Genomic DNA, 72,089 nt, shown 5'->3' on the forward strand with positions numbered 1-72,089 from the left:
TGTCTCTGAAAATTTAATAAGAATGAATTAAACAAAGAAAAACCTTCCTTATAAGAACACTGAAAGTTTTTATAGAAAAATCTGCCATGAAGAACAGATTAATTAATTCCACAGTTCTGGCTTGCAATATAAACTGAGAAGAATTCTTTGAAGTGCTTATTTGCATGACAGTACCAAGCCTGTACTTAAAACTCCTATCTACTTCATAGAGCTACTCAAGAAAAAAGAAAATTATTTTTTCATTCTTTCCAGTAGTGGTAAAATGGGTGAGATGAGATAGAGATAGAGACAGAGACAGATAGAGATAGAGATATAGAGAGATACAAATATTCCAGAATTCATATACACATGGTTTTGCATAACTTATTGTATAACTTATTCTTAGGTTAAACTATACCCTTAACAACTGGAAATAACCATTTTTTTTCTTCTTTAGTCTATGGTTGGCTCACTGTGAATTTTACACTATTAATCATAATGAAAACGCTAAAAAAAGTTTTTGTCTAATACACAGGAATAAAGTATCTACTCAGTAGGCTGTATCAGAGCAAATATTCTCCCAGAGTTCTGCATCTTAATTCTAACCCATTCAGCCATTTAATTTTATTGCAATTAGCATCCTCTTTGATGATCTCTTTTCAATCTTTTCAGCTGCTATAAAAACTGTAAAGTGATCCAAATGATATCCTCTGATCTGAGTGGAGTTTGGATATAAACTTCAAGAACCATCTTGACATAGCTGATGTTTTCCTAAAAGGGAATTCAATATAATTCTGAAATATTTCTTTAGATAGACAATGATTGAAATACGTGCTATACAACAAAAAAGCATTTAAATTAACCTTAGTATCTCAAATTACTACTTTTGTCTTGCAAAATGTAAAGAAATCACAATTAAAACTTAATTTCGCCAATCACTTCATTTCATTTTTGAAAGTATGGTAAAATGACAGTATAACCCAAGCTGTAACTATACAGTGCCACTCCTTTTCCCTCTCTTATCTGCATCCTTACCTACCTCACAGTTTCAATCTAATCAGTAGTCAATCATGTTGCAGGAATTCTGTAGTGCTTCTGATACCACTTCTTTCCCTGTAGGGGACTCTTGCTGTTCTTCAAGCATCTCACAAACACACAATCCTGAGGGTGGCCCTGAGAGTGCGACTCTGATGGCTGAAACCATTTCAGGAATTTTCATATTAAGAATTCTTTCAGATGCTAGGTCTTTCAGAATGTCTAATTCTTGTTTTTAAAATTAACCTTGGGGTCTTTTTGTAGATGGTGCTTGATGTAGGATATCCATGTAACTGTGCTTCACCCCAGTCTCCCTGAAGGTGCCAGGAGAGGTGTACAGGCACAGCTGCCAATGAAATCAGCCCATGAGGATAGCATGACACAGCTTTTCAGCACTTTCAGCTGTTTTCTTCCTGTAACTTGTCAGTCCATGACCTGTATCAAGGCTCATCACACCTTTTGCATTGTCCTCTCTGCCACTGCTCAGTGTACTCAGGCACTCCATTCTTAATGCTCCTGTGAAAGCAGGACAGATAGAAGCATCCAAGGGGGATCTCTCTACGAATTACCAAGAGAACCTGAGAGGTTTATCTCAGGTGTAGGTATCCATGACACAGATGCTTTCAACTAAATGAGATTAATCCTTTTCCCATGTGATTAGCCCTGTTAAGATAATGGTGTGGAAGCAGTAATAAAAGCAAGCATATACATATATAAGAGGAATTCAAACAGAGTTTTAGTGTTGTGGGTTTTTTGATTTTTTGTTTTTTTCTGAATGCCAAGGTTATTTTTAAATTATACTAAGGCAACCAGATCAAGGACTGTAACTAGATGAAGTCATGCTGTGCTCAGCAGTATTCCTAGTTCTTTATTTGCTAAGTAGAAATTGAGAAACATGCCAGTGGAAAAAACAGTTGCTTCTCTCAGGCAGCAGTCATAAAGAATGCTATGAAATCTTCTGCCAAATAAATACATCTCAGCACAGAGAACCTACGTTTTTGTTACCAGCATTTTAATGATACGTTTACCTTGTGATATTGGCATTAATGACCATGTCAATGGTGAAAATCAATCCTAGCCACAGTTTACTTCTTGTTTACCTTTTTCTTAAAAGTTGGAGAAAGAGATTTAAAATGTTAATACTGTCAATAGTTCAATTGGCAAAGTAAGAAGAAGGAATAGTAACCATTTTTCTGATGTCTGTCTCTCATACTGTCAATGTAAAAAATAATGCCAGCTGCTGCTTAAATTAAATGGAAACATTAAACTAGATTTTCATTAAAACCGTTTTCCTATAGATGTCATTCTTTGTGTGTGGCAATAACCTTAGCTTGCAAAACTGTTCCAGGGTAGAACTTTGAAAGTTTTGAGACAGGGAGGTCAGCTAACGAGAACCATCTCAGCATCACCAATCCCTGAGGAGAGTAGGATATTTAGAAACAACAAGGTAAAAGAGGCAAAGGTCAGTCAACAAGGAAAAGATCACCACAAGATTGTGAGGAAGTTAAACCTTGTTTCCTTGCTCTGTGAAGCTGTGCAGACCAGGACATCTGACAGTCCACCTTGCCACACCCAGGGCTGTGCTGGCAGGTGCAAGAGGACTGCACAATATCTTTTGGACAGTCAGTGAAATCATGAAAAGATGAAATAAGCATTTTCAAGGTTATATTACTACATGCTTACCCTAGGGGATCATTCTCAGGGAAAGAGAGGTCATTCAATATGAGCTGATACATTTATTCCAAAACCTGTTGTATTATTATTATTTCAGCTGAATTTCTTTTTCCAGGCTTAGGTAGGAGTGTTGAGAACTCCACTGGGGAATGTGAATGTCTGCATCATACTGAACTTTAATTTGTGTGAATAGTTTAGTCTCAATTCTGTGTCGCCCTGGTTTTTCTGAGTTTTTCTAAAGCCTTCTGCCTTGTTGTTAAGATGGAGTCAGTTTCTTAGTTCTGCACAATATTAGCAATCAGTTTTTCAGTTTCTCATGCCTTGGAACATAAACAAACCTTCTTGTTTCTGTTCACTGTCTTTTGCCTACATATTTTCTAGCCTGAAAATAATGTTGGTTGACAGCTGGTCTGGCCAGTGGGGTGAAGGGGTAGTAACCCCAGCAGCCAATCCACAACCAGACCCACAAATGTACAAAAATTAAAGAAATAAGCAGGCTGGCCCTGTTTTTGGGGAGCAGCTCTTGCACTGCAGACCTCTTGCCTCAGCGTTGTCATTTCGTGTGTCGATTGACACATTTCTGTAGGTTAATCATGTATTCTGAACTACCATTTTTATTTATTCAGCAGACTTTCCAGAGCAATCAGAATTCTTTGAGTTTCTGCTGTATTTTTTTCCCTTCCATGTTTGATCCATATTTTACTTTCACCATTTCTGACTTCTCCCTTTTAACTGTGTTATCATAGAATCACAGAATCCTTAGGTTGGAAGAGACCTTCAAGTTCATTGAGTCTAACCCACCCCTGACATCTCAATTAAACCATGGCACCAAGTGCTGCATCCAGTCTTTCTTTAAACACATCCAAGGATTGTGACTCCATCGCCTCCCTGGGCAGATCATTCCAATACTTTATCACCTTTTCTGTAAAAAACCTTTTCCTAATATTCAACCTATATTTCCCTTGGCACAGCTTGACACTGTGTCCTCTCGTTCTGTCTTCCAAAGTCTTTTGTTCCCTATCTACCTCAGTTTTATAAGGAAGAAAAAAACCCCAAATAGTTTAATAGCTACAGTGGAATCCCAAAAACCAGATAGGATCAGAGTCCCATATATCAGAAATGCATGTGAATGTTCATTGCAGAGTCTATATATCTTGGCTGTCTCTAAACTGAATGATGGAGAATTGAACCAGGTGTATCTAGATTATAACTTTAGCAGAAAACCTTGTTTTTCTGGGAACTGAATCCACTTCTGTCCACTAGGAAATTTTGTCTTCAGAGTGTACAGCTCTGACCTCAGTAAAATACTCTTTTAGGGCAGAATTCACCACACTAGGATGTCATAAGTTGAGAACATAATATATGAAGTTAAGTTTGGTTCCCATTTTAATTTATGGGTAGAGAGGTCAAGTTAGCTCTTTTTCTGATAGAGATGATGTAAATCATATGTTATATTTTTAAAATAGGCTATTTTCATTCTTGCTCCTCTAGGCAGGAAAGGGCTTCAAAGAAAACAGGTCCATAGAAGAGACTCTCAGTGTTACACTGCATAAAAGAGTGGGGTCAAAAAAGAAGCAGTCCAGTACTCTCCTCACTACTCTACACCCAGTCTGTCTGTACCATGACCTCCTTCACTTTACCTCAAACAAAAAAATATTTATTCTTCCCTGTTTGCTTGAAAAGTTTTTATAAGTCGTCTTCAACCCTGGAAGTTTTTCCAAATCACAGGTGATTGAGCTCAAAACTAGCTAATCTCATTGGCACATATCAGCACAGTTTTATAAGATGATTGTGCTCTAATATGTCCTCATTTAAAAGAAACGAAATAACTTTCTCCAGATGATTTTCCATTCTGAGGCAACAGTTTCAGATGATATTTTTTCTTGTTATATATTTAGGTGAAGAAAAAAAAAAAAGAAAAGAATAACTGGAGCTATCTTAGTTCTTATGTCTGGATGTAATACATTTTAAAGAAAATGGAACTTTCCCTCAAAAGTTCTCTCACTCTTTTGTAGTCTGAAAAGTTGTAAAATAAACTCTTTCTTTTCAGAATGAAAACACTACTTACAAAGAACAGCTCCTTCTAAGTACAAAGATTAGTCTTACTCTCGGTCACACTCAAAAAACTGAAGTGTACTGTTAAAGCAGTAAATTGGTAGCAGGAACTCTAAATTCTGACAAGTGTTTTTGTAAAGTTCTTCCTCAGGGACAGTAAAGAAAATAAACACTGTGTTGAGCTGTTGCTTTTACTCAGATTCATGAGATTTTCAAAATTTAGGTCAGGTCATTTAATGGATTTCATATATTCTATTAAATGAGTCTCAGATATACTGATATACTATGGTAAGGGATCAAATTAAAGATATTTCTAGTCTCTGAGATAATTAAGATCAGTATTGGTGCATCTTATCATATCATAGAAATCAGCTTAAAACTAAGCCTTTCTAATATTTGAGGTCTTGTTACTGTCGACTTTGGGGCTAGAGAAGAAATTCCACTAAGACAAAAGGAAGCAGTACCATGTTGTAAAAGTCGTTCTGAAGATTTCTCATCTGCCCCATGACTGTCAGAGGCTGAGACGCCCATGGACCCTGGACTCCCAGCACAGGAGTTCTGGCCTGATTAAGATGGGATCCAGGGCCTCTCCCTGCAGGTGCACCCTTTAGACCTCTGAGATGCCCTTCTCAGAGATGAACAATGGACGCTGTTACGGTTCCTGAGCCGTGTTTGCGGAGGCCGTGTTTGCTGTTCTGCACCGACCGTACCTGCTGTGAAGGCTCGGGCACACCGCTCCTCCATTGTGAGAGAACACCTGCAGTGCCCACGAGATCTCTCCCCGTTCCTGGCGTGTTGCCCTTTGCCTCGAAATAGAACTATAATAATCACCCCAGAGAGGAGACTCTCTGAGATCTCCTCGACGGACAAGACAGAGCTATTGGCGCGCGCTACGAGGACTGCGAAGGTGGTCTTGGTTCCAGCGTCACGAGGACTCTCGTCTGTTTAGTCAGTAGCTATACCTCCCCTTTTCCTCTTTTTTTTCTCTCTCTCTCTTTTTCTTTCCCTTCTCTTCTATCGCATAATTGTGCATATCAATAAAGATACAATTGATTTTACTTGAACTAAGTTCTCATCACCTCTTTTTGCACTTTGAAATCAAAACGGACCATCACGACCATCTTTTGGCTCGTGACACATGCATTAAACTAAGTTAGCAGCTTTTTTATCTGCCATCAGTGAAGTTTTTTATACTGGAAAACTCTCCAAAGTGGTATTTGAAAGAAAGCCCAACTCCCCCAACAAACAAACAAACAAACAAACAAACAAAACTAACAAAACAACATCTTCTTAAAGGATTCTTAAAAGTAAATTAAAAATATATTTTAAAAATAATTTCTAAAAGCACACAAATTACTGCTTTTTCTGAAGATGTGAAGAAATATTGAAGTCCTTATATTTAAGCAAACATTCAATTTCATTTTAGTATACACTGAAACATCTGCCAAGTTAGTAATTTCTCCAGATTGTTAACTACATCCTAACAGGCTATCTCATGTAGAAGGATGGTATTGTGTTAGGAAGTTTCCTTGTGTAATTTTATTTCAATTTTCTGCCTCCTCAAATTCTTATTTTTAACAAAAATTCAATTTGATTTCTAACTGCATTTTAAGTACAAAGGAAAATAAAAATTCTCTTTTCTTTTAGGTTGCTCTATAAATGGAACACTAAAACAATAGTTTCAGACATAGAATCTGAATGGATAGATATTCACTCCATTTTTGGAGTGCAAAATTTGTCCTTCTCAACTTTCTTTTATGTGGAGAGTGAAATGACTCTTGTTCCTGCTTCCTGACCTGTATGTAAGCCTAACTCTTTCTCTGTTTCCTCCCTATGGAAAATCAAGGGGTTTTTTAAAAGAAAGCAGTGCACATGAGCAGTGAGCTTTGCTGTGTTGAAATGGTTTCATGCTGTGGTGCCTCTTTTTCTGCCTAAACCCCTAGAAGTGCATCTTATGGTCTTATGGTCCCGTGCCATGCCTCAGGACCAGAGGAACCTCCAACAAGTGACACTGTGCCATCACCAGGTGCCATTCTCAGGGATTGCCTCTGTCCCTGTTTTCCAGAGACAGACATTTGACTAAGATGGAAGTAAGTTTGAAAAATTAGTTCAATAATAAGAAAGCTGACATTTATTTGTACAAATTGATAAAAATTATGTTGTGTTTACAGGAAATTATGACTGGGTTATGAATAATTCAGAAGACAGCAGATTAAATTTGTTAGATAATTTGACAACAAATAATTCAGTTCACAGAAAATCATGTAAATCTCACATAAAATCACCATCTGTTATCTCTGGAAATGTAGGACTATCCCAGTGAGAAAGATCAACCACAGTCAAATGTCAGATGAGTCCATATTTGTTTGAAAAGAATGTGTAGATTTCTAAAATTATTATTCAATATAGGTAATTAATTAATTATGATAAATCATCAACAGAAATATTTTGTAACCTAAAGAAGAGATTGCTGGAAACAGATAATTAATTGAATAAAATTAGATATCGAACTCCTTGGAATGGGAGAATATCTTTCTTTCACTTGTTTTTTTCTTAAATAAATCACATTTGCCAAGTAATGTAAGCAAAAGATGATGAAGGGCATAAGGGGTGTTATAAAAACTGAATAATATTGCATCTGGTCTGTGAAGCTGGGATTGCAAGAGGTCGAAAACATACGTAGCTAAAATGTATTGTTTGATATACTTGCAAAACCTCAGTGTGTCGTTGCCAATTGTAAACTGCATATGATGCAAACTTGATATGATGCCAGCATAATGTACATCTTCTTACAGTTGGTTTCCCTTGTTTCTTAGGATAGCTTTATACAACACATTGTCTTGATTTGATAGAAATGTCACTTCATTTCCTATACCCAGAAATGGAAAATTTATTGAATTCAGGCTCTCAAGTGTAGTATTCATTTTGTTTAGATTTAGCTGGTTATTACATGAAAAGTGAATGACTGTTGGCAGACTCCTTCAACCATTTCTGGACTTTGTTATAAGTACACCTACACTAGTGTATGCAGAACAGTAATTTTTGCACTCAGTATAGTTATACTGAGGAAGTCGTACCAGTAAATTGAAATCAAATTGCAAATGACTTTTAAAATACACAATGTATGTTCCTATGTGCATATGTGAATATAGATAAAGTATGGAGCTTGATTCTGCAAGATCTGAGTATTATGCATATGACTCAATAAACCACCTAAATACATATCTAATTTATCTAGATCTTAAAAGTTGTTATTCATGCTTAATGTTTTCTGTTGTGATATCTTACTCAAGCTTAGGTGTTTTGGTAAGCCAGGGACATACCTTTCACCATCTTGCAGGATCAACACCTAATCTCTGGCCTTCAGAACATATATTTTACTAGACTTTTAAATGGATTTGGGAATCAAATGAAGGACTCAGAGTTTCGAGAAAGCTCTGCTCACATTTCCATAATTAAACAAAACCCAGAGTAATGAGACTAAAGTAGATTCTAAGTAATTAATAGGTTAAAATGGAATGTGCTGTGATTTTATATTGAAGGCTTTCAGGTATTATGTCAGGACACAGCACAGGCTGTCTAGAAATGCTCGTGTGACGAGGGCAAGCTATTGCAAAGCCCCACAGCACCGCTCTTGAGGGCAGCCTGATGAACACTACTGCAATTTCCCTCCTGTTTCAGGAAATGCTGTCTGTTGGAACAGTGTTACTTGGTTCAGTCATTAAATGGATTACTTGTAAAACAAGAAACTGCATTCTCCACTGCAGCCACCTTCTCTCTTGTCCTAACACAGGAAATTCAGCCTGAACATTCAGCCTGAGGTTAAGTGTTCAGTTACAAACTAGACAGAAGCACTTCTTTGGCTCATTTGGGACACCAATTGTCTGGGCTTGGCTTTTAGCTTCAAGGAGCTGGGAAGCTGCTGAGGTACTGAATACAGAGTGTTTTTAGGTTTTTAGATGTGAATTTACAGCAGCTCAGCAAAGAAGTAGGAATCAAGAATAAATGGGCTGGTAGATTAAGCTCTCAAGTTTCTTCAACAATTCATAACTGACCATAACCATGTGGAGCAGCATAAATCCCTGTTAAGCTATAGGAATATTTAAAACAAATTCAGGCACGTTTTAAAAGTGAAATTGGCATGCAAAATCTGAAGCTGAAACTTCAGTGACAATCTCTCTCCCTTCCTGTGGAAGAGAAAAAATTTAGTGAAAGCATCCAGACATCTTCCTATAACTTTTTCCTTTTTTGTTTTGAAAATTCAAAGTAAACTGTTAAATAGAATTTTAAGGAAATTAGTAGGTTAGTGAGATAAGTTGAAAATCAAAGATTTTGTAGGCTGTTAATCTGGTGTCTAGAACAAAAATTTGGTGAGAAAGTTTGGCACTGTTTGGCAATAGTAAATACAAAACTCATAGTACAGAGTTACACAACAGAAGAAATTTTAAGAAAAATATCACATAATAGTGATATTTTAAAATTACTATGGATTTCAGAAAATACAATAATTTTGATTAATTTACAATATATAGAAAAATTTATATAGTTTCACAGGTCTGATGATACTGATACCACAATAATTGAATATTATTTACTGTAGCTGTAGAATTACTGTGAATTCATCATGTTTCCTGATATTTTTGCTTTGTTCACACAGAACTGGAAGATACCATGTTATAATTTTTTTACATTTTTTCTGTAGAAGTAGATACATAACACTATGATACATAACACTCATAAAACTATGAGTTTGTGCTTGGATGTTGTGGTTTAATTCCAGATTGTCGCTGTGAGCCTCACCAGAAAAGACACACGGAGTCACGAATTTGGGGAGAGCAGAGCAGCAGGGGAGAATCCCCTGCTTTGTTTATTACTTCCTATTATATACTTCCAGCAAGGTGACCATGGGTTGGAGAGTGGTATTCCCACCTCTCAACCAAATTGGTCAAAGGGACTGTCACACAGTCTCCCCTTCTCTTGGAGAAGGAATTCAAAACAATGTCAGCATTTACAAAACATGATCTCCTGTCTACGTGAACGAGCAGGAGAAGGTGCACACTTCTACTTTAGTATGAATGCTCAGAAAACTAGGAGAATCTCATGGTGACACCAGATGGCAGCTGAACCCCACACAGCCCCAGTCATTAATCCCCCCTCACACAGTGTGAGAGGAAAAGAATCAGATGAAGGATCAAAACTGAGAAAACTCCCAAAGCCAGTTTAATAGCTAAAGTAAAAGCTGTGAGACTGAGAAAAAGAATTCAGTCACCACTTCCCATGGGCAGGTGTTCAGCCATCTCCAGGGATGCAGGACTCCATTCCACATAATGGTGACTTGGGAAGACAAATGCCATCCTAAGATCTCCCCCTTCCTTCTTCTTACCCCAGTTTTTATTGCTGAGCACATCATCATATAGCATGAGAAATGGCTTTGGTTACTTGGGGTCATTTGTCCTGGCTGTGTTCCCTTCCAGTTCTTTGTGGACCCTCATCCTCCTCGCCAGCAGTGAAGCATGAGGAGCCGAAAAGACGTAACTGTGTCAGCATTGTTCAGCAGTAACTAAAACATCAGGGTGCTATCAAAGCTTTTCAGCACAAATATGAAACATAGCACTGCATTAGGTATTTTGAAGAGAATTAACTCTATCCCAGCAATGATCCTTATACTAGAAAGAAGATAGAAGAGAAACAAACAAAACCACAGAAAAAATAAAACAAAACAAACAAAACATAAACCAAACCACAACACAACAATTTTCATATACAGTAGATATCAGTTTAAAAACGGGATACAGAGGGGAAATAAAAAAGAAAGGGACATGAGTATATTACATCCTACTTATTCAAGCAGAGAATGTAGAGCTTGATCATCTTCACTCAAAAAGTTAGTGATAGAACCAAAAATAGAGCTCAAAAGTGGTATCTACTGTACACCTGTTATAACAATGCTAATTTTAGGCACTCTATATCTGACTTTTTAGAAGTATTTGCCAAGGTCATGTTGAAACTAGGTAGATGATTTCAGCAGGCAATAGCAGAAATATCTAGGAAAGGCAAAAAAATGTTTTTTCTAAAATATATAATGCAAGGACAGCTGAAACAATTGTAAACAGTAATAGTCATGGGACTCACAAGACAAGAAAATGCCCTAGATACACTGGCAGGTACTCCCTGAGCCTGCTTCGAGTATGGTTATCAGAAATTTTTAGTCGACAGATTATTATTCTGATGTCAAATCTGCCCATGGCATAACAAATTCATGCATAAACATGTAACCTTTTTAACATGATGATATTTGCATTGATGGTGTTGGTGAAAATAAAATGCTGCTGGTTTATCAAGAGCAGATTATTATGTACTAATTTTATCAGACAATATAATAAAATCATAATCAAGCACATTGAGCTTCCATAACATAATCTTTGATGTAAATTGGATGTGAAATAATTTCTTCCTATTCCATATTAAAAATTCAATATAAAGGACATTTGTGCTCCATCGATTCAGTTTCAGAATTAAGATTTGGTGCAGACTTACATAAATATGTAATTGTGATGATTTATTTCTTCAAAGTCCCAGAGCAAAACCTATGTTCCTATTAAAACACTTGTACAATCTCTCCCCTACAACCTATTCACCAGAAGTATTCCAGCATAGACCTAAACATATATTTTATGCGAGGATGGGTTATACTTTAATCTTAAACTCCAGTGTGAAAAGAATTCATGATAAAAACCCTATGTTTTCCATTCTTAAAGGGATGAGGGGCAGACACTGCTCTTGTAAAATTTTTATACTTAATTTAGGCTCTAGATTATTATAATTTGTCTTAGTTTTTGTGTCTACCTTTTGATTGCAGTTTTATCTTTTATCCATTTTTTCTATTACCTAGAATAAGGGAGGAATCTTATCTTCTTGCCCACAAGGACAACTCCATGATTGTTATTTACAGAAGCTGGGAGCTGCAGAACTTAAAAAGCTTGCTCTGCATGGCAGAAGTAGTGGTTCAACTGTGTCCTGAGCTCACTCCCAACATGGACTGTGTAAGCATCCAAAAGAATAAACAGGCTTACAGAAACTCCTTTTTGTACAGAATGCAAAAGAAAATGGTTGAACTATTGGAAGAGATTTGGGATGCCAGTGCATGGAATGCTAGTATAGTTCAGCTAACACAAACATGGGAAAGAGTCTGTCTATAAAAGAATTTTTATGGACCAAGGCTCCCCAAGTCACTGAGCAGACTAATAGAGATATATTGCTTTGCTCTTCCTATGTCTCTAGGAGGGTCAGGAGGTATCAGAAGGTCATCAAGCATTTTCTATTTCCTGATCCTTAATAAAAAGGAAAAAAGACAACATATCCTCCATGTTTTGCAAAGAGTTCAACTTCTTGTGCTCATGATCAATGTATACCACAAACAGCTGCTTAATGCCTACCAACAGACATGTGTCACAATGTTCTTGCTGCCTCATAATCATGGAAAACTCATCCTTCTAATTTTACTGTGCCATCATCAATGGCAAACTTCAGTGGCTCTGACAGAGCTTCCTTCAGATCTGGGGCAATTTCATTCTTTTTGCCTCTTCTAGTTGTCTGATATGTACAAGAAAAGTGTAAGAGTTTATTCAGTTGCAGCAATTGCTGGAGAAGAATTATAGATCTAGATGATCTGCACCTGAAACTACAGCAGATTCTGAAGTGTTTGACTTGAATATATAGCCTTGTTACAGTGCAGCTGACTGAGGGCTCTTTATAGCACGAAATGTCAGAAATTAAGTTTGTATTTTAAGCACTTTTTGTCCTATCTGAATGCCTTATAAAATTTTGGCTAGAAGAGCCGAACTGTTGACCCCCCATGAAATGGTGAAACTTGATCTGAACTATTACTATTAAAGTAAGGTTATTAAATCTAGTTTTAGATACCATCTGAATTTTTATCTAAATCTCCAAGCCTCTTCATCAAAGAGACATATAGACTTCTGGGCACACTGTAATTAACCAATTTCAGCTATTTTCAGTAGGAAAAATTACACCACACACACGCTTCTTTCCACAGTTTTATAATAGTGGTATCAAGAACAGTAGTTCAGGAGTGGATCCTTATTACATGGACAAAGATGAAACACTGTCTATTTTGATTATAAAATATCATTCTGGCATTCCATTGCCCTTCTGAGCTTATAGGTATTTAGATTAACAGGACATTTGGGAAGGAACGATCTTCATTTCCTAGTGACAATTGTATAGTGAACGTAATGACACTTAAAGGAAATTTTTAGCCAACTGTAACTTCTTTGTTTAGATACATTATTTTTTTATTTGTTTTCTAAAGGACAGACCTTTGGGAATATTGTCCTCCTGGTCACATGCACTTTTCCTTTTATATTTGAGATTTGAGTCAGAGACAATTTATCCTGCAAGGAAGATAGCAAATTCTTTTGTTACTGAAGACAAAATACTAACATTTGCGATTATATTCAAAGGTAGTAGCCAAACAGGTGCTGCAGTTTAAACATTGCCTTTGGTACACAATGAACATGCCTCCTAGTTTGTCATGCAATAACAGCATGACAAATTCTTTCTTCAAACTTTGTTTCTCTTACATTTAGTGTCATCATCAAAAGGCATGAAAAAAAACCAAGAAGCCATCATCTGAGTCCAATATATTAAAACTAGTTATATGATTATGAATGCATGATCATATCTATGTATTTTTTGGAGCAGTTTTCTACTTCTTTGTCTAGTAAAATACTCATTTTGAATCCATACATAGCACAGAAATTTCATGAAGATCTGCTAGAGTAAGTTTCCTCTTCTTCTGTCTTTCTTTGCTTCATCAACCGTATTTGTGTGAATTTGATTACAGGTTCCCTCAGGCAAGGAATAAAAGACAAAAAAACATTTTCTTAAATAAGCCAGTGTAAGTCTGAAAATAATTTTGAAAATCTGGACATTTTCCAGATGCTCACAAATGCAAATGCTTTAAATATGTTCTTGTGCCTTTGAAGGGTATATAAAAGCATGTGTACATGTAAGTTTGTCATAGTAAAAAATAACAGTCTTCATACTGAGTAACAATTTAACACAACAAGAGGCAACATTCTTCATCTGAAGGAACCCAATAACCGGTGGGTTTTTTAGCTCTTCAGGTCCCTGGTTTCTGGGTTCATGTAGTAAGGAAACCTGGGAATATAGAATCTCTATTTCTTTTGGCTAAAACTAGACTGGAAGATTTTATGAGTCCACTTTATACCATTCAATAAAATAGGAACTAAGTACAGACAACATGATAAGAAGTAAGTTAGCCAGAGTACACACTAGAGAGCTTACACTGGTGTTTTTGCTGTCTGTGGGAGAACAGACAACAAATAACCTTGTACAGAGTGGCCTGGTCAAGTAGTATTTGACCCAGACTAAAGATTTCTTATATAAGGTTAACCAACAAAATTATTTGAATTGACTTGAACAGAAGAGTTTGTACCGTAACATTCCTTTGTGCCTTCTGCCTGTAATGGTTTTTGCCTAGTGCAGACAGCCCTATAGACAGATCTGTTGTATAAAATGGATATATGAGCTTTTCATCTACTTTTAAAAGCTGAAAAAAAAATAAAGTACTTAATACCTAATCAAGTAAAATACAGTGTGATATTGGGCTACCAAACCAAGAACAAATAATTTCAGAATCATTATACTATAAGCAGAAAGAAGTTTCTTATTCCCTGTGATGGGTGTCTAGCAATGTAATGTGAGCTTCTGCATTTGACCAGTCATTTCACCCACCTTTTCTGCATCTTTTTTGCTTTTCAGTGATACCAACCATACAGTGATGCCAACAGCGGTTCAGTCTTGCAGAAAATGGAAAAGGGAATGCTTTTTTTCCAGTTTAACTCTATATTATCTCATTACACAGCCAACTGGTACAAGACTGGTGGCAATACTTCTGGAAGGCTCATTCTCTCATTGAACAATTTCTGACACTTCAGTTAACTCTAGGTGCTTACCACACTTTCCAAAAAGGCTAGAGTCAATTTCTGGGTTTCTCTGCTAAGAAAATACACTAGAATTTTGTTCTATGAGTTAAGTGGTTTTTTGAACCTCACTCTAAGTAACTTAACTGGTGCCATAGAAAAGCCACTATCAGAGCAAGAAAAAAAAAATCTGACCCCTCAATTTCTTTATCACAAAAGAAATTCTTTATTTTTAAGGAGTATACATGTGACCTAAGAAAAGAATGTTTGATGGAGCAAACTTTCACTTTTTTGTTTTTGTCTGCTGAACTCAAGGAGAATATTGGCCTGCAGCCTGAATGAAGAAATTACTTGGATTCTTTCCAGGATTTCACACAGGTTTTCAAATGCCTTTGACTGTCAGTGAGGAGGTGAAAAGAAGTATATATAGAAAAAGAAGGTGGTGTAATGGCTAAATCATATTTTGATGTGTTGGGAAATTAACTCACAGCATATTTTAAGTGTTTTTATTTTCCATTAAGAGAATGAAGGCAAATGAAAAAGTCAGAAAAGAAGTCACAATAAGTTTCAAGCAGATAGGCAGATTTACAAATAAAACTTGGTAATGCTGTCTGTCAGTAAACTTGCCTTTACTATTTTCTTCCAGCCAAAACCAGACAGAATGTCAGCCAGAAAGTGCATGAATTATATTATTTCTATCTCAGTGATTAAGAAATAATAATTATAATATCTTCCATAATATGCAAGCAATACTGTCTAGTGTTCCTGCATAAGGTTGATTATTTGAGGTTATTTACTTGATACAACATGAAGGGACAGAAAGTCAGATCTAACTCCAAAGTTTCAGTGGTTTTTAACGTATTTGAGGATCTCTGATCAATTTTTGAAAGTCTTTATTGTGAACACAGCCAAAACATCACACATTTAAGAATTTCTATAAGATTCACCTACAGTCTATTGGATGGCTTTGTAGGTAAGACCCAAGTACTCATCCCACACTGGGAAAGTGCAATCACTTCATAAAAAATGCAGGCTGTGTCTATGCAACATATTTCTGTCTATTATCCCCAGATTTGTAGCAGAAAAAAAAAAATAATTAAAGGAGGTAATTAGGGGAAAAATGAGAAAATTAAACCATCCTAAAAGATGCCATCTATCACATCTGGTTTTAACTTAGTGCTACAGATTGTCTAGTTAGTTCATTCTGTAGTGATTATGTTTTGTCATGACCTTTTCATGATTAATTTTCATATCTATTAGATTTTGAGCAATGATAGTCTTTAAAGGAAATTTTGTGTCTTGGAAGCTCAGTCATCAGAAGAGATCGGTCTTTGGTTTTCAAGTGTTCACCTAGTTCCACCTTATTCCCAAAGGAAAATCAAGCCTTAAGAGCATCTGGAACAGATATTAGGATTGGTACCTGATTGTAATTGTTTTGTCAGCATAATAAGGTCTTTGCAGTTATTAAGCAATTACAGTTGTCATCAATTTTAAATACTTTGCTTTAAACCTTAGTGGTTTATTGCTAATCGTGCGATTCAATATAAACTTAATTGGTTATGATGGTTGAATTAAAGAATGATTACATCTTATAAAACTGAGCCTCAGATGGAGTAGGTTTCTTTAACAGATTTTTGTCCTTCTGGTAACAAGACACAGACACTGCAAGGATAAATATATTCCACTGAATTTAATATTAAGTCTGAGTAATCAGAGCATGAAATGTAATGATTAATAATAAATTAATGATAGGAGAAACATCCAGACAGTAGTTCTTCTTCAGAATATACAGTGTAGGGCTTTATCATGCCCTTATGTTTAACATGAGGGATTGTTTCCTTTCAGGAGAGAAAAAAGCATGCTCCTTTCCCAATGTACTTTTCAGGTCTAATGAAATGCTTCTTGAAATTCAGACTGAACTATCATGCTGATAGGTGAATATGCGATTACAGAAGTGAGTGTTTCCAAGACAATTAAAGGTATAGATGTGTAATTTAGAAAATGTCCCAAGGAAATAATTTTATTTCTTTAAAGTAAAATTCATCTATTTTCATGAATTTGGCATAAGTTCAAAAAATTTCAGGTGGTGCAGATATTATGCATGTACAACATTTTACAGTTCTACAGATACTGTAACCACCACGATTGAGAAACTCCCTCATGTTTAACCTGATGCCAACCATGAGAGTGTTTTCACTGGTAAGTGTGAAGAAGGGCAGTGCCTGGACATGGTTGTTAAAGTCATTAAGCCAGATTGGGTAAAGGAGGAAATGGTGCAAAGGAAGATACAGCAGATTTGGGATATTCTTTTCCTCCAAGGCTTTCATTCAGATATGAGTTATTGAAAGTAGTGTTCTTGTGCCACATTTAGGCTCCTTAAAGGTGCCACCCCACTGACTTTTTCCCATAACATTCAAAGCCGGCATTAACATTGAATTCCTGTTCACCTTATCCATTTATATATCTCATATGCAAACGCATGGATCACACACAACCTTTCTACCAGATGTAGTTTAGTCTCAAATAGGTTACTAAGCTTCCTACATTCTTTGACTTCTACATAAAAACTTCATAGATAAATAAGAGAGCCGTGGTGTAACACTTTTTTATGGACCAATATCCTTAAAATATGACTAAAACAATTCAAGAAAGGACATAAAGATTAAAGACAGAGGTCTATGACTGCTACTTCAAGAAAATGATAGAAAACCTCAAAGAAATTTTTTTCTCACATAAATCTTTACAAGTCATGGACCTCAAATGTCAAGAATTTCACATTCTGTTGACTTTGCTAACATATTACTTAACAATATAAGGGGCCTGATGAAGCTGCTTTCATGAATTATAATAATTTGCAATAATTGGGTGGCTTGTTTTAGTATAATTTTAAGAAACACAGGGAAAAGTTATCACAAAGATCCTTCGTGATTCATTTAAAGTGATAGTTGGTTTTTTTTTTCTTTCAGAAAGATCAGAAACATATCATTGCCAAGCTGTGCTGTATTTATTTATTTATGTATTGGAGAAGCAGGCTGTATTCTGAAGGGATTTAATAATCTCCTTCCATTTCAGGATTTCACATCAGTTCAGTAACTCTGATAGATACACAGAAATAAAATAAGAATTGCATTCCAGGGGAAAAAAAAAAAAAAAAAAAAAAAAAAAAAAAGGTCAGAGGTCCTAAAGTGTGCCTGTATTTTTATTTTGCAGATGATGAAGGAAGAAAAAGCCTTTTTAGAGCATAGGAATGACTGCATTGGTAATTTTGCAGCCAACAAAATTGTTGGATAACAAACTAGAATGGTTAGGATTATTTTACGAAAATATTTTAGGTGAAAACCATTTCAGACAACAGAGCCATCAATTAAGTATGTACCCCATATTCAACAAGGTGCTTAGGCTGTTCAACCTTTATGTCTAAATGCCACAGTGAGTGCTTTGCAGAACAGTGACACACATGCCTAAATTTTTATCCATCTGAGACCTTCCTGAATACCTCTCTGACAATCTTGACCTAATATAGAATGATCACTTTTGCTATCACTAGCAGTTCGGCTAAATTCTGGTTTTTCTCAACCAGAAATGTGAAACAAAATCCTTTAGAGACTGACTGTAAACCACAAATTATGCCTCAGAGATATGAACCAAAGTTTGAGATAAGAAAAGCTTTAATTTTTATACACTTAAGCACAAAAACTTGGAGGAAGAAATATAAATCTTCTTGCATTTTTAAAGTTCATGTAACGTCTATGAAATTTCTTTTCATGTTTAATATGTCCTTTTCTTTGAGTTATTGGTTTCTTGACATAAGACACAACAATGACAATCAAAAGAAATTGTTCCCTTGAAAATTGTACCGTAAAAGTAGCCAGGAAACAGGATTCAGAGTTTAAAAACCTAATAGTATGAAAAACTTTCCTAGACAGACAAAGAAAATTCCAAAAAACAGCTTAACTGTCCCTTTCCTTAACACATCCAGCCTTTCCTTCTGTAGCAGATATAACTATTGATTTTTACAAAGGGAGAAAGAGAAGCTGAAGTACTTGAAGCATGTTATTGCATATGTTCCCAAATATCTGAAAATCAAATATTCGTGTTCAGCTTCACCAACTGGTTATAACAGACTAGAACAAAGATCTTAAAGAAATAGGAATGCTGCATCCAGTAAGACCTGGCACATAATCTTAAATAAGAAAGAAAACCAATCTCCTTTCACATGCTTTTGTCAGCCAGTAGTAGTCCTGCAATAACAACAAAAAATACAGTGCAGAGTAAATGTCTGAGTCACAGATCACAAGTCTGACGGATCTTTTAATATTTCATCCTGATATTAATAAAGACCATATTTTTCATCATTAAACACATTATAAAATGCAGGTGTTTGTAAAGTTGTGACAAGAACCTTTCAATTTAATTATCCAAGATAAAAATTTTGAAAGAAATATCAACAGTATGCAGAGAATCTCGGTTTATTTTTAAAGTTCCTAACCATTTTCTGTGCAGTCATGCAAAACCTTTTCCCTAGCAATGAATCTTGGCACTGCACAGCAACACACAAGACTTTGGAGTTTACAGTGGCATTTTCTCTTTTCTGATGTGTTTGTGAGTACAACAAGACAGAGAGCTGATTCAGAAGAAGGGAGGAAATGTGTGTGTTGTGGTTTAACCCCTGCCAGCAGCCAAGCCGCACACAGCTGCTCACTCGCTCTCCCACCAGGCAGACTGGGGAGAGCATTGTAAGGAGAAGAGCTGGAAAGCTCAAGGGTTGAGATAAAGACAGTTCCTTAGGGAAAGAAAAAGCCACACACATGAGCAAAGCAAAACAAGGAATTCAGTCACTGCGTCCCATGGGCAGACAGATGTTCAGCCATCTCCAGGAGAGCAGGGCCCATCGCACATAGCAGGGACTTGGGAAGACAAAGGCCATCACTCCAAACATCCCCTCTTCCTTCTTTCCCCCAGCTTTATACAATGACCATTTTGCCATACTGTATGGAAAATCTCTTTGGTCAATTGGGATCACCTGTGTCTCCATCCAACATCCCATGCACCCCAAACTTTCTTACCAACGTGGCCGTACAACAAGCAGAAAAGACCTTGGCTCTATGTAAGCACTGTTCAGTGAAAACAAAAATATCTCTATATCATCACTATAATATAGAAATTATTATTATATAGAGATTGACCTATATTCAATACAAATCCAAAACACAGTCCCCTACCAGCCACTGATAACAAGACCGACTCTTACCCCAGCTGAAACCAGCACACTGCACTAAAGCTCTTCCTTGATCTGCCAATATAAACTCTGGAAGCAACTCAAGGCAGACTCTTGTCAGCTACACATCTTCCAACAGAGAAGAATGTAAAATCAACATGAATGCATGATTCAGGCTACAATTAAGTAATTGCAGTTTTTAGAGTCTTGTTTGTTTGTTTGTTTTTAAGACAGAAATTCCAGTTTACATGGAGTTCCAATATATTTAATTTATAATATAGTAAATTTTTGAAGTACATGTATATTTTTTAAACAGAAAGCCTGATTTTCCAATGAACTTCACCAGTTCAGAAATACTAAACAGCAAGATGCAAGCTAATATCATTATTAATTAATCTCTCTGTCTATTCTAAGGAATTGGAAAGTTCTTTCTGTATTCCCTGTCCATATTAGAGGTACAACCATGGCAGAACGATATTCCTCCTGTCGACATCCAGTAGCCCTTTACAAATTAACAAGTCATCTCCTTTTTAATGAGGCACAACGTAAGCCTGCATCGACTGAACACTCTGACCTGATTCAAAAATGCACTTGAATACACACTTGAATACACAAGCAGACATGGAGTTGAATTTGAGATATCTAATTCTTCAATCTGCAGCCAACTCAGTATTCTACTGAGTTGTGTATATTTTCTAACAGAAGAATTTCCATAGATTTTATTTGTCCCATTCTCCATCCCATTTTTACATATTAAGTATTATTTCTGGTACTATGCTGGGGTTTACTGCATTCTAGAAAAAACTTTTATTCCTTTTGCTAACACCTGATTTTACATACTTCAAATTAGTTCTAACATCAACTAACTCTTTATTTGTCATGTAGTAAAACTTACGTAGATGTATTTATTTGGTGATTAATTCAGGCATTTTTTTTTCTCTTTCTCAGCTTCCAAAACATATTTATACTAAAATATCCAATTAAGGGGAAAATCAAACATACTAGTTCCTAATCCCAGGGACTTGTAACTGAATTACATGATTCAGAATAAAATTTTTAATCCTGATTGAGGGTGATGCACTGAAATCTCCACACATATGCATGTTTTAGACAGAACTCAAGCAGCAACAGGAAGGATGATAGCTTGATCTCAAATTGTTTGCAACAATTTCCTATTATATCCATTTTATAATACTTTTATTATAAATTTTGTTTTAGTAGCAGTAGGAACACTTTCTTTGATTTTGACAAAAAGATGAGGATGCATATTAAATAAATCTTCTAACATATTATACTTTAAATATATTTATATTTATATAGCTCTATATCAAAACGTGAAAGTGCAAAAAACATTGTGAGAACTTGAGGCAAAAGTTACATTTTCTTTTTTATTTCTCTCCTTTCTAGACATCATACTTTCCCAGTCTTAATTTACATTAATGAACTTTATCTATATGGATGAAAAATATTCTTGCTGAAATCAAATTATTAAAATCAGCAGTTTGAACCTTCACTTGTAAATATATTCATGTTTGGGCAGAATAATAAGCATGAAAGAACTCTTCAGTCTGGTAGAATTTGTACCCATATGATCCAGGCAGAAACTGGTCTGGAGCAGCCATAGCAGCAGCAGCAGCAGCAGCAGCAGCAGGAGCAGCAGCAGCAGCAGCAGCAGCAGCATGTCACTCTGTCAGCTGCTTCATTGACTTTGAAACCATTTTCTAAGTAAACCTCCCAAAAAAACATTGAAAGAGGATGACAAGCTTAGGGAACATTTGGACTTGTGATCCACCAAGGAAGGCCACCTTTTTCTAATTAATATCCTCACTGTTAGCAAATTTTTCTTTCCAGTGTTAAAATGTTAAAGTTCTCAGTTGTATGTCAATGCTGCATTAAACTGATATTCCAGTAATCAACTGTGAAAGGCCCCAGATGTATTGGGGAAAAGAAAAAGGAAGCCTTTTATCAAAAGCCAGTTCCTGCTTCCTGAACTGTGATACAGCTTCTAAAGTTTCCCTCCAGCTAACAGAGCACAGTCAGAGCTCAGAACAGGGGAGAAGGGAAACATGCACATACATGCACCACACAGAGTACAGTTCTCCTCACATGGGTGCAGATGGAGAGAGGGAGGTGCACTGGCTAAAGGAAAACAAATAAAGACAATTTTCCAGGATCTGGTCTCCAAAAAGTCTTCAGAGCACAAACATAGTTGCACTGTGTCTGGAAACTAGAGTAAGTTCTGTTTGAGTGAAGTGGCCATAAAAAGAGGCAATCTTTAAAGTTGTAGTAGTATTTTACTTTGAAACAAAGGCATTCTTCTTGTTAAGTTGGAAGGTTGAGTTTGGAAAAAAAATACTAGGCTTAGAAACTGTTTTGTTCTCTTTGCCAAATATTCCAATGGGGTTTGAATGAGTTTAATTATAGTACTGCCTAATTCCATCCCATAAAATTACATATGTACCAAATACTAAAGAAAATGTGTGATTCTGTGTTATTTTTAGCTTTGTGTATTTTTCCTCCACTTTTATTCATTTCACCTTTGAGACTTAAGGTAAACTCCGAGCAGAGACCAGAAAAGCAAATCATTTCCTTTTAATTACTCCTCCAGGAAATCAGTTAATGGAGGTTCACTCTGGGTCGTGTAAAACTGCTATCACAAATCTTTAAGCCACAAATGAACTAGAAGCAGAAATCTGTCTGCCACACATGGTGTGACTTTTGGTAATTTTTCCCAGGTGCTTCTTTGACTAATTGAAAAAGAGTAACAAATGCTGTGTGGCAAAAAAAGAAAAAAAGCTCATTCTCCTTCCTATAACAATCATGTCACGTGCTTTCCCATTTCTATGTCATTTGATACAAAACCAACATAGTGTACATTAAAAGCATTATAAAACTGGCTGATATGTTTCCGAAATTATTGTTAATAAGGAATCACCCTGAAACAAGTGCACTTCCTGTGGATCCATTTATATACTCTTTTGTGTAATTCTTTTGAATTATATCAGGAAAATCTGATATATTCTTGCTGCTAAAGTTAGTAGATGAAAAATGGATGACAGAAGAAGTGAGTAAAGAGGAGGGAGAAAAACCCCACAAACCAGACTAATCCAGACAGCTTGATAAAGTAGACATAAATATACAACTTGTTAATATGATGAGCCCTTAAAGCAAGAAATCTATCCAGGGAGGCAAGGGTTCTGTCAGGGATTAGAAAGGTTGTGGTAGATAATAAGGCAAACATGAGCTCTCACAATAGATCTATAGCTGAAAGGTCTAAAGAAAACCTTGAAAGTTTAAACAGAGGCTATCACTTAGGAAGGATACGTTACCTTTGAATCTGGCAATCACACAACTGCAGTTGTAAATCTTTATCTCCTTTTTAGACGTCTAGAAAGATGTTGATCCATTGGAGAGAGTTCAAAGCAGAAGTATGAGATTGATTAAAAGACTAGAAAATGTGCATTATTTTGAAAGACTTAAGGAGGTAAATTTGTTTACTCTAACAATAGTAAGAGGAAATCTAATCCTAGTGTATATCTAGATGGGAAAACAATGTTGTTAATAGAGACATCTCCTTCCAATTATGAGATAAAATGGCTTAAAGTGAAAACCAGATAATTTCAATCTCCAGTTAAGTAAATCCAGGAGAAAATTAAGAAAGCAAGAATCATGTCTCTGTGTACTGCATTGCCTTTCTAGGGAAATATGCCTTTTTAGACACATCTTGGTGTGAAGTTAAGAATGACAAGGGCAACGTCTTAATGGAATTCTAGAATGAAAGAGGTAAGGATGGTTTAAAAAATAAAAAACTAACAAAAGCAACCTGGTATGTACTACACAGGAAGACAAACAAAAACCTAATTAAATAAGAAGGCAGTTCAGTTTCTAAAGCAGGATATGCTTCATACCTCAGGCACAAATATGAGAATACAATGTGATTTGTGTTAGTCCAAATGTGATTTCAAGCCTGTTCATTTTTGGGTCTTACACAACAGATATCTGGTACAAAGATTTCACTTGTAAGAACACTGAATACTCAAAATAACTCCATGTGCAAGTATAATATTTCTGGTTTTCTGTAACCTATGTGCCAGTCTTCGTGGGTTTTTTCAGGTCTGTGGTCCCTGTGCAATTCAATAAATGTCTTATTACAAATGCAAACATTTCGTTGCACAGGTCATGTCCCTCAATGATATGAGTCACTGTGCTTATTCAATTAACCTGTAGTGTTTCTGGGTGTAACACTTGGGACTTCAGATTTCAGTAGAGTATATTTTCAGGAATCCCAGTAGGATCTCACAAAATCTTTACTCTTCTTTGCTACTACACCTGACAAAGACCATCTACATTCCTACCATGTAAAAAATGGAAAACCTTTAAATAATATAATAAATTCTAAGTCCGAGTTTTGTTTTCTAAGTCACTTGACACAGGTTTATAAGAGAAATTTACCTCCTTCTTATATGACAAAAGATCTTCTCATTCAGATTAATGTATCAACATCCCATCTTCCACTTCCTCCAGACTAACATTTGTCTGTCATTGGTCAGATATGCAAAAATTTCTAAGATGTGGGAAACTGCTCCATGAATCACAGAATAGGGTAGCAACACATTTTGTATAAACAAAACAGTATAAACATTTCAGTCTTCCAGATCATTCAATTAGCTAAATGTAAAAAATGGTATGAAAAGAACTGTATTGTATGATAAGAGAAACACACATACATCAGCATATTTAATTGGTGGATAAATCCTCCAGAAATTACCTCAAAAGCCACTGCAAGGACATTTCACATTCAGTAACTGGAGAATTATAATCTTTCAGACAATTGCTTTGTGCTCACCAGGATCTAAATTTCTCTTTAAAATAAAAATAGAGTTACTCTTCCTCTGGAATTTAATGGAGTCTTTCCCACTGGGGATAAATAGGAGTGATTCATGTGTCTTCTGAAATGGAAAGATAGGCAACATCATAAAGAAATTGGGCATTAACATTACCACTTTATTATTTGACATCAGTAAAACTTTATATTAAAGACATTGTTTAGTCCATTTAGAGGATGAAGGGTTTTTTTTTAATAAAATGGGGGAGGTGTGGCTTGTAATCTTTGTATAATGTATATTTTCATATATGGAATAATGAAATACAATCATTAAATCGTTAATTAGCTGCTGGCAATCAGTGTATTCAACTAAAGGATGTATAAATAAATTAATGGTGAGGGAAGCAGAAAAATAAAACCAAGACCAAAAAATCCATAGCTAAATGCCATCATCCCTAAAACTTTATGGTTTTATGTTATTCCAGCTTCCTTTGTAAATAAGATAAAGTGTGAAATCAGAAGGACTTAATGGTAAGAAACCATGCCAAACTATCCTGACAGTAAACAGGTGTAACTAAAAAGACATATTTTCATCATACTCAGCAAGGGTTTGAACAGCACAGTCTCAAACAATTTGGTCTTTAGAGCAATTCTTTGCCAACTAAAGAATTGGGTATCAAAAATCCTGGCTTAAAGCCAAGAGCTGTTGCTGCATTGTTAACAATATACAAAGATTTCAGAGCCTGAAAGTGGAAAATATAAGGAGAAGGGGAATAAAAAGGGACTTCAAATCCATTTGAACAATAATATGAGGAAAAAGATACTTTATATCTGAAATTTTGCAAAATCCAGAACATAACACAAATTTTGTTGTTGTAAGGATTTCTTCTGCTGCTTAATATTTAGGGTTTATATATTTAAAACAGAATGAGTTTCTACCTTTGTGGTTTCCAAATGTGTAAACTTGGAAATAATTAAGCCATTATTTTCACATCTCACTTAAGCAAATAAATTTTTTCTTTGTTGCAACTAGGTGTTTAAAAAAAATGTTGTTTGGTTTTGGTTCTTTTCCAAACTGGCAGTAATTATAGCCAGGCCTGGGGAAGGTCCTTGCATCTCCCTAGGCTGGGAGATGTCATGAAAAAAAAGCCTGACTCCATCTTCCTTGAGCCTTCCAGGTATTTGTACACATTGATAAGATCCAATCTGAGCCCTCTCTGGATGAAAAAAAGAATCCCTGTCTGTCTCAGCCTTTGATCACAGGAAAGATTCTCCATCCTTGTGACCCTTCACTGGACCCCATCCTGTGTGTCTGTGTCTCTCCTGCACTGGGCAGCCCAGAGCTGGACACAGTGCTCCAGCTGTGGCTTCATCAGTGCTCAGTGCAGGGGACTCACCTACCTTTGCTCTGCTGGCCGTGCTTTGTCTAATGCAGTGTGGAGCACTGTTAGCCCTTTGTTTTTTCCAGAAGGGCGCGTATCTGGCTCATGTTGAACTTAGCATTCACCAAGAGCCTCAAGTCCTTTTCTGTCGACTTGCTTTTCAGTGTGCTGGTGTTTTCCCTCCCAAGGTGCAGGATTTTACACTTTCTTTTATGAAAATAACAGTCCATCACTTGCCAGCCTGTTTGTAGGAATGGATTTCAAGTCTATTTGGAACGTCATCTTTGAAAGGGTCATCTGGTTTTGGGGCCAAAGTTTGCTGTCTAGAGATTGCCTGTAGTTTTCCTTGTTCCAAATATATAGATATATTACTAAGATTTGATCCTTCATGGATTTCAACAGGATCAAAATGTTAGAGCATTTGGGTATTCCTGTATTGGGTATTTGGGTAGACTGGATGTTGTAAGTGTAACTACTGTGCTCTGGCCTATCTCATTCTGACTCAGTTTTTGAAACCTCTTGTACTGGAAAATAAAACTCTTTTTCTTGATGTGAAATAAAGTGAGAAGGGCTTATGTCAGTCCTCCAGTATGAATACTTAAAAGGGTGCAATTTATCACATTATCATCATTTGATTAATAAATGTGTTTGCAGCCTAGATTATAGTTAAACAGTTTTATTCATTCAAGATATTGGGGGGGAGGGAGGGGGATTTCCCCTGAAAATCATAGAGTATATTCATAAAATGGTTAACAATAGATTGATAATCTTCCTAACAATATATGTTACTTTAAAAAGCACAAAAATATTGATTTTTTTTCAGTGTGGTTGGTGTTTTCTGTGAAATATTGCAACAATTCATTCTATTAAAATTTCAACACTGGTTGTTCTGTCTGCAGATTTTCTTTTTCCTGAAGGCAACATTTCAATGTAAAAGGCAATGTTTTTCCATTTTTTGTTAACATTATTTAGTAAACTTGTGACCATTGTTATCATTCACCTATCTCCTGCTTGCAAACACAAATTCTTATAGATTTTCAACCTACCACCTAGAATTTAAGCGTGTATCATATTGCTGTGCAGCATTCGAGAAGCGTCCAAGGTAAAACAAAACTGAATGTAGCAGGACTTAACTTTATATACCACCTACACCATTCATAAAAATCTGGAAATCATTCAGAGGCAGTAAGTATGTAACCCCATGAAGCTGCTTTCATGGACTCTTGCAGTGTTTATGAATGTACTAGCTGTTGTCTGGGAATGTGCTATGCCCTTGTAGCTGCCTGCTTATGAATGTACTTCTTTACCCTTCTCAGTTTCTCTACTGTTCAGGCTACCCTGACTAATGTGTGTACCATGATATCATATATCCAGGTTTTATTGAACTGTGGACTCATGAGGTTATGGAAGGATAAATTGTGCTTCCAGACTCAGGAGGGTGGTAGACTCAGCTTTATCTATTTAGTCAGATATCAGTAGAATACTATTTTTTCAAGCAGTCCCTTGCGGTTTTAAGCCTTTGGAATAGGTAACAAAAACATGCAGATCTTGGTTTAAAAGATAACACATCAAAATATAAAGGATTCAGTCAAAATCCTTTGGAATTTAGAAAACAAATGGGTGCTCAATTTTGAATTTGGGCTGGCTAAAACTAATGCTACGGTTTTTTAAGCACTTATGGCTTCCCAGAAGTGATTCATTTTCAACAGCAATTTTTTCAACACTTTCCTCAACTACTCACTGCTGCTATTGCCTCACATTATGACAAGCTGCCAATAATATGAAAGAAAAATGATCAGATTATGGTAAGTGAGAATATGGATGATATTTTTTGCAATTACTTAACTGCATTTTCCCAGTCTTCTGGTTTTATACTTAATGTGTCTTTATTGTATAACATTAGCATTATAATTTTAAATAGAAATAGATGGACAACTTAAAATATAGAAAATATATTAAGATCTTCCTGAAAGCTCCTATCTGTAACTTAAAGACCAAATAATATAACTATATATAATACATAAATAGTTTTACTCACATAGAAAAAGAATGTATTGAACCTTTGATCAGCCTAAGGGTCATATTCAGCTAATGTCAATTCCCAGTGACTACAGAGGACATGGATTAAATCCACAGAGTGTTGGCACGTTGGGTGGGAACAGCTAGGTTTCATTACGACACATCTCAGTTCCTTAGTCTCCCCAGCCTGGTTATAAAAAACTTCAGGAATGTGTATTGGTGCAGTAACCTATAGCAATAATTTGTTGCATGGAAGGGAAAAATCACCTTCTCAAACTATTTCACACGTAATAGTTTAATTTTAAAAAATCATTTAGGACATGAGCTGCACATTTTTAGCACCCCATAGTGGGCCAGCTCGTCATATAAACAAGCAACAGATATACTCTGTGCTTCCACAATCTGAATCCTGCACTAAGCAATAGCCTCTTTAAATTTTCAAGCTTTTACTACTCAAGTAACATTAGCCTTAAAGCCAATGATGGTATTTTACATAATAAAATGTCATTTTAATACTCTATTAGGCATTTCAAACCTGTATGGATAATATTAACTCATGATGTTATCATTATCATTACTCTGTGTCTAGACAGTTGAAGTCTTCTTAAGTAAGCTGATATATTAAATAGGCTTCTTAATTTCAAGTTCATTAATTGAGGCATGTATCTCAGATGTGTCCACCAGCAAGTGACTGTCCTGCAGTTCATTGAATTACCACAGAGAAATTTTCAGAGGACCCTCATCTCTCAACCAAAAGCCCAAAGACTGTCATCAGCTGCGTCAATCACCCACTGCTCAGTCCAGGTTTAATATCCAGCTACATTTAAATAAGCAAGATAACTAAATGTGTTGATACCAAGAAAAAAGAATTAGCAAAAGACAGGAAGAGAAAAAGAACACAACTACTTATTTTGGTTTTCTACCTTTCTTATTATTTAGGTAATTTTCAAATTTTTTGTCTCAAATATGTAAAGATGCTGTTAGGACTTTACAGCCTAGAAGTCAGCAGTTTCAAGACAACAAAAATTAGTTTTCCATAGTGAAAGAGAGTTAAACATTGTAGTTCAGTTGCCACAGACCAAGAGTATGTCTTGGTTCTGTCACTTCTAGAGAGAGTTTGAACTCGTAGGAATAAAGCTCTCACTTAACAAAACACTCACAAAACAATATTTCTGGTAATTTCCATGAAACATCAACCAGTGACCAACATCTGTAAATTGTACCTCCTTTATGCTGGCAGGACCCTACTAAATTTGATGGGAATTCTCACTCATGGCTCCACTCTATCCTGTGGTCTGTCTAGATTTTGATTCTACAAGCTCATGTCAGCCCTTTTTAACCAGAAAAATTATTTCATTCCCCATGTCACTGAAATAGATGTTATACCTGAAGACAGAAATAAAGAGTATATGAATGATTTAACTCTGCTCACATCACTCTCTGGTGCAGTGTGGAGACACAGAGTAATGCTCAGCTTGGTGTCAGCTGGGTGACTAACAGGATCTGGCTATTTCCTTCAAGTAGAGACAGAAATAGAGTTCACATGGTTGAAGCCACTGAGCATACTAAGAAGGATAAAATATTACAACTTGTTCTGTGAAGCACAGAACTGAGACATCAAATGACCTCATAACCATCTTTGACTTTTTATCTCCTTCACATCTGTGAACTAATTCAATAACTTTTTTATTTTCTTTATTTTGGACTATTTTCAGAACAAAGAAAGCTGTGTTTTTCCTGTATCTGAATATCTGAATTTTGAAGCTGCTCTTTGTCAATCGGTTTTAAATTTAAGATATTAACTCCACTTAATATCTTGTTAGCTGAGATAGGAAAAGGATAGTTAATTATGTTTATGTGAAGTTTTGTTGATTTTTGCCTGAAAAAGGATATAATTCAGACCCCACTGAAATGAATAATTTCAATAGTCTATGACTCAAACTCAGAGAAATGAGTTTTCTTTGCAGTATACAGGTTTAGATGTGATTTCAGAATAAGCAGGTGAAAATAAATTCATAATACTTACAAAGGGTACTCTCATAGGCAAAGGTTCCAGTAAGTTTAATGAGACCAAATTTGAGTGTATCACATGAAAGAAGAGGACGTGTGATAAAATGAAACTGCAAATTTAATATGGAAAAAAAAGGAGATTTTTCCTAACCCAGAGAATAATCAACATGTGGAGATAATTTTCCATGGAAGGTCATCTAGGATGGTAGATTTAACAAATGAATGGATAGTTTTACATCCATTATTAAAATTTATTGCTATGCAAGCTTAGACAATGATGTGAGTAATCACATTTCAGGCTTCAGGGCTTAAGCTGATTGCTCATGAGGGTTGGAGACTAATCCATCTTTTCATTTCACAGTACTCCAAATTTATTTAAGTGCTCTCTGAAAGAGAAAAACTGATTTATTTCAAAATACAGTGCAGTGGTCACTAAGTCACAGAAACAATGTAAAAGAAAGCCACCCCGGTAGTCAACATGCTTTGTTTTGGTTTTCAATTACACACAGCCTAATCTAAAGATTGCAGGTTGGGAGCTTATTGCATTGATGAATGACTTCATTGAATTACATACAGATCTATTTTGTGTCATGGAGACTGAACAATATCTTATTTGAGCTTATCTTCTTGTCTGATAATTTTTTTAATCCCCAGCTATCTTCTCTTCCAGAAGACAAATGCCAAAAGAGATACTTTAAATCAGGGAAGATACAGTTACCAGAACTTTGAAATAGGTTGTAAATGCTCACAATATTCTTGAAAAAAACAGTTGGGTCAACTATTTCCATGTTCCTTATAAAAATATGATCAGGATATGACCTATTAAAATTATAAGTTATTAAATTTGCAAAATTCAACAAAACAGAATATTAACTCATTTGTTACAAAGAAAATTAATTTATAGAAAATATAGATAGTGTAAAAATTATTAAAAAAAGGGAGTGTAACTTTTTACACAGTTAGATGATGACAGAACAAGGGGGAAGTCTTCTAAACTGAAAGAGCAGAGGTTTACATTAGATGTGTGGAATACTCCACGACTGTAAGGGTTTTGAGCTACTGGAACAAGCTGTCCAGAGAAGGACTGGATGCCCATCCCTGCAAAATTTCAAAAGTTCAAGGCCAGGCTGTATGGGCCTTTGGGGAACCGGGTCTTATTCATCAGTTTAAGACTATTCATGAAATATGGAATTTTAGTTTTAATATTACAGCACAAAACCACTGTAAAATTGGTACACTGAATTTTCAAAGAATTGGCTTATTTTTCTACTATATATAGATTTTGGCAGCTTGGCTAGGCTTTTACTTTTCAGGTTTTGCATTACATACAGGTGGAAACTTCTTTCTTCAGAATGCCATTTACTGTGAGGTGTGCCAGAAGCAGATTTTTCACATTGGCTTCAAAATGTGAAAATGTTTACATGCTACCAAAATTACTTTTTTGCTCTATTGTTCCACAGGGGCATTATGGATAAACTCATCCATCATCTCATCAGTGAAGGACATGGCCTTCAGAGTATTAGAGATGGTTCAAAGGAGGCAGGGTTAATTTGGCAAAGATAGACAAATATGTTGGGAAAATCTGTAATGTGACATTGGTATGGAAAGCAATCACTTTAAACTGTTTCCATTCCTTCAATAAAATTTGTCTGTCAAATTCTAGCTTTTCTCATCTAGAAACATTAGATTGAGTTACAGCTTATAAACATAAAGCTATGTTACAATACCCACTACTGAGCTTTCTTCAAACCCCAAGTGCCACTTTTCTTGTAAGGTCTTACCACATTATGACAACAAACTGCATAGCATAATCAAGAACATGAGTGCCAAGAATCAAAGTTGAGTCAAATACAGCCTCAAATAAACCCTGTAATGATCGGATACAAGGGATGATGCAGATGTTCTTATACAATATAATATAGGACTTCAGTGTAGTCTTTTCCTTTAACTGCAGACTGTTCCCTCTCAAAATGCCCATTTGAGATCTCTATCAAGAGGATATGCATGCTGTTTGTATTTTATGGCTTGTTATTGATGCTCCTTTAGACATAACAATCCCAGAACATACAGAGCTTCAAAAACCTTGTTTGCTTTTTTTTTGTGTTTAATTATGTGTGTGCAATAATTCAGAAAATTATCTGCTGCACCAGTTTAGAACAATGCAATGAGATTTTTCTGAGTTATGTAATTTTGAAAAAAAAAAAGTTTAAGATTTGCAACCTGCCTGAGCATCTCATGGAATTCAGCCAAAATTACAAGGTTTCATGTTTATAAAAGTCATTGGAAAAGTAATCCAAATGCCCGTAACTGCTCAATCTCATATATACATATGTTACCAGCTGAATCATGTATATCCTCAGAGATGAAAAAAAGGCTTCACTATACATCTGAAATGTTTATAAAAGAAGTGCAAATTCATCCAAATAGGAATTGGACTTGGTGCACCACAGGACAATCAGGAGATTTAACTACATCAAGATCTTCTGCAGATGTGTATTAAATCATCACTAGTAAAGGACAAGGATCCGAGACTGAATTTCTTTTAGATGGACATTTTTCTTTAACACCCACCCATTGCAGGAAAAAACAAAACAAAACAAAACAAAAACAAACAAACAAACAAACAAACAAACAAACACAAACAAACAAAAACCCAAACAAACAAAAAAAACCCCAATGGTGCCAAATTTCTGTCAAATAATTTACTTTGGCTGCAATTCCAGGTGAAATGTTCCCACCTCTTTCCTTCCCCTTGGCTTTTCATTCTTATTCTGGGCTGTATTTTGCCATCACTTATACACTACTGTAGCATTTCATGGAGATTTAGTTCAAATGAAATAATTCTACTAAAAAAATAATCCTTTTCTAAGATTTGTTTTTAACCTGAATCAGTTCATCATCTGGTTTATATTTGCAACAGATGTGTACGACCATGTTAATACAGAGATAGCATAGAAAAATTGAGGAATGAACATTTTTCACTGTCAGAAATCACTATACCTTTAAACATCCTGAGATCTTTTTTCGTTCTCCCATCAATATTAGAAAAGTAAACATGGGATCCATATTGAAAACAGACTGACAATTTAACATGAACAGTTGAAAGAATTCATAACCCTTAGGAACACAACTAACCTAACCATGTGGTAGATGAACCTAGTTAATTTAAAATTAATGGAATATATTAGTGCCAGTATATTACGTAAACCTCTCAAAGAAATCAGTAAAAAATGCTGAGAGAGGCATAGGAAAGATCTCAGTACCTAATTTAAAGCTTCTCTATATATAGCATAAAAACTACTGAATACTTTTTGTTAAGTTCCTAAGGTCACTGTTTTAAGAACTTAGCAAGGAGTCAGTTCTTTCTCTTCACAGGAAATTTCTAAATGAAATATGATGTTCCTTGTTTTTATCTCACAATATGATGTTTAATTATTTTCCCTTGTTGTGAGCTTACTTCCTCAGGTTTGAGCCATTCAAATGCCTATCTCCCATGAAAACAGCCTCTCCTGCAGAACATGTTTTGCATTGGAACTTTTAATCTTGTATTTCGCAGAGGTTGGAAAAATAGAACACTGTAATTGTTGGTGGAGGGTTAAAAAATATAATTTCTAGATTGAGTAATGTATAGGGGGAGGAAAGTAGAGAACGTACAACTGGAACTTGACGCAGCTAGCTGGGAACAAGCGTCAGCTTTTGTAAACAGCTCCATGCTATTGTTTTAACCAAATCAAGTGTGGATCAGGGTAGAAGCGTAGGTATGATTTAAGATAGTAACTAAGGAATAGGATAATCAGTATCTAGGGGTGGGGGTTAGTTAACATGTGTATAATTTAAACTATAAAAATCACGAATCGACTCTGTATGCTTTGGACATCAGATTTGGGTGTATTATCACCCCGGTGTCCCGCGCGCTGGAATAAAGAACCGCATATGATCGCCTCTGTGTGGTTATATGTTTTCCTACGCTAACATAATGAGAATTCTCATTCTAGGTGTGCACATGAAGCAACAATTTTTCAGGCTGTTGTTGTTGCTGTTATTAAAGGAGCTGCACATTAATGGCTGTATTTTCTAAATGGTGATGGTTGCACAAAGGTGCTCAGTAGAATACAAGGAAACATTGCTGAAACAATCAATAAAACATAGCACAATGCAGACGAATGGGCTAAATATTCAGCTGATATAAACCCTGGTGTAGTAGCTATATTGGCCAGCTCAGGATCTGTCTCAAGATATATTTCCATCATATTTTCTTGGTCTATTTAGAAAAAGAAGGTAAAGAGAATGTTAGGCTGTATGCCAAAAAAAAAAGAAAATATTAAATATAAGGCTTGTCTTCATTCGTAACAGAGTTCCCAGGGAAATCAGTTTTAAGATCCAAATATTATTTTGAGTTCTCAAACATGATCTGATACCATGAAAACATATATAGGTCCATATTTATGGAAAATCATTTAGTATTTATTTTACAAGCATATTTTGTACATGATTTTCAGTGCTGCAAAGTGGCAATCTTCCCTGTTTTGGTGCTAGTCACTTACTAACTGTGAAGGTTGTTCAAAGACAGAAAACTTTTAATACAGACCAAATGTCTAAAGTAAAGAGTATATTTCCAAGACCAGTGATATACTGACAACTTAAAAGATGGGATTTTCCAACATGTAAGTACAGAAAAATGTTATCATGATGTGAACCATTCAAATTCTAGAGTATTTTACCAAGTTACGTAAAACAAAGACCTTTGCCCAAACAAACTCTGTTAACAGAAATCCAGGGTGTGCATTGAATCCAATTAACTGTGGATTTTATCCTGAACTTTGTTGGGAAGGATAGACTGTTTCCATGTTTTCTTAAAAGTGTTCCTTCACATATATGCATGTGCCACTGTCTCATGTAAAGACAGCAGATAAAACCTATGGATCATACTGGAAAATACTCGCTGACCATAGGAACAATTAGTTAAAATTTGCCTTTCCTTTCACAGGTAAAACAGAATCTGATGTATTTGTTTGAGACAATTCTTCTAATGGATTGATTGAAGGAGACACCTGAAAAAATGCATACTGTTCCATGCCTTCATTTTGCATCAGAATGCTGGAAGGTGTTTCTTAGAGTTCTTTTAGGAAATTACATAAGTTTAATTTTTAAAAATCCCTGATGGAAATAGATAAGGAGAGACCTCTGCCCGTTTCTGAAATTAACTTTTATGCATTTCTGTTAATAGTGTTCTATTTCTGCTGCTGCTGTACTCAACAGTGTAACAGACATGGGCTGGAACACAGTCAAGGCTCCAAAGAAAGTAATAGGATTCTTTCTCAGATTTTTTTTTTAATTGTCATGCTGTAGGAAAAGTAATAAATACTTTGCATTACTGCTTAGATACAGCAAAAACATAGCCTTCCATCATTACCTCTTCTAAATCTAGTAGATAGAATAAATGTTCTATTCCTCCCAGTTCCAGAGCCCTTGTCTGTCTGATAGACCCTTAATAAGGTTATTAGAAGACAATAATAATCTCCCAGTGTAAATGATTCTCGAATGTGCCATTAGCTCATGACTAATGTTAGTGGTCCTCAGTTGTACCTTTTCTGTAACTTTTTGTTTCGCTCAGATATGAGATTTCACTATGGAGCGTTGCAACTACTGTGTGTTACTCATGCAGAAAAATGTTACGTTTATCTTACACAACAGCAGGAAATCCCCATTCAATTTTCTGTCCAAATTTCTGAAAGTGATTTGAAAGACCTGTAACAAAGTATTCCTCAGGGTTCTCAAACTGAAGGGCTCATTCTTGCTGTATTTCCATATTAATTGCTTTAGCTATTACAAATAACAGTTCTAATTGGCTTTTGAAGACTTTTTGAACTTTGGTAATTAAGTCCATAAGGTACTTTTAAAATTGTTGGCTCTAACCCCCTGTCGTCTCCTTGTCTGCCCACACATTGGGTAATTAATACAGACTCTCCATGCAGTCCATCTCTTGATTTTCAGTTGATTTTCAGTTCACTATTTGGAACGTGTATATCTTTCTTGCACAGAAGTATATGCATGGGCCTATACAAAGAAAAATCCAGGGAGGATTTGAATTTGGGAATAAACAAATAATCCATTAAATGTGGGGGGAAAAAAAGAAAAAAAAAAAAGAAAAAAAAAAAAAGAAAAAAAAAAAAAAAAAAGAAAGAAAAAAAACCCCATTCTTGTTCTGAAGCAACTCCTTTTCTTCTGTAACCAAATTACTGACCCTTTTCTGGTTCTTAGGAGGTTAGTTTTAATAGTGATCTGGACAAAGTTTGCACTGAAGCCTCAAGTTGTCCAAATCTTACCTACAAGAAGTTTGAACCACTAACAGAAAAACAAAACTGGTTTGGCCAAGATGTTCACTATGTATTTTAATCTGTTCAATCCAATTCAAACCACCATGACACAACTGTTCTTGTCTGATCTTGGAAGCTAAGCAGCTTTGGAAACCATCTGGAAAAATCTCATGCAATGTGAACATAAACTAGGGTATCACACCTTACCTGGTGGTGAACAACAAGATGGATGAACAAGTATGTGCAAGGTTTTACTGATTTGTCACGGACACTGAGAAATTCAGGCATCAGTAAGAGGTGGTGAAGGACTGATCTACAATGTTTCATAAAAGCCACACAAGCAGCACTCTTTTGGTGTCAGGCTCTCAGCAGATTGCTTAAGCAGAAAAGTTTTCATGAATAGTTGAGGCTATAGATGTGTGGGACATGATTCACACCCTATGCATAGACATCAAGTCCTATGTAAGTTGTTCCTGGGTGTCTGAGATCTAGAAAATGGGGCTGGAAAACATGAATAAAGATTGATGAAGTAAAAAATAAGGGTCCATTCTCTCTCTAGTAGTTACCTAATATAAATCAAGTGGAATTGACTCTAATTTCCTCTCATGTATTTGATCACATTAATAAAGCACATTTTCCATAAAGGGGTTAAGCCACTCCCTTCATATATTTCAACTTTTTAATTCCCCTTTATTCAGTTTAAAAGAAAGTGCAGTGTGCTTAGGCTTGAGGAGAAATCTACTGTGAACTACCTAAAACCATTAGCAAAATGATGACGCTTCAAGTTTTTTTGTATGGTTATTTTATAAATGTACATCCTTTTCAATTCTATATATATGAGTGTTCTGTTTTTGTATATATAGACACATAGATGAATAACAGTAGGTAAACAAGCAATCATGCCAGGATAAATTCTAAAGCAAATTAAATTGCAAATGCCTAAATAAATCCTTGAAAGATGAGGTCTCTAATGAAAACAGGTCATTATAAAAATATAATAGAGTCAAAGGAGGTACCTTATGAAAGTCTACAATTTGAAGATGACATTTTGAACTGGAAAAAGCCTAAAGCTTTTTTCCATAATTTAAATTAAATTATGGAAAAGGAGGGAGGAAAACACCAGAAATTAAATGACTTTTCAGACTGTTGAAAGCTCAACTAACTTTGCAGAAACATTTTAAAATACATTTTTGCTTATTTTTTCCCTACATTCCTATTTTCAGGAAAGGTGTAACTGCAAGGTCATTCCCAGAGAGACACCATACCTGCATCCTGCTATTCTGGGCTGGAAAAGTGACTATCCTCGAAAGTTTAGCTGGATAACTCATAAAGGGGTGAGCAAAGCTGAACACCATCTTCAGAGGTCAATGAGAAGGTGTTTGGATACTCACCTATCTTACCAGCTTACTTTAATAAATATCTTCTTGTGCATTTGATCAAAATCAAAGACTGTCATCTTCAGTTTCAGATGTTTTTACAAAGTTGTCATTCTCTTCTGAAGCTAATTGTGGTTTTGTATGAGTCCCTGAAAATTAGGCTAAGGGTGAGAGATCAGCCCTGCAGCTCTTGATTCCACTGACAGATAACACAATACTCACTGACTTTGGCAGTGTCAGACTACCATGCCAGAAATCAGGCATCATTGTTCTCTTGTATTTTAAACCTACTTTGTGACCAGACCAAGTAGCCTGAGAATGCAACTACAAAAGGAGGCAAAAAACCCCCAAACCAACAGTGACTCAGAGTCACAAAGAAAGACAGTAAAGGGGATAAAATCTAGAAGAATGTAAACCCTGTACCCCCTCTGATGCCCATCATCAGAGAAGGATATCCATAGTACTGCTGAAAGAAAGAACTTCCTGCATCAAGACTTACAGAAGTGAAAACCCAACAGCATTGATCAGTCAGCTCTGCCACAAACTCTTGTGGGGCAAATTATCTCATTTACGTGTATTAATGTTCATCATATTAGGGATTTTTTAGGCTTAGTAAAATGTAAGTATATATCTTAAAACTAGGTGAAAAAAGCAAACACAAAAGTAAGTTTGGAGCGGAGAAGTTCTTTCTAATGGAAAAGTAAAATCCAATCAAACAGTGCACTTGTATACTTTTTCTACTGGTTTGGCCTTTTGAAAATGTTTCAGTTCCTCTCTGTATTTACATTTTCTTTCCTGTATTCACAGAGTAAAACCACAAAACTAAAATTTTTAATGGCATGTTTGAGTTAGGAAGGTTTTCCTTCTTTGTTTTCATCAATGTATAAACCTTCCCAGATTTTCCTCATAATAGTAATGATGCATATAATAATAATATCTGAATGCATAAATTTCTAAGAATAATTACTGATTTGCTATGGGGTTATAGTAACTGTGTGAGGCCAAGGCAGAACTTGTTCTTTCTGTTAACTCGAGCTTTAGCTCATTCGTTGCTACTAACAATAACTTGGCAAAATATATTATAAAAGGGACTGGAAGATATGTATCTTTTAAAAAGTAGAGGAACAAGTTTTCATAGAGGCTCAGAGTTCTCCTGAATATAATAATTTTGGAGCAGCTATTGTACTCAGAGACAGGCAAGGTAAATGGTGTTTCCTTGCAAAAATTCACCTAGTTAAACAGCAGGTATGCGTATGTCTGTTTGTCTATCTACCTACCTACCTAAAACCACTCAGAAATCATATCTGAGGTTCTATCTGAAAAAGTTTTATTTTCTGTTAACAAGCTACTGTTGGATCCAGCAGTTTTGAAGAATATTTTGACACCTGGGTATCCACAAGGTGTAAAATAATTGCACAGGGCTGTGTCCTCTCTTTTCACTTCGTGGTCACCCATTCCTACAGCTTGCAGCACTTGTTCAAAAAATGGCATTCCTAATTCTTGCTCTCTCCCCTCTTTGAGAGAATTCAGACCTAACTTTTTACTGTCCTTGATCAACATTATGCAAATTCAGTTTAATCTGTTTTGGCTTTCTTTTTGTTTGTTTGGGTTTTTTTAACAACATTTGGTGTAAAACGGTGAAACAGACGTGTGCAAAAACTGCAGAATTTTCTTGACCTTCCGTAACCATTAAGCTGGGTAGTCTGGACTCAAATATTTTTATCCAGATACTTGACTTATGCTATTTGACACAACCTGGGATATCTGACAGTTTTCAAGTGCCTCCTACAAAAACTTTCATCACCCATATGTGCTGTGCAAGTCATATCTATCTAGACAGTTTTCTATGACTCAGATACAGCACTTACCTATTATCTCCCCCTGGTCTAAACAACCTAGAAAATAGCTCAACACTCTGATTACATCTTTGAGACCTTTAAAACTACAGAAAATGAATCTCAGCAATAATAAATTGTCACAATGCTGTGTTTCGAGACCGCAGTGTCTCCACGCACGGCCAGCCTGGGCACCGCGACACAGGACGAGGATCAGTTCGTATGCCGAGTGAGGATCCTGATTCCTGTGGGTTCTTGTTAAGAGATCTTTGGCAGCAGTCTTAAAGTGACGAAGCAGAGGCAGGATGGAAGGCTGCGAGGTAGCGATGTTTATTGTGCCGCAAGCGCGATAACACCCGCCTGCGCCTGCTCTCGCAACTGCCCCGAGGGCGGTTCTGCGTACACTTTTATACAGAGGGTGTCAGGGAGGGGTAAAGGTGAAACAACCAATAGAGGGAGTTATAGGGACTGTTACACAGGTGCAATATTCAACTTTTGCCAACCAGGGGACAGGGAGAAATACAAAATTTGCGGGCTTTCTGATGGACAGAAAACTGACAGTTACGTCACTTGCCTCAGGGGTACACGTGGTAGGGAGGGAACAAAGGAACATATAACAAACTTAATAAACTAAATTTCACACACCACCACATCTCCCCCTTTTTCTTTTAATAAGATGAGCAAACCTGGCATGGAGGAGGCTGCTTCACACACCACCACCATAAATACAAGAGATTGATTTTAACAAATAATGTAAAAGTTATTGGGGGGGGAAGAAGAAGAAATCAAGTTCTGTACATGCCAAAAGTATCTGGGATTCTGAAAAAAAAAAGTGTTATCAGTGTGACTGGTATACCAGGTGAAAAAGAATAACCAGCACTACAGCTCATAAGCCTGATTAGCTTTGTATTTCTTATCATCATCTTACCAACAAACTTTTAATTAATGTTAATTGCAGTAGTTTAAGGTCTTACTTCCATCAGCTAACTTCTATCCTGATACCAGAGGTAATGCCCATAAAACAATAATTAATCTAGTATTCAGTTCCTGACTGGCATAATCCATAGCATACCAAAACAACTTTAACATAATACCTTAGGCAGTAAGCACTAAGAACTGAAGACAGTCACACATATCCTGCTGTTATGCCTGTTATAAGAAGAAAAGCTCTGGATAAAACACAAAGTAACCAAGTAAAGATGAAAAGTAGGCTGACTATTTTACTGTGATTAACAATGGCTATTTTGTTATGGAATATCTTATATTTTACAATGCAATCAAAGTTATATTAAACACACTAAAACATTCAGAGAAGTTAAAGACTGACCAGTGAGACAAGCATCCTTTGCAGAGCACTTTTCTATGAAACTTAAGTTTGGGATATTGTAGGAATAAATGGTTACAGGCACTTGCCAAAAAGTTTTAGTACCCTTCAAAGAATTACAACAGAAGTATAATCTATCATTTTTTTATTTAAATACTTGTCATTGCAAGGCTGTTTGTCTTGGAGTATGAAATAAAGGACCATTAATTTTGCCCATGCTAATATTATGATAAAGTAAAAGAATTTGTGGCAGTCAGCCACAAAACATCTCTTACTCATATATTGTTGCAAGCACCAAAATTTTCTGAGTGAACAGGCATAGAAGAAACAGAACATCAAATAATTGTTCAACCATAGATTAAAAGAAAAGAAAGAGCTGTTATCTGAATTTCCCAACCATTTCTTAAAGTGCTGGAAGAAAACAGAAACATCTGCTTCAAGTAAACATAACACACTGTTATGTTTCTTAATTGTGTAGGACAGCCCTTTCAAAAACATCTTTATCCATGTATTTTCAATCTATAACCTGTAATTTGACTTCTGGTATATGTTCAATTCTTTTTTTTTTTTTTTGTGCTCAGATACAATAATTTCTAAAAGATATATTCAAATTAACCAAGAATATTGTTTAGAGATATGCCTATAAATTAATAAAAATATTATTTCAACTATTGCATTGAGAATACTAGCTATTATTCCAATTTTATTAATTTGAATGGGATCTAAGGATATCACAAAAGTTTTCAAAATAAAAATTTAATCTGTGATATAACTTTGATAACATGGATATATGAAGTTGTGAGTCCAGAAATTATATAAATTGCTGTATTTGGTGTGAAGTATGGAGAGAATTTTCTGAAGGCTTTTAGGAGGATAATTTTGTTTATTTTTTTTTTAAGAGTTAGCATTACTTTACATATTTTCCATTTCTTAATATATTGAATTGTAGTGTGAAATGGAAAGCTGAGAATTAAATGTTAAAAGCTGCCTAAGGGATATGGAGATGTCCTTAGGCAGCCAAGGCTGAAGAAAATATTAAATGTCTCAACAGTTTAGGTACTTTAAAAAAAATCTCATAAAGTGCACTCACTTTCCAATCTTCGTATATTTGCTTTTATAATTACTGCAATTTTGTGAAATCCACAGGAAAAAAAATTAAAAATTGTGTGAACTTCATTTTTAGGTCCATTAATAATTGTGCAAATTGCAATATTAGTCTTTGCTTAACAACAGGGTTTCATTAAGAGAGCTAGATGTACACAATTCAAAATAAATTGCTTTCAGTTTTTAATAGTTTTTAAAGTACCACAATCTTTACAGTTATGATCCATGACAGATTTTCAATGATTAAATATAGATAGATCCTGTCTATCAGTGGGGCTTTAAGGATTTTTTAGAGAAAATTATTTGGATGTAAAGTTTTAATATGGAGGCTGAAATTTTGGCAAAAAAATTGTCTTCCCTTATTAAGCTTTGGGAAGATAGGTATCAAAGACTCTGCTTGAACCACAGGTTGGACCAGATGATCCACTGTGAACCCTTCCAGCCTTACCATTCTGTGATTCTGTGATTCTCTGAAAAAGATTAAAATTAAAATTTAGATCTCCCCCTGACAGGAATTAGAAATTATTTAAAAGATTTTTAAAGGAATTAGCATTCACTTGTTCAGTCCCTCATAAAGTAAATAAATCAATTTGTTTGCTTTCAAAATTCTCAGCAGCAACTTCCATCCAGATTAATATTCTGCATGTAACACAGTGATGGGTTAGGCAGATGTCATGATATACCTACATTCACAGCTGAGATTAACCACTTTCAGCAGTGTTACAGGAGTTAATTTATCACCAGCCTGAAAGTAGCAAACTTACAAGTCTTCCTATTGATGTTTTTAAAAATATTAGGCATGAGGTTGAGGTACACTTAAATTCATCATAATTGTCACATATTTGTTTCAAAGTACAAACTAGCGCAGTTTTTTTACTGGCTAAAATCCACAAAAATCAAAAGATACTTGAAAATTCATTGTCCTGGAAGCCCTTTTGCTAAACATATTGCAATTTCATTTTCCATGGATAATATTACATTTCTTCATGTGGGAGATTCTTAATTAAGTAAAACTCCAATATGACAAGAAGAATGTTGCTGACTGATGTAGTGATCTGGAGCACTTAGCATTTATGTAATCCCAAGGGTCAAAATCTGCCAACAGTAAACAACTGAACATCAGCTATATCAGTCTCTGAATTTCTTTTCTTGCAACCCAAGATTTAGGAGAGTTGAAGCCCACAGGTCTCCACAAATGTTCTTTTGGCATTAAGAAACAATCACAGAATGCTGGCATTGTGTTGTGTCACATATTGGGCTCTGACATTGTCTCATCAGTCTTGTTACAGCAATTTAAAGACCAAAACTGCAGTGCTACTCCTAAGAACTGCTGGCATTTTGGGCATTTTACACACAAGGCAGAGTGCTGAGCTCATTCACCTTCCTCATTCAGCTTCCATAGGTGGTGAAAGCTTTTCTAGCACAAGCAAGGAAACTGTGAAGAAGCAGCAGTAAGCTGCTATGTTTGTGTAAAGAATGGGACTGCATCTTTTTGATGAAAGTTCAAAAGTATAGATTGTATAAATCTGCCTTGCAGCATGTTTCTGTTGTTGCCAATAAAATTCTCAGAGGGAGAATACTCTGCATCTTCACAGCACAATGAATATTTGCTGTAAGCAGAGAACAAAATAAGAAATAGAAATAAATACAAAATTCTGCTATGAACAAATTGAAAGAAAAAGAAACCACCTTGAGTGACCTATTTTCTCCAATTCAACTCTTTCTACATTATTTCTGATTACTATGTAGATTTAGCTTAGAGGTTTCAGCATTACATTTGTATGCTTTTATTTCAGTTAAATATACATGGTTTTCCTCTAAGTTCCTGGCAGTTTTCTTTCTTTCTTTCTTTAATAAAGTCACCAGCTTTACAGCACATCTAGTGTTTTTGAATCTTCAAACACGTCTAGCATTTTCTGTTGAATGTTGTAGATACAGGTCAGTGCAATCCCACTAGTGGTTCATGACACAATTCCATCTGGCTCATTACTCAGATTCAAGGGGAGATAGGAAAAGAAGAGGGCACATAAAATTCAGAAATAAAGTGTTTCTTTTCACAAACAGAAACCCAGTTGTCCCTAGTTCTCATACTTCAGCAGCTGTTTTCATAACAGCAGTCAGTGATGGAATTCTAAGAAGTAGCACCTGCTGCTGAAAAACCATCCTCTTCCTGCAATCAGAAGTTTTTTTACCAATGGTTTTAATAAACAACTGATTCACATCTGTTACTTTTCCAAAATCTCTGATCCAAAGTAGTATCTTTTCTAAAAAAATATCCATTCACTCTTTTTGTCTAAGTCATCACTTATTTTATGTAAATAGGGCAAAAATTGAAATGCCTGTCTCATCATTCAGTCTGCCTTCCCAATTTAATCAGGATGGTATCTGTTTGTGACATAAAATTATACAAACATGTAACTGTAAAAATTTCATATCTGCATGAAAAAGGTCTAGTAACACATTTATATCTTATCTTAGCTTTTATTTCCAGAAAAAAAAATGAAATCAACAAGCAACTTCTCACATAAATTAGAGCCATTCTTCCTTTCAGATATCTTTACTATCTTGACTATTTAGTAAATTTTTATCCTCAATCCAATTGATTTTCCTAGCTACAGTTGAGAATGGAGTTGAAAACAATAAAATGAGCAACATGCAAAACTGTTTTTCTCTGTAGGAAGTATTTAAGGGTTCAAATAAACTACAGCATTGCCAGCAGAAAGGGCAGAGAGCAGGTTTCTCCTGGACATTGATATGTTCTGTCGAGTGCTCCCACTAGATTCAATATTTTCTAGCAAAGAGAGGTATGATTTTGCATGTCCCACACATAAAGAACAAGGGGAAGTGTGATTTAGTCTCTTAATTGTCTTCATTCAGTCTTTTTACGTGGCTTCAGAGAGGACCAATATTCACTATCCCATACATTTATGTGCTCAGAGTCTTATTAGTGACTTGCTATAGTTTGTCCTCTGTTCTTATGGATACAAAAGGAATGCCAAATAAAATACATATCCATAGGTTACTTTGAGTTTTTTTGAAAGGAATTACATATTAGGCATGCTGTCTGGATCATGTTCAACTGGCATAATGGAACAGATATTTGTGTTTCAATCCACTGCTATCTCGACTAACTTCTCACAAAAGCAGGAGTATGAAATTGTAAAATGTCAGTTGCTGGCAAAATCAAGTTGGGCTGACTCTGTAACTAAGTTGAATACAGGCTTTGCTTTTCAAAACCTGCTGCTGAATTCTCTGCAATTGGTCTCTCAGTATCCATACTATTTTCTAGGCTGTCTATGTGAACATATAATACCTTGAATTTGTCAACATGTTGTACAAATACAAAGGTAGATGTCTAAAGTTAGCAATAAAGTTTCCATTGAAAATGTGACCTTTTCTGTACAAAGCTACATTTGCAGAATGTGTTCTTGTATTTCACTTCCATTCTACTTCCCAGATAGGTTTCCATTTCAGTCATAAATTGTATATTCATCATATCCTTTAATCTTCTTAACGTAAGTCCAGTAAAAATAAGCAGATTTTTAATTAAGAAAGCTGCAAGCAACCCAATCATGTAGAGCTGGAGAAAGAAAAGCAAATGACGGTTTTGTGGGTATAATAATGTGCTGTGATCAAGACTAAATCATAGCTGAAACCTGAAGCTGATTGTCCCGCTGTGGGTTGAATGAAATGTGAAAAAATAATTTAATGCATGCAAAACCTTTACACAGATTCCTAAGTGAATTACAAAAACTAAGGTAGTTGCCTTAAAAATAAATTTTATTTCAGTGCTTCCACATGAGTACTAATCTGCATCCCTGGACACAGTAACCTTCAATGGTGGAAAAAAGTAAAGCTAAATACAGAATCTTGAACAATTCATGGTTTTATTAGTGAAAAAAAAAAAAAAAAAAAAAAAAAAAAAAAAAAAAAAAAAAAAAAAAAAAGATTGCCTTTGTTTTAGTATTTACTACTTCTATTTTTCTTTTAATATCCAGAAAATTTTAGCAAGTTATTTCTTATTAGTTTCATTTCAAGAATACCTGATGGGACACATGCCTGAGCAATGTAATATTCGATGTGGTAAAGAAAATTAGTAAAAAGCTCATTCCCAAAGGCCTCCTTCCTTAAAATTAAAACAAAGAAAAGAGTAGGAAGACTACTAGAATACAGAGACACACTTTTCTGCTTTTCCTGGTTTGTCCTGTTTTGGCTTATTTCTTTTTTAAGCATGATTATATTATATTGTTCATGTAGCAAAGTATTTGTTTACATATAGTGCACCCTCAGGAGGATCCTGAGGAGTATGTCTTTGGGGAGGAATAAATACAGCTCCATAGTTTTAGAGTATAAAATTCAGCAAACAAGTCTTTACAAAATGGAGGGTTAAACCCTCAACATCATTCAGAGTTTCCCATTAACTTCAGCACGACTAAGATGCTCCTGAAGGGTCATCCAGATAGGCTCATTCAGAGGTTTGCTCCCAGAATGCCTGAAGCGCACATGCTTTCCCTCTCTGATGGAATGCTCTCATGGAAAGCCCTGTGAGAATGTTGTCTTTGGATCTAAACATGCAGGGTTTCTCAGAAACTCACACAGAATATGTAAGTATCTCATTCACTTATGAACACATTGTTCACTTCAAAGAGGAATCTTGAGTATAAAGCTCGGCTTTAGGAGCGGTGTTTACCCTGAACCGTATGCTGTGTCTGAACAGATTGTCACATCCAATGCTCAAAAGCTGGAGCAGCATATGGAAGAAGTATTGGAGGTATTGATGTTGCCTAATGTTTTAACTTTGTTTTTATGTTCAGAAATGTTAATTGGACCCACACAACTGCTCTCACGTGCAGCATCCTGGATTTTCCCCGTTTTAATTTCTATAATTTGTTGAGCTTTTTTTATAACTTATGTTGCTGGTTTACATTTCATAAACCAGAAGTAGTACAAAACCTAGTAAACTGATAGAAGCAAGAACTAGTAGACTATCAAAAATTACTTCCTCATCTTCAGAACAAAAACTATTAGTGTCATCTGAGAAATCTGTATAAAAATCTGTATAAGTCTCCAATGCTTCATTAGAGGCATCTTCATTCTGTGTCTCTGTACACCAGCAAACAATATAGTTGCTACAATATTTCTATCTCCACATAAAAATCTTACCACTATCTATCCAATAGATTATTTAAAGACACTGTATTAGTTTACTGTTTCCTTGTAGAAGCTTATGAAGTTTATATTCTTTGTATAGACTGCATTTGATTATTTGAATCAAAAGAGATGAACAAAGGACAAAATTTAGTTCAGGAGATATGACTGAAATCTTTCTAGACCTTCCCCACAAACTAATTTTAATGTCTTAAGATCTTGTATGTTAGGAAACATATAATGTTTAAAAATTCATTTTTTTCTGAACTGTTAGTTACTTTACAATCCCTTCAAAGATAAAACAAGCAAAATTGGGGAAAGGATAGTATCTCTAAAATGTTTTTAAACAATTCATGGCAGCAGGAAAGAAATATGATTTCAGTAAAACTCCTCAAACCTCATAATAAGGATAACTTAAAGATTTCCTTTTTTCTCTGTATATAACCTTTCTAGTTACTTGAAGAGTAAATTAGTTCCTTGTGTTTTGTAAATATTCTTTCAAACATGTATATTGCTTAAGAAAAGCAATTCTCTTCGTTTGAGAGGCTGTAAAATGCAGTACTTTTCAGATAAGCTGAAGTTACTTTTAAATACTGTTCTGCTAAATTTCTATCTGGAAAGAGATCACTGAAACTCTAAAATACTTCTAGGGCTGAAGTACAACATAATTCTTGGTTGTATGAAATACAGATGAAACTCTAGATACTTAAAAAACAAAATAAAACATGTAAAATTTTGTCAGTGGAAGATGTGTTTTTCCCTGGACCAATATAGTTTTTCAGCAGCATCAGTCTCCCTGATGAGGGAAAAACGCATAATTCCAAGGGCATTCCAAATGGACCCCAGATGATACATTAAGCAACCAAATCCATTTGCTTTCAGCATTGGGGAGAAAAGCTTCTTGCTGCTCTGTCTTGCCTGATGCAGCCTGCTGGCTCCAGGATCAAATCAAGACACCTTTATCTTTTTTAGGAGCACATTTAATCAAGTAGGTATTATCCTAAGAAGAACTGTAAAGCTGTATGTTAAGAAATACAGGAAATCCAGACTTCCTGTCAGGATAGACTCAAAGTTTTAGAACCTTTCCCTACTCCAGACAGAGGAAATTTCCAAAGGGCTAATACAGGCATTTAGGATAGTTATCACCAGTGCACAGAAAACCACAGGCCTACTCTGTCTGAAATTTTTTCTCGATTTTTCTAGTTTCTGGGAGCTTTGTCCCCACTCTTGAAGCCCTGAATACAATACTAGCAATTGAAAGGCTCACATTTTAATCAAAAAATATAGAGGTAACATAAGGTTACCATAACAAGATTTTGTTCAGAAATATGTTCACCCTTTCTCTTCTGAGCTTCCAGGTCAAAGGACTCTAGTGGTAAAATGGAAAAAAATTACACAGGAAGTTCAAAGTAAGACAACAAGAATATAATCCACCTTGCACTAAAGCACAATGTGTGAGGCTTTCTCTGGTTACCAAGGTTGGGTTTGGGCAAAAGAAGCCTCTGTCCTCTGGTACATCTAATTCCTGTAAAATGTAGAGTGCTGGCTTCATAGGAGCTGCATTTGCTGAACATCTTTCAGGAACTGAGTCCTTGAGTTCACTGACAGCAGAAGAAAGAAATGATTGTAAGCCAAACACTTTGTAGATCTTTATTGTGGAGCACTTGGTCAGCAGCAGTGGTCTGGTACAGCTGGGAAGGCCACAGGGCAAAGCTGCATCGCTTCAGAACTTGTATCTTCTGTTTTTCTAGGGCAGTAAAGCCATGAATAGAAGTACTGCAAGGGAAGAGGAGTTGCTTTGTAATTAAGTGACAAACCTTATTCAAGAATATGAAAAACAGTCATCCCGTCTTTCAGTGTCTCCTCTGGAGTGTGTTTAATGGAGCTGGTCTGTGAGAAATTCCTTAAGGGAAAGGCTTTGCAGCACATGTTCCCGAGAGAGGAAGAGGGGCTGTGGAAACGTTCAAATACTTCTGAAATTATTCAGAGTCTGTATATCCTTTCTTTAAAGGCACAAAGCTAAAATTCTATGCTCTTTCTTATTTCCATGCTAAATTTAATTTTAAGTTTTCTGGGCAGGCAGTATAACCTTGAGTACTATTAAGCACATGTGAGAATATCTAAGGCCTACTTTATTATTTCTAAGGAAAAGACAATATGAGACTTTGCTAAAATGTAGGAAATCATAAATTAAATTAAAATTAAAACAAAGAGCTTCCAGTTAATGGAATTATAAATCACCAATAAAACCAAAATTTCTCTTTGTTTCTCCTGTGGTGAGACATGACACCAATAACAAATTACTTAGCATGTAATACATTTAAGATATTACAATCTTCATACACAATACAATTATGTTGAAGATATTACAATGACAGGACAAAAAAAACACAGAAATGTAATAGTTTATAATTTTGGGAATACAACACATATTGCTTCAAAAGACCTCACAGCATTAGATTTTCTTCCCTTAGCTGTAATGTATTATATAATACGAGAATTTTACATGTAAATTTAATCTCAGAGAGGACTTCCAGTATGCTGTGAAGCCACAGAACTTCAGGTAAATGGTCTGAAATTCTGGCTTGCTGGACTGGAAATTTCTAGCATGGTTATGTTTCTTCCATTTACTCCATCCAGTAATACAAAGTAAACATCCCAGACTGAGATGCAATTAACACCTGCTGTGCTCTCTCAGATTTCATAAACTAAACAGAGCTGAGCCAAGACAGTTACTGGAAGATGTAGGTGCTTTCTTATGTATGGCTCATAAGGAAGTAAGCAGTTACATTCTGTCTTTTCTTTACATATGTATGAAAAAGGGAATTTTGTTCTTGTCTTCTCTAAATACATTAAACAAAAATGTCAAGGCTGTTTGCCTTAAGAAGAAAAAAAAAAAGAATTTGTTCACTTAAATTTTAAACTGTAGAAAATTATGAAAGATTACCTAAAACTACAAGCAAAGGGTTTGGAAAATAATGTTGTTTGGGACATTTTGTTGTTCAGGGACTCCTAAAAAGAATTAAATAGCCATTTTATAACCTTGCAGCTATTAAAATTTTATTACAGGAAGATGACTTTATAATAGAAATCATTTTGCCATCAGAAATGCCATCTCACAAGCACTTGGGAATCCTTGGTAGAAATTGTAAATTATAAGAAGATTGGTTTCATGAATCTGGGTTATTTTAGCATGGCTGTGTTTCTTGGTATCTCAAAAGTTGAACTTGCAGTTACTTGGAAGATATTTTGCTTTTCCAAGAAACTCAATTAGAGACTGATCCAAAGATACCTGGGTCTAATTGAAGAAATTCTTTGCACCTGGTGTCTTTTTCTATTGGACTGTATCTGACTTAAAGCATTTACTTGAAGGAAATTTGCTAGAAAGGGTGAATGCTGCTAAGTAAACTGTTTGGTATGATTCACAACAGTTGCTCACACAGTGAAACCATATGAGTTAAAGTAATCAAAGGAAATAGATTTTTCCTTCATAGTTTTTCATTATGCCTGGAGACTCACAATTTCCCATCCACCTGTGCTTTCAAATACTGTGGGCAATTTTCTGTGATTTAAGCAGAATGCAACCAGGAAAACAGCAAGATTTTGAAGTAGATTTTACCATAAGAAAATCCTGTCAACTGAAATATAAAAATAAAATATGCTTTTTATCCATGCATTAATTGTACTATGTAGATAATCAAAGAAAAAAGAACTTTTTAAATCAATGCTATTATAATTGAGATACTGCAAGACTAGAAATACATCCAGTTTGCAAAATTAAGAGCTCTTTTTATTCTGCAATGAAATGTTTCCACTATTTTGCACAAAATAAACTGTATTCTATTTCCAAATCCTGGAACCAAAATCTAACACTGCCCAGCAAGTGAGCAACATAAATCCATCTGTATGTGGAAGTTGAACATTAGCTGAGAATCTAAATTAATGCTCTGAACTTGTATCCTTTACCATTACTGAGCATCTGACCGAGAACATACATATACAGATAAAACTAATCGCTTCCCAGACAGCTGCATTAATATAGCACTATACTTTATGTACTTTTATTTCAGGGCTCAGTAGTAAAGATTTTGATTAACTCTTGGATTTGTGATAACAGAACTATAAAGTTTTCATCCAAGCCTGGTTTATATGCAAACAGCTTAGGGAGTTAAAGCTCTCATCTAACTACAGATGTACAGAAACAAACCAAATTATATTGGTTAATTAAGAATTTTATTATTTATATTGCTATGTTTATACTCAGAACTTTTGGAAAGCTGTGGGGAAAAAACTAAAATTACATACCAGATACCAATAATGCATTGATGCGTAAAAATCTTCAAAATTAAAAAAAAAAAAAAAAGAAAAAAAAAAAGTAAGCTTTCTTCCCTTTTATCTGTGTGTGGGCAATTAATACTATTCCTAGTAATGTTCTAATCCAAATGCCAGAAATTATTGAAAATCCAAAAAGAAATTAGTTTGGTGCTATTTCTCTCTTCCGTAATAGAAAATGCTGGAAAGAATCAGGAAAATCTGTTTTCTAGACATTTTCATTTCAGCATTACAAGTAGAGTAAGATGGCTAGCAGGTTGGAAATCCAGGGTGACAAAATCATCAAGTAATATAAAACAACATGATTTTTAGGAAGGGGGTGGTAGTTAATAAAAAAGAAACATGAAGAAAACAAAATGTTGAAGGAATGTGTGGTTTCCAAAAAAGCAACAACAGAAGGAAAAGCTTTCTCTTTTTTCTTTTCAAAAATTACTACTAATAAGAAAACCATTGGCATAGTTCTAAAAGTTAAATTATCTTAGTAATAACACTTAGTAAAGTTCCAGTGGTCAAATATCTTTTCTTTATTGATATGTTCTTTAGGTATATGCAGCCTTGTGCTTAGTAAAATAAAACCTGACTTTCTTAAGTTATCAAAACAATAGATGCTTCTGGATATATCAGAGACAGACAGACAAGATTTAGTTTTACAGAGAGCAGATAAAATATGATGTTTGAAAACTGAATGAAGAGTCTAATCATAAATGCTGAGGAGGGTTGCAAACACCAGCTAGCTTATTTACTGGAATGCTGCTACCACTGTAGCTCCACTTTCCTGGTAAGGAAAAATAAACTTAGAAACAATGTTGAGACTTAAAATAAACATTGTAGTAGTAATTTCAGGCTGCTAAGAGTTACGAAAACACAACAATTTCAGACAGAACAATAATGAAAAAGAACTTTGGACAAAAGTTCTCTGACCTCTGGCTGACGCAACAGTTAATTTCACACAGAGAAACTGAAACCATGGTAAGGGTGCTTTCAAGATTCAGCCACCAGGTCTTACTTAGGTATGGAGATAATAATTTTATCTGACCAAGCAGATCCTTCAGGATCAGCGGTAGAGTAATACTAGGTGCAGAAACTGCAGTGGTGCTTCCTACTACAGGGCAGCTGAGAATCATATGGAAAGACCTAAAACAAAAAAACCTTTCGGCTTTCAGGTCTGGACATTTAGACAATTGCTTTGTCTTCTGCTCCTAATTTACTTTTTTAAAGTTATTCTAGCTGGAAAAATAACTCTGAGGGCAGAAAGCAAGAACTAAGAGATTGCTGAGATGGTGTTATTTAATATCTTCACTAATGACATAGGCAAAAGGATGGAGTGCAACCTCAGGCAATTCGCAAATGACACCAAGCTGAGTGGTGCAGTTGACATGCCCAAGGTTTGAAATGTCATCCAGAGGGACCTGAAGAAGCACAAGAAACTCACCAATGGGAATCTCATGCAGTTTAACAAGACCAAGTGCAAGGTGCTGCACTTGGGTTGTGGCAGGCTGAGGGATGAATAGACGGAGGAGAGCAGCCCTGCTGAGGACTTGGGGGTGCAGGTGGGTGAGAGGCTGGACATGACCCAGCCATGGGCACTCCCAGCCCAGAAAGCCAAACGTGTCCTGGGCTGCATCCAAAGCAGTGTGGGCAGCAGAGGAGGGAGGGGATTCTGCCCCTCTGCTCCTGTGAGACCCCACCTGCAGGGCTGCATCAGCTCTGGGGTCCCAGCACAGGAAGGACAGGGACTTGGTGGAGAAAGTCCAAACAATCCAGAGGACGCCAAGATGATCAGAGGGATGGAGAACTGCAGCTACAGGAAAAGGCTGATAGAATTGGGTTTATTCAACCTGTCAAAAGAGGAAGCTCTGTGGTGAGACTATTTACAAGACCATGTAGGATAAGGGAGAAACTGAAAGCACCAAAACAGAAGAAAAGACTCTGAAGACTGGGAGATGTCAGGGTGAAGAGATCCATCAAATGGTTTTTAATTCTGACTAAAAAATACAGTCTTCAGAGTAAAACTCTACTTGCCTTCTTGATTAAGAGCTGTTTCAAATAAAAAACTAAGTTTTTGATTAAAAAAGGGAGGCACTGAAAAAGACTCTGGAATTGAATGATAATGATTCAGAAATACTGTCTGAATATATGCAAAAGAAATTGATCTTATTTTGCTATGAATTTTGCAAGTTTATCATGATTTTATTTCACTTCTATTCAGCCTAATTCTCCAAGTTAAATTCTTAGCATGCATTTTCAGTCTCAGTTTCTTTGTGAAGAATCTACATTGTCAAAATCTCAGAGTAAGATGTGATGATATTCAAGAGGGAGAAATTAGGAGATGGATGAGGAACACAGAATGGGAGATGTCAGGACCACAGAAGGTTGGCTACTGGCTGACTTATTTTATACAAGAGGATCAGTTAAACTCGATTTTAATCTAACCATACTAGTCAGAAGAGCTCACATTTTATGACTCCAAACACATGATCACTCTGTGATGTATCAACTATTTCTGAATGTATTGTACCAACAATTTCAAAAAGGATTTTTCAGTCGTCTTTTGAATGTGTTTTAATGGGGAGTTGTTTGTGTCATGGTTAAATAAATAAACTAAAAAAAAAGTCCTCTACTGACATGCCCTATGGAGCAAACTGAAAATTGTTCAGTAAGTGATAACCCTGTTCCCTACTTCCTTTCAGCTGTTGTGTTACCAAAAAAACAGCAAAATTAAAAAAGCTCCAATGTAAAATTAACACCTATGTAGCATTAAGAAGCAGGCATTCTTCATTTGGCTGGATGCACAGCGGAACAGCTCCTCCCAAACACGTGCATGCTGAGTAAAAGACAATTTCTGTTTATATACTCTGTTCTACATACCTGCTCATTGATTGTCCTGGACTAAACGCACACGCAATCATCATTTCCCCACAATCATTGACAGATTTCCCCACCCCTTTATGCACGCATCCTTCTGTCCTGGGGGTCTCTCTGGTGGTCCCTAGTGGTCACAGACCCCGGTGTTACAGCTGACAGGGTAGGCAGGGCACTGGGGCTGGTGAGCTTCCAGTTCTCCTTACACAGTGGGTGTTGTGCAGTTCCATAGGCCAGTGGTTTTGGTAGAACAGACATGGTGTCAGCTCACCAGGTGTAGACAACATCTGGGAACAGCTGGATAGAGACCTCAGAGTGCAGATGCTTCAAACGATCTTTTGCACATTCCTACCCATCTGTCACTGCTAAATGACATGTTAAGTCTGATTACCTATGGTATTGACTTAACTTGAACTGATTCCATATTAATACAAAGTAGTGCTTACACAATTAATTGCAATGTCTTATTTGTAAGGCAACAACTTCAGTTTATGGTTAGTTTGGAAACCTAAAACTAGTGTATTCTTTACTTAGCATGTATGTAAAACTTTGTCCTGATTTGTCCTTTTTTTTCAGACCACAAACAAACACATCTGTACTATATGAAATGCTAATGAGAAGCACTCCACATAAATAATGAATAGCAGTACTTTTTTTCTTCTTCTTTTAACTTAGAAATACAGCATTTTCATGTTAACATAAGCAGAAACTGCAAATATCAGAATGTAAAAGAGGACTGGTCTTTTTTTACATTCAAATCTAGTCAGAAAAAAAAAATATATATAAAGATCCCACATTTTTACTGTCAAGTTTTCCAACACGATTTGTTTGACAATTATTATCTTTTTTCTGTCTTTTAAATAATACAGCATGAGAAGTTAAGAAAAGGTGACACATTTAAATACACTATTTTTGCAACTTCTTAAATAGCTTCGGGCATTTCTTACTGCCTGAAGATGGTACCTAAAACATAAGGGGTAAATTAGATTTTCCTTTGTCAAAGGCTACCTTTGGGATTTTTAATATTTTGGCTGTCCTAACACTTAAAAGAAAATCCATTAAAATAAAAATATTAATTAATATTTTTTGAGTGCTGAAACCGGTCCCTAGCAATGTAAATTAACTGATTTACAAATAAAATAAAGTATTCAGTCTTACTCGGTCCATGTATTCCTTCTTTGAGGTGGCAGACACCTTGTAAAGTTTAGCTAGTCTCGTCTGGTTTGGAGGCAGTTTCAATGAACTTCAGCCCTACTTCCTGTGTGGAAATGGTATGGAGACAAATACTTCAATCTCATGCTAATACATCAGTGCTTAAAAAGTTATAATTTAGCCTTAAAAACTGGTATCCTTTCAAGATTTAGTATATTTGACACAAAAACAAGCTTGAGTTAAATATCCATGTAAATGGAAAAGTATCAGTGTTTAAACAGATGTCAACAATTTCTTAGGAAATGGAACTAATGTTACAGGTGATGATGAATGAAGAGTTTTAAAACAGCTCTGTTGCAATAATAAAAATAGCATGTGAGAAAAAAATAGATTGCATTAAAGCAGAAGATATTGGAAATTTAAGGTTAAGACATTAAAAACAGGAGTTGCACCTCAAGCTCCAAAACTCTTTTCTAAGTTCAAAACTGGAAGCTGTTTAGCTAATACTCATATTTTCCCAGAAAGATGGAGCTTCACAAGTAGAATTTAATATAGCCATTCTATCCAGGCACAAATATCCCAAAGCAAACCCTAGCAGGCTGGTCATTTTTAGGTGGTGGTGTTTTCTTACAGCTCTAAAATATTGAAGTTCCCAATGGGTTTCCTGAGAGATGGAGCAGGCCAAAGGAGGTATAAATCAGTATATTTTGTCGTTTTGTGACTTCTAAAGTTCTAGCCCTGCTTAGTTATTACCAAAAGGAAAAAAAAAAAAAAAAAGGAGTAGAAAAGAGGAAAAAGGTAACTGTCTCTTTAGGTTATCTCTTAACAATTTCATTACTCTTTTAATAGTTGATTCCTTGCATTGACTCCAGCAGCCAAAGCCAACATATGTTCAACCACAGGCCTTGTCAGTTCCATTTTTCTCATTACACGAGTTAAATGGCAACAAATGCCAGTGATAAAGAACAAGGGGAGGGAACCCCACATTCAGGCCCAGGTAACCAGGTCCTTATGGGCAAGCACATCTTTCACCTGAAGTGCAGAGCCATGCCTTCTCCATGGGTTGTCCCAAAAGAACAGGGACCAGCACATGCAGCCACAGAGTGAGGTAGGTCCTCCCATGATAGAACCCGAATGTACAAGAAATGAGTGGAGTTATCTCTTGGGAAACAAGAACAAGTACACTGAGAAATGTCCAGTGGGGGCACAGGCCAGCAGGCTGCTAGGACATACCAAACTGCTAGGACAGTTCTAGAGGTGCCACTGTGAGTTAAGCCTGAACTTCTGTTTGAGGTAGCCAACTCCCGCAAGGTTTGGCTTGCATAAAATTCTAACCTCTACTCAGTTCATCCTTCACTATCTAGCTCAGTACTAGCTTCCAAGTCTTTCAGGAACTGTTAGCTTTGTTTTGTTTTCTTTTTTTTTTTTTTTTTTTTTTTAGTCAGGTAAAAGAAGGAAATAAAAGTCTATTATAAATTTCAGTACTAAATGATGAATTCCAGTGTAGTTGGGATTCGTCCTAAGGAATGAAGTCTCAGCAGAGATTACCCACCAGTTTTTTGTACAGTCATAGCAGCTCTGTTGTACTCATATCTGGTCCATTATTTTGATTTTGATTAAAAGTTGTAAAAAACCTGTTGGGTTTCTATGAAGGGTAATAAGTTTTTCTAACCTTTGATTTATTTCTTCTCTTGTGCAAAAAACATTTTGTGTGCTAGAAGCTGGCAACAAGTCCTTAGTCATCCCTTGTCAGCAATTGAATTTTAAATGCTTTTTGTAGCACTTGAAGTACGTGGTTAGAGTCCAATTTCCTACAAACCTTAAATACAAAAATAATTCCTTGGGGCTAAGCAAATTTAAAGAACATTTGCCAAAATATCCATCAATTCTTTTACAGTTACTGATAGAATAACAGTGTCAGAAAGTCTCTTGCTTGCAGAAGACATCAAGTAAGTATACCATGCTTATTTTTTTCTGACAATGAACCCATACTTATTTCACCTTGAGCTAATTATGAATTCTTTTTTTTTTTTACAAATCATTTCAGCTATGTTAAGCACAAGAGCTGAACACCTAACATAGTTCTATAATGCAACGTCATTAAGAGTGAAGCCACTGAATAACTTCACAGTATTTCATCCTAAGTGAGATTTCAATCACCACAATAATGCAAAACTCTGAGAGATTGCCATCTTTATGCAAGGAGTTTCAAGACAGTGTTAACTTTTTACAATGGACAGCTGGATCTACAATTCTATAGAAATTAGGAGCCTATAGGAGGTAATAACTTGAAAGCTCGTTACTGAAGCTTACCAGAGGAGGTAGTAACTCCCTCTGACCTACCACAGTGCCTGAACTTTTTAGAGTAGTTTTGGAGCATAATGAGCCAAATTCCAGTAGGTAGTTTTTCCCTGGTTGGAGTCAAGGAAGCTGCGAAATATATAAAAGGAGTGCATTCACATTTACCTTTTCAGAATAGAATAAATGATAAAAATGTCAGACCAAGTTTTACCTTTAATCTGTGCTATAGTACCACAGTCAGCAGGCTCGCTTGGACACTGCTGAAGGAAAACTTTTGAAGTTTAAAAGTTTAAGATGTTTTCATTTCATGGGTATAAATTCTCTTAGGTGCATTTGGAGAATGCATGTATGTTGAATACACCTTAATTCACGTAACTTGCACAGAGCATTTCCTTGATTGAAGGAACTGCATTATTTTAATATAGAACAATGTTTTAAAATATTATATGAGAACAAGGATTCTCATCTAAGTAGTCTGTGAAGAATAAGGAGAAACAATTGTGATGGTGTCGAAACAAAAATGAAATATACTGAAAAACCTCAAGTTTTCCTTAAAGGAACAAAACAAAAGAAAAGGAATAAATAGCATACCAAAATATCCTAAAGCATTACTGGTCTGTCTGGTCTATACCAGTTCTTAGATATTATTTTAGTGTAAGTTGTGTGGGTATTTCATATATGTGGTATGCATCTACACACTCATATGCATGCATCTGTTTACTTAGCTTGTTTGCTCTACTTTTCTCTTGGGATGTTTGTGTTCTTGTAGATGCATAAGATAGCACAGATCAGTACTTTGTCCACTTTGTATGATTGCTGTAACTGGATGCAATCCCTCTGGGAAACAAACCGAGATACTTGCATAAATGTGGTTATAAATAACATGTGGCAACAAAACTGATTAATAACTGCATGTAGAAGGCCATAACTAACTCATTTACATTTTGGTGCCATTGGGAAAGGATAAAATTAATATTTATCATTACTTCACTGAATTCATTAAAAAAACCATACTAGGTGATCCCATTCTTTCCATACAGTATTTCTGTATGCTTTCATACAATAAATGGCTATTTCTTTTCCTCTTCATAATGATCAGGAGAAACATACAGCATATATGAAAATTCCCTTTGAAATTAAATTATTTTTCTGTCAGACAACAAACAATTTGCATAGAAGGGGGTTAAATGGACTTCCTTCAGCAGGCAAACTTCCTGGAAATTGTAGTTAAGGTTCAGAAGTAAATGAGAGATCTGGTAAATATAACTCTGGACATCTAAACAAGGTGCAGGCTCCCAACTTTAAAATTTTATCCTCTTTAGAGTCCTCATTATCCTCATTATAATAATTATTCTGCAAGGAGAAACTGCTTTATAGATCTGACTACACACTGAGGTGATAATCCTTATGCACTTGGCAAAAAATATATAATAAAAAAACCCTGTAAAATGTATCATCATTTCACTTTTCATAAGAAAAATTAAGAGAAGCATAATCCATTTTGTAGTTCCCTTCTCAAAATTGCAGAGGTTTTGTGTACTGAGTAACATTAATTTGAGGACATAATTACAAGTTCCCTAGCTTTGGTATATTTGAAAATGAAATGGTTGATTTTCATTGGGGTAAATGTTCCAAGATCATCAGCTGCCTACCCAAATTCCAGAACAATGGATTCTCAATGAATCTGACAGTTTCATTCAAAATATTCTGTATCAAAAATTCAAGTTTTGACTATACAGCATCATTTACAGATTTTTTGTCAAAATTCACACAACGTTAATGCATTTCAGATATATTTACAAACTTGTGAGTTTACTTCTCTTGAGGAGCCTTGTGATCAAATTTACCAGCTCAACAATTGTAGGAAAGCAATTTCCAGAGCCCTGGATGTTTGGGAAAGCAATTTGGAATGTGGAAAATATTTGTGTCAGAATAATTTGTGTACTCAAAAAATGAGGAAATGTAAGCAGTATCACTTTATATATCTTACATGACAATGGTATAAAGTCACAGGAAGAGGGATTTCATTCTAATCCTAGACAAATGTGGAAAACACTGTTACAACTACTTTGCTGTCTCTTTGCACTGTATGGTGTTCTGATGAAAACCTCTACCAATCTCTCCTGACCGTCTTGAGCACAGCCTTTGGAAGCACTTCAATCAGGCAGTAGAGCAAACATTCATGCATTAAGTATGACTATTAACAAGAAAACAGTAGGTTCAGCAAAACTAAGAAAATAAATATTACTATACCAATGTCTGTATTCAAGATTAGGTAAGCAACTGGTGGATAAAAAAGAGCTTCACACACTCCCAGAATCACAGGATAGCCGAGGTTGGAAAGGACACCCGGAGATGATATATTCCAATTCCATTGTGAAAACAGGAGCAAGTAGAACAGGTTGCTCAGAGCTGCATCCAGCCAGGTTTTGGATATCTCCAAAATGGAGACTTCACAACCTCTCTGGCCAACCTGTTCCAGGGTTTGATCAACCTCACCATAAAAAGATTTTTCTTACATTCAATTCAGCTGGCTTTCTGTCCACCTCACTGTCTATGGCACCTCAAAATCTAGTATAATTTGTACCAGACACAACGTTTATTTTCCAGTATCAACTTGAAAAGAGGAGGAAGTTATAGAAGCCAGGTCACAAACCTTACTAAAGACAAGGTAAAAAACATCCACTGTTCTTCCTTCATCTGCCAAGCCAACCATACCTTGGTTGAGAAGTGATACAGTCTTACAGGTGGCCAGAGTGTAATAAGCCTCCTGAAGATGTATCAGGTCTGAGGGTTGACCTGCAGCCTCCCAGCATTGGCTTAATAATGGCGAGACAACTTCTCTGGACATGCTTTGTTAAAGAAAAGGTTTCAATAATGACAAAAGTAACAAGCAGTATCAAACAAAGGAAATGTAAGTCGAACACAGTGTGGTTGAAAACTCTCGCACTGGCTAAGGCAGTCCAAAAAAGCTCTGAGTAGTTCTATGCAGTCTTTTAAGTACTGAATGGTCCAGGTGGGCTTTTTGGCACCTTGCTCAATGAAATTGGAAACAGGTTTTGAGGTACAGGTTTAGACATCCAGCTAGTATCTCTGCTTGGAACCTGGCCAATTACAGTGAGAAGAGCATCAAAATTTCTGGGTAAACTTTTCCTTATATGGAAACACCTGCTTGGCTGTGGGGTGCATTCCTGCAGAGAAGACAATAAGAATGGTTGATTCCCCCTTCATAATCCATGCTGATGGCATGCAATCACCTTCTTGTCCCTGAGATATTTCAAAATTACTACCTTGGCTCATGCCTTTTGATATTTAATGTTACATTATTAAGGATATTATGCACTGTGATTACCAGATAGTACAAAAATGGTTTTTTTCTCTTAAGGGTAATTAGCAAAACTTTTGAGATACATAACTGGCCAGAAAAAAAAATTTACTATATAGACTGCTCGTCTAGTGGAAATCCAGTGGAAAATGTTATATTGTCTCCAACAGTTATAAGTGTGATAGACACGTCTTATGAAATTAGATCATTCAGAAAGATCTGTAACGCATGTTACAGAGTAGAGAAGTAGATGATAAGAAAGAGTCTATTTATTGAGCCAAAGCTTGAACTTGCAGCATTTGTCACTTCTATTTGCTGAGACTGTATTTTATAATATACTCTCCTTAAGAGTAAAATGGTTAAAAAATTGTCACTTGTAGTGGAATGGGGTTTCAGAAAATTTATGAAAACTGACCGTAATTGTATTGTTTTATGTCTGTGGAATGGTGCTCCAGCTCCACTACCCTTATTAGTTAAGTGCCAGCCTTGTCAAAACGATCACTGCCAATAGCAACACAATCCAGAATGTGTATGAGAAATATCCAAATATTTAGATCTACAGATGGTTCTTTGATAGTTTCATTTTCTAGTTAAAGCATAAGATTTGGCAGTAAAGCAATACACAATATGGATGAGATATTAAAGTTTGCAAAGTTTGCTGCATATTCAGTAGCTAATTTTCATCCGAAGTATTCTAAATATTCCATTAAATGAGCCAAATTCACTGTTTCATTTTTTTTCTCAAACCACCCATAAAAGTCAGTGGAACACATATGCACTCATCAGATAAAAGAATTTGGGCGTACAGAACTTTTTGTAGAAGCTACAATGTATGAATGACCATTCAGGGTGTATATGGAATTGACTGGTGGTTCTGCCTAGCTGATGGATTCACGGACAAACCTCCTTCTCTTGCTACAGAGCCAGAAGCACAAAGCACTGAAGAATGATAAGATAGTTAGAGTATATGTTATGACAAAGAAAGGTGTAGCAAAGGAAAATAATGCTAAAGATTAGAATTTTGTCTGTAAAGATAAGAATTTTCTTGAAAGGAAGAATTAATAAATAGCTTAACTAAGCTGAACATAAATATTATGAAGTATAGAGCATAAACAAAAAAACATATCTTCTTCATACAACCAAGCCCAGAATTCATAGAATAGCTTCCTGAGTTGTAAATGCTTTCCCAATACCATACATGGTAGATTAAAAGTCATTCAGTTAAAGGAAATCTTGGGAATCCAATTTTAAGACTTCTACATTTTTGTTGCACAATCCACCAAGACAGGACTCATTTAAAAGTAAAAGATAGGAAGAAAATCTTGCAGCTTCCCAGAGTACAAATACATGTCAAATAAAGTCAATACAAATAAAGTCAAAACAATTCCCTTCCTTTAGAACTGAAGGATATTTCAATATTTTCCATATAACTGAGGGTTATTTCAATTACCTAAACATTTTCCAGGAACTCTGCTAAATTACATTGAGATTTTTTTTTTATGTCCAGATGTCAGCTCTATTTGTGCATTATAGAAAACAAGAAAGAAAAAATTAAGTTATGAATGTTTCTTCCATCTAAATACCAAAAACCGTAAGTATTGAAAGAAGATAATAAGAAAAAATAGGGTGTTGTAAAAAGGCTAGGAAGTGTTTAATTTGCCATCACGCAGAACTCTGTTTCACCTCAAAAGGATGAGAAAAGTCACTATTCCTAGGTTGTTTACCAAGTTCTTACACTGAAGGAAATATGTATTCCTGAAAAAGATAGTATGAGGGAATGTATGCAAATAATTTCATTGTAATGTCACTAACATAGTTTTCCTGCTTTATGACAAGATGATAAGTTTTAGTGTGAACATATATTTGTCCTGACTATAAACTTCATTTTCTGAACCAGTCACCAAAGATAGAATGCTTTTTATCTCTTTTCTAAACAGGTTTCATCTTTATCTCCTTCCTGTAAAAAGCCTCCCAGTGTAGTATGTAAGCACTCCTTTTGCTGTGTGGAAATTAATTTAGGACACAATGACAGCATTGATGCAATGAGCTACCTTTGTGCAGGATTGCACTCTGAAATAAAACAGATCTGGATTAAGTGAATATACAGAACAGTGTACAAACAGGACCTTGAGGTATTATATCAACAGTTAAGAGAGAAGAACAGTCTTCTAAAGAACTATTATCTTAGTTTTGAGGTTACATTTTCAGAAAGACTGAATGTTCTAAAAGCTTTTAGTACATTTTAGGTGTTTATTTAAAGATATAAAAAGTTTCCAAAGAGTTTATTTTTTCAAATCAAATGTTTAATTTACTTCAGCATAGCCAAGTATACAAAGAAACTAAAATCAAATCACTGAATTTTGGGTTGAAGTAAAGCAGAGGTCAATAGAGAATATCTAGTAACAGTTTGTTTTAATGCAGTAACAACATTAATCCATAATGGCAATAATGAACAATGCCAAAGTATTCTGAATTAAAAAACATCAAAATCTACATTCAGAGTAGGAAATTCAGATGGTATGTATTTATCTATTTATTTATGTTATATTCTAAAATTATATGCTTTTTAATGATGGTGATTTCCATTTGTTTATCAGATATTCCAATAATGTAAAGCAAGATAAACACTGTGGAAAGCTGAAGAACATTTTCATAGACTAGGTTGTTTAAGGTGATTATTTCACAGTTTTTCCCTATCTCGTTATTGGCATCTGAAGAAGCAAGACTGCATTTCCAATACTTAGAAACATCTCACCAACATTCCACTGCTGTGTTTGCACTTACTGTCAAACACTGTCCAGAAAAAAGATGTTTATAGTGTATGTTTTTTCATGTAAGGAAGCACTCTGGGCAAGAAGGGGGACCAACTGTCAGCAGAGAAATAAAGTCATGGATGGTTTGTTACTTAATTAATGTTACATTGATTCAGGTGGTTAAAAATAATCAGTGAAAGCCACATTTTTAGATTTTGAAGAGGAGGTGTTATTAGTGTCATCACCAAAACCACAAAGGCTAATACATCTACAGAAATTACTGATTGTATTAGCTACATCCATGCAGACAGCAGAAGTGCTCTCAAGAGTCCTAGTTTCAATATGGAAAAGAGTTTACTTTTTACCTACCTGAGTTTCCAGGGTGGAAGCTAACAGAGAGTGAACCAGAGTGAAAATATGTTGTATGGCATAGCTATTACTACTCCAAAGCAAAATGAATTAATTTTCTTGATTTTAGTCATAAGAAAGGATGGAATAGAATATGGGGTTATTTTTGGCATCAAGATATTTTGCTTTCATAAGTGACTGTATTTTTGGCTTCCTCTGAACTGGAATCTTAGATGAGCTAAGATTTAAAATTTTCTAAAGATTTTGACCTGAATGAGGCAACAAATTTCAAGAAATTCTGAACTCTCTGGGAGCTGAAAACCAGAAAGTCTATTTTGAAAAGAAGTCTTTCTTCCTTTGAGGAAAAATTGCATTTGTCCACATTTGGGAGGGCAGTATGTGAGAGTGATGAACCTAAAGGGCATCTTGGTCACAGTCACCCTGGCTTAGGAAGTCGGAGACTTTATCTGTACTTCTCAGAGAGAAGTACAACAGCCTAAAATATTATTATTACTACTATTATTACTATTATTATTACTATTGTTAATATTATTATTGATATCATCATCATCATCATGATTTTAATTTGAGTATATAGAGGCAATGCCTACAGCAAACCAAAGTGCTACAGGCAGCAGTCCTGAAGATGATTTCAATATTAATAAGTTAAGCAGTGTCAGAAGCAGTCCAGCCTCTGAAACTCGATTGTCATGACTATTGAATTGCTGAAACAGCTCCTAGCACAGTTTCAGCCAGTACCAGGTTTTGACACAAACAGTTCTCAGGCACAGCTCAAGGGTTAGTATGGGTCATGGACTAAATACTCCCAGCAAGCAGTTTATTGTGTTACAGGGAGGAGACCTTTATGACAAGGAGGTTTGCCTGTCAGTGATGACTGACATCATTGCCACTTTACAGTCCCTGACACATGTAATTTTCTAATTACTAAAATACAGTTAAACCTGTCCCTCTGACTGGGAAGTTTCTGAGGGTGGTGAAATTTGTATAATTGCTTTATAGCACAGTTCTACTTGTGAGTTTGAAAGACAGAACTTTTAGCAGGAAATCAGCAGTATTTAAAAAACAAAATCTATTTTGAGACAGATGAAAGTTTTTGTTCTTCCTCAATCCAGGGATAAATTCATTCAGTATTGGGAAGTGGTGCATGTCACATGAAAATGTCCTTGATCACTATAACTGCAATGAATGGTATTTTTCATACACATCCCACAACCCCCATAAACCCCTTGGGCTTTGTCAGGCCAGGAGATTGAATAGTTAACCAATAAGTAAGTTACATTGTTTATAGAGCTTCTCATTCCTTTCATTCCACGTATTTCCTAAAGAAACTATTTTTCTTCATGGAAATTAGTGACTTCTGTCAGTTTAGATCAGTTTAGAGTCCTTTAGATCATTTAGGAAAGAATACAAAGAAATAATCCAAACCCAGAAATCATTAGCCAGTGATAGATTAAAGTAGGATTTGAATAATTATGGACAAAAAAATTCCTTTCACTGTCATCCTGATCCACACATTTGTACTACCTTCCTGAAGACAATGAAGCTGTCTGAAATGATGCAGTTCAAACCAGGAGTTCACCTGGCTGGCAGTCCAGTGCTTTGCAGATGTTGCCATACAAGACCCAGGATGGGACACGAGTCTTTGTCCTGTCAATGAGAGTAAATTTTTAACACACAGTAAAAGCCATGCCTCAGGGCAAGCTGCCAGCTTGGCCAAAGGCACTTAAGAAAATGACAAAGGAACTATATATAGCAATTATGTTTCTTAAAGGTGATTTTAGATGCATTAAAACCATAAATAATCTGCTTCCATCAATTTTACACACAGAGAATGATTATAGATCATTTTACTTGCCTTTTGACTGTGTTTTGACATTTATTTCATTTTGGTGTTGATATTTTGATTAGGCTTTCAGAGTAATAATATAAGTAGTTACAAGAAAATACATGCACTTGTGCATCATTTTTAATAGATATTTTTTATCTCATTTTTTTAAATAGCAAACCAAACAAAGTATATTCTGGAACTTAAGACATCCCATAGAGAAAATCATATACACTATTTTGGTAGCTATTTTATTTATTTATTGTGGTTTTCATTATACCTAAAAAATATATTAGATGAACATTAGGGGGGAGGGAAGCAAACCCAAAGACTTCAGCAATGTTTATGATTAATAAACTTCTAATTTTATCAATTATTAGAAGCAATTAAATTTATCATGATATGAACTGACACTGAAAATTCTAAATAATTTTCAAAAGCAAATAGGTTGAACTGAGTTAGCTGCTCAAATGCCCTTTCATAGCATATATAAAAGAGGAATGTATAGAAAAAAAATTGCAAGCATTTTATAGGTAAATGTGTGAAATCAACTCAGTCTCACAGTAATGCAAAGATACAAGAAGATATATTATTGATCCAAGTTTGGCATGGAAAATTATTTATGCTGCTTAACTTTGCCAAGCAAAGATAAGAGTAGATGTTTTTTCTGCCTCTTACCATCCATTCTTCTGCCCCAGTGCAGATAGCAGTGAAGCTGAACCAGCCTCTGGTTCACATCTTGGGCAGGTTAATAGGTCTTCAGACTTCATTTACCATAAGATTTCAGACCACTGTAAGCTTAAAACATAGCTTCATGCTGACAGTTTAATGGTCAAATAAGCAAAGACTTAACTTACTTTTAACATCTAAACCTTCTGACCTTTCTTACCAGGCCACAGAAATGAATTTCACCATGGATTTTCTGACATGTCCTTGTGCACATGTGGCACTGTCTAAACCAGCTGCTTGTGTTTACATTATAACCCTTTCAAAATATTTTCCTTATCTTTTTTCTTTTTATTTTGCATGGCCTCTTTGAGACAGGGAAGGCAAGCAAAGAGATTCTCCTTTTCTTACCTTTTTTTTTGTTAAGTCAGCCTTCAAACTCACATTATAGATCACCTGCGGGGAGGGGAATCTCACACAAGTTAAACATTCAACCTTGTCTTTTTCCAGGAAAGGAGTCTGGAGGTTGTTTTATTTTAATGAATGTGTCAGACCTGAAAGTGTTCACCATACAACCAGCTCTTGCCAACAGTAGGTCAAAGAACTAAATCATTGTATTCATGAGACAGAAATGTCATCCCTTCCTTTTACACAGAGACCCTTCACCTTATAGCCTTGTAAACATTCTAATTGGCTCTTTTCCAACAAAAGCAAATTAGTTTCTTGACTTCATTTTAACATATGAAGGTAAAAGAGATATTTTCAATGCGTACAAAACCCTGTCAATATCAAAGGAGTTAGATTTTTCATGGTAGAAAAAAGAGCATTTCAACTTTTGGATTGTAAACAAAGTAATTCCCTTCATTTTTAGCTCTTAATAAGTTTCTTTCTTTGTTTAGAAAAGCCTATAAATATTAATGTTTTATATTTAGACATGATATTTATCAATTTGATATTAAATGTTTTTGATACATGCTGTTAAAGGGGAATGATTCTTCTAAATCCTTTCAGGATCTCAGAGGCCAGGGGAAAAAAAATAACAGTGATTAATATTTTGCATTTTGTACCCATCAACAAACAACTGGAGAAATAATGTAAAAGTAAAGAGTTAAAGAGCTTTAAAATAAGTTCAAAGGAAGGAAGGGATAAACTTAGACATATCAGTGATAAGTTTTGGGACACTATAACAGTGTTAGACGTTTTTCACTGTGTCCCACAGTGTGCTGAGTACATTGGAGTGCATCAGAAATACTTAATAATGTTACATACATAATTCATACAATACGAGGAATAAACAAGAGGAAGTAACAGCTTTGTCTATGGCATCATTGGCGTAAGTGAGGCCTGATGGGAAGAGTTCTGGGACTGGAGTGCTATTATGGGAAGTTAAAGGCCTTTCCCATGGTCCCCAAGAACCTTTTCTCTCCAAATTGGAGAGAGATGGATTCAGTGGGTGAATTGTTCAGTGGGGGAGGAATTGGTTGCACGGAGGGTAATGGTCAATCACTCTGAGTCCCAGTGGACATCAGTGACAAGTGGTGTCCCTCAGGGGTCCATACTGGGACCAGTGTTATTTAATATCTTCACCAATGACATAGACAAAGGGATTGAGTGCACCCTCACAAAATTTGCAGATGAGATCAAGCTGAGTGGTGTGATTGACACACCTGAAGTTGGGAATGCCATCCAGTGGGACGGGGACAAGCTGAGAAGTGAGCCTATGGGAATCTCATGAGGTTTAACAAGGCCAAGTGCAATGTGCTGCATCTGTGTTGGGACAACTCCCAGTATCCATCCAGGCTGGGGAATGAATAGATCAAAGATTGCTGTTTCTTCCTCTACTGAAGAACTCTTTTTCCCTCGACAGTGCAAACTGAGTGGACAGTGAGCTCTTGGTGGAGGCGGAGCTGATCCTGCCAGCATGAAGTCAAGGCAAATCTCCCTGTCAACAACTTTAAAACCGGTTTTACTTAACTTTAGTCTTTACCTAGTCACAGTTCCTTTACATGGAAGCACAAACAAGAAGAACATGGAAGCACAAACTGACATTACAGATTCACCAGTTTTAAGAACTATGAATGTGGTAAAAACTATCCTCTAATTTGAATGCCAACAGCAACTTCAGTATATTGACAAGAGAAATTGTGAAGTCTCCATACTGGACACATTTATATACATGCTAGACACAGCCCTGAGAACTGGCTCTCGATGTACCTGTTCTGTGTAGGTGCAGTGGACTAGATGATCACCCTCAGCTGTTCTGAAATTCTGTGACATACCTCATGTCAGTGATTTCACAGGTGCATGCACTTTTGGCAGAACAATACTGATGCCACACAGTTGCAAGGAAAATGGAATAACACATTTATTATGACACCAAAAATCTTCAAAATTTTGTAAGGATAACAAATTTTTGCTTTTGATTGAGGATCTTTCAAAACTCACTGGTTTCTGAAGGTGATTTTAAAATGGCCTTTAGCACAATGTTTATTTCACACTGAAAATGTCAAATACGTGCTAGAAATGCTTTTCAGTATTTTATTCAGCAAACTAGGTGCCAGTGTAATCTATAAATACAATGGTAACTCAAAGCCTGTTATTAACAACAAAGGGAGGAAAAGAGAGAGAAATTTATAAGAAAAGAACAACTGAAATATTAAGTAGCAACCCTTTTCTCATTTTATTTTAGATGTTTTTCTTAAAATATGTTTTTCAGTAAATATAGAATACAAGTAACAAAGACAGCAGCAGCCCAAAATTCCCTGCAATGCTCTCTCCATGTGCATCAATAAAGACCTCACACATCAATACTTCTTTCCTCTCTAATATTCATGAACCTGTTTCCAGTATTAAAAAAAAAAAGTGTATGTCATGTCACAAGAGCTGCCTAATTAATCCTCATATTTTCTCCAACAGGAATGTCTGAAAGTATAATTTTGTGCTTTGGTCACTCACACTATGTTAACGACTTCTGTAGAGACACTCACAAATAAGTGAAATGGTAAACGTAAATAAATTTTTGAACTTTACACAGGGTTGCTTTACATTCTAAAACTAACTGAAGACTTTTCCTCTCTTGCATTTCAATCCTATTATACTGTTTGAATTTAAATTCACCTGTTCTTCAAACAAACCAGTGACCAGATATATAAACTATTTCAGCTGAGAAAAAAAAATAGACTTTTAACATGTAGGTGAAATAAAAAGCAATGATCTATGCAACTGTTAAGAGTGGCTATAATCCTAAAGCCATTATTCTTTTTCTCTTAACTATTACTCATGTAAATAATAAGTCTTTTTCAGAACATTGTTATTTTTAGAATATGTTTTCTTATAAAAGAATATTTTAATTTTTTCAAGCAAGGTATACATTTCTGAGGTTAAAAAAATAATACCTTCCAAATTTTTGGAACAAAGTTTGCCTCCAGTACTTTCTTGTAGGTTTATTAAAGCAAGTACCCATTTCATAAAAGTAATACCAAAGACATAAATCAAAAATAACATGCATTATCACATTCTGATCATCTTGCTATTGACATTTAAGACGAATATATCAGATAACGATGTGGCTTCTTCATACTCAGTTCTGCAACCCTTAATTTTTAAGCCCATATTCCATTCTTTTTTACCTCCTGTACACATCTATGCTTCTATTCTCTTCCTTTATTCGCATACTCACATATCCTCACTTTCTCCAGACCATACATACAGGCATATACAAGCACGAGCAAACTCCATCCTGAATCCATTTATTTTCCATGTTTTTTGAAATTCTCACACCCATACATCGAACCCCACAGTCTGGTTTCTCCAGACTTACCATCAGCTAAATTTATTTTAATCAAAAGAAAGGAAAAGGAAGTTGGCGTGAATAGTAATATAATTCTAATCACTTTACAAATACATTAACATGGAATTTCTTTATGTCTGTGTCCCTTATAACTTCCATTCAGCATGATCCTTTGCTGTAAATAATAAAGGAAGTAATAATTGTTTACTACTTTAAAAAATATTGTCAGTAGATAGAAAAGTTTATAAATTATTCATTCTATATACTCACAGGAATCATGGTGAACTCCTTTGCTTTTAGTGAGAATGTAAAATAACATGTAATTCCATAGTAATTTCCACATGTATTGGAATTTCCCAGCATACTGCTTTACTTCAGAGGAAGAAAACAGAAGGAAAAGGAAGGCCAGGCCAGGCCAGGCCAGGCCAGGCGAGGCCAGGCGAGGCCAGGCGAGGCCAGGCCAGGCAAGGCAAGGCCAGGCCAGGCAAGGCCAGGCAAGGCCAGGCAAGGGTCTATACATCAAAGTCTGTCCAAGCATAGCAGTTGATAAACATGGAAAATGAACAAATAGTAGCAAAATGCTACATGGAACATCATCAGTCTGAACCTAAACAAAACCCATTAACACCACCCCAAAAGAAAGATGAAGAAAATAAAACAAAACAAAAATATATGAGCTGTAATAAAAGTGTTGGAGTGGACATTTCTGGTTTGAAACCCAGCAAGCAAGGAAAACAGAAACATTCAGATTCTTCAGAAGGCAAAAGCAGACATACCTAAAGAAGAGGTGGGAGAGAAAAAGATATAAAATTTGAAAACTGATTCTTATGTAAATAAAAAGGTTAAATCTATTTTCTAAAAAAAAAAGCTAAAGGAGAAAATAGAAAAATCTGTAGTGAATTCCTCAAAACCAAAGAATGTAGAAAGATAAAATGTGCTCTATCCTAGTATTAGAAAATCTCTTTGTCAAAAAAAAAAAAAAAAGCCATTTTATTTCCCCATTTAACTTTATTTCATGACTTTGAAAGCAATCATGTTTTAACACCCACTGATATCAGCTTTTTCTTCTAATCTTTAAATGGAAGTTTAATTTCTGTCTACTTATGGTACATTTGCCTCATTTTTCTTTATTACAGATAGCATGACTACACTTAATGGAAAATGAAGTTTTGTCTGCATCCCTTGTTATCAACATAGTATATAAATTTAGTGGATGCCAAAGAAAGAGAATTAGATATGCTGGACTCTTTTAGGCTTCAACCATTTCAGTTTAGTAGTCCTGCATTTTCAGCAGTCGTGTATACAAAAAAATAATATTGTTTTTTCATTGCAGAGAAGCATTAGATCCAACACAAAACTGACCTTTATAGTTAATGGTGTTTAAAAATTATTTGGATACTTCAGCTTCTCAGTGAATTTTACTTGTTTCATGATTTCTATCCTTT

The sequence above is a fragment of the Prinia subflava genome, chromosome 4 (assembly GCF_021018805.1).
Source record: "Prinia subflava isolate CZ2003 ecotype Zambia chromosome 4, Cam_Psub_1.2, whole genome shotgun sequence".
NCBI classification, from domain to species: Eukaryota; Metazoa; Chordata; class Aves; order Passeriformes; family Cisticolidae; genus Prinia; species Prinia subflava.